The sequence below is a fragment of the Alosa sapidissima genome, chromosome 3 (genome assembly GCF_018492685.1).
Source record: "Alosa sapidissima isolate fAloSap1 chromosome 3, fAloSap1.pri, whole genome shotgun sequence".
Taxonomy (NCBI): Eukaryota; Metazoa; Chordata; class Actinopteri; order Clupeiformes; family Clupeidae; genus Alosa; species Alosa sapidissima.
In genome coordinates this window covers 32245089-32308813 of record NC_055959.1, presented here as the reverse complement: position 1 = coordinate 32308813, position 63725 = coordinate 32245089, and the positions used below count along the sequence as shown (strand labels likewise).

The 63725-nt window shown below is 42.1% G+C and overlaps 4 protein-coding genes across 8 annotated transcripts in view; 2 read left to right on the top strand and 2 right to left on the bottom strand.

Annotated features, from left to right (window-relative positions):
- Nucleotides 1-3304: 3304 nt before the first annotated feature.
- LOC121704811 (ectonucleotide pyrophosphatase/phosphodiesterase family member 7-like) lies at nt 3305-17765 on the bottom strand. 2 transcript variants are annotated; one of them, XM_042085324.1, is made up of 6 exons: nt 17188-17765; nt 14177-14322; nt 6369-7001; nt 5672-5915; nt 3741-3852; nt 3305-3585 (listed from the first exon to the last, which is right to left on the bottom strand). In XM_042085324.1, the coding sequence occupies exons 1-6, from the start codon at nt 17435-17437 to the stop codon at nt 3540-3542; spliced, it is 1431 nt and encodes a 476-aa protein (XP_041941258.1). In that variant the 5' UTR covers nt 17438-17765; the 3' UTR covers nt 3305-3539. The 2 variants fall into 2 exon arrangements, with proteins under 2 accessions (XP_041941258.1, XP_041941257.1); XM_042085323.1 differs by having other exon boundaries at nt 3741-3855; nt 17188-17763.
- LOC121704815 lies at nt 8391-9526 on the bottom strand. Its single transcript, XM_042085328.1, has 2 exons — nt 9299-9526; nt 8391-9116 (listed from the first exon to the last, which is right to left on the bottom strand). The coding sequence occupies exons 1-2, from the start codon at nt 9524-9526 to the stop codon at nt 8391-8393; spliced, it is 954 nt and encodes a 317-aa protein (XP_041941262.1).
- A 24093-nt stretch (nt 17766-41858) lies between the features above and the next one.
- On the top strand, nt 41859-43100 carry LOC121705545. The gene is made up of 3 exons (XM_042086580.1): nt 41859-42204; nt 42351-42512; nt 42626-43100. The coding sequence occupies exons 1-3, from the start codon at nt 41859-41861 to the stop codon at nt 42721-42723; spliced, it is 606 nt and encodes a 201-aa protein (XP_041942514.1). The 3' UTR covers nt 42724-43100.
- Nucleotides 43101-47129: 4029 nt separating this feature from the next.
- Nucleotides 47130-63725, top strand: part of LOC121704800 — a 71655-nt gene continuing 55059 nt past the window's right edge. For 3 of the 4 annotated variants that reach the window (XM_042085294.1, XM_042085296.1, XM_042085293.1), the window contains exons 1-8: nt 47138-47229; nt 49065-49094; nt 50318-50350; nt 50978-51292; nt 51446-51760; nt 53955-54046; nt 54206-54469; nt 61416-61593. In XM_042085294.1, coding sequence (XP_041941228.1) covers nt 47202-47229; nt 49065-49094; nt 50318-50350; nt 50978-51292; nt 51446-51760; nt 53955-54046; nt 54206-54469; nt 61416-61593 — 1255 coding nt within the window. In that variant the 5' untranslated portion in view covers nt 47138-47201. Of the gene's footprint in view, nt 47230-49064; nt 49095-50317; nt 50351-50977; nt 51293-51445; nt 51761-53954; nt 54047-54205; nt 54470-61415; nt 61594-63725 lie in introns of all 4 variants that reach the window. The other variant, XM_042085295.1, reaches the window with a different exon arrangement.

Sequence of the window (63725 nt, the reverse complement as noted above, 5' to 3'; positions counted from 1 at the left end):
GTGGTGCTGTAATGGAAACCTTATTGCGTAGCCAAGTAGCCTATTGAGTTATTTTTAAATTATGCATGATTTACTTTTTATTAATTTCGTAGGCTGGCTTTATTTTGTTATACAGAAGTATCTAAATAACCTATTAAAATGTACCAGAATTCAAGAAATTGCATCTAGTCCGTCCAAAAAAAATTGTTCTGGGGGAGGACCCCCATTATACCCCCCCTCTGAATTGTCCCACCCACTTTCACAATGCCTCCGACGGCCATGGTCCTTGTAGTAGGCTAGATCCCTTTGATACCAATGTTCATTTAACTCTGGGACCATGGTCCCAGGGATGGATTACTGCACGGGCCTTCCGAGCCCAGACCCAGGGGCCCAAGGTGTCAGGGGGCCCTGAAGCCCAAGCCTTTGCATGGAATCATTGCCTCAATATCAACACATCAGGATGTAGGCTATGAATCTGATTGAATTTAGTATTGGCCATCCCCAAAATGCTAGCCTGACGAGCCAGACCCACATTAAAATGTAGGGTCTGAGCACTCACCGTTCGCAGTGCTCAGTCCGAGGGGCGGGATAATCGGTTGTCTTTCAAATTCCCTCTGCACGCAATAGGACAGCACTGAGTTCCATGCGTTTTCCCACCAGCGGAGCTAGTTGGCTGGTTCAAACTTTTGCCATCTCAAAACAAGCTTAACTCGTGTCATACTGTTGGCCAACAGCAATATCCATCTTCTTTGTTTTCAAGTAGCAGGGAATTCAAGCCAAACCGTTGCAGCTCTACCATCAATCATTATGTTATGCCCCCCTAACGACTCTATAGACGATTTGATTGGCCTGATAGAAGTTTAATTTTTCGAGCTCACAAGCCAACGGAGAGTTGCTAGACTAGCCATGGAAGCAAATGTAATTTGCTGCCGCTAGGGTGTGTGTAGATTTCTAAGCTACCAAAATGCACCAGAATACAGGAAATCACATCAAACAAATGAAAAAAATTCTGGGGGAGGACCCCCAAACCCCCCCTTCCACATATGCGACAATTAGTGGCAGCCCTTAATACATGTGGGCCCAGGGGCCCGAAAGTTCATAATCCGTCCATGCCTGGTCCCTACACCTGAGAACCACTGATGTACGTTTTTTTTACTGTACGGTATAATGCTGAATGCGCCAAACAAAAATTTTGGTTGGCCCCACCAAATCTCACTCCAAGGTTTTTTGAAAAGTTGGCAGCCCTGCACAGGTCTTTACAGGTCATGATAAACAGGAATACAGTATATTATTGTGTGTGTGTGTGTGTGTGTGTGTGTGTTTCTTTGTGTGTGTGAGAGAGAATGTGTGTGTTAGTGTGTGTGTGTGTGTGTGTGTGTGTGTGATGCATTGTATGCAACAGGCCTTGACAGTATATCACCCTCTCTATGGCTTTGTCTCATAATGACCAGGAGAGTATTCTTCACACACACACACACACACACACACACACACACACACACACACACACACACACATTCTGGTTTTAAGTATTCTTTCCCACACAAACAATAAAACATGCACTCAGTGGCACAGATGTATGTATATCCCTTTATAGTCCATTCATTTGGAGTTTGACGAATATGCCTCTCCTGAGTGATGCTCCACTATGCAGTGCCTATTAAAAGTATTCAACCACCTTGGATATTTCTCCCTTTTCAAGTCCAGCCACAGATTTTCTACAGGACTGAGGTTCTTTTGGTTCTTTTTCGACCACTCCAAAACATTCACCTTGTTGTCTTTAAACCATTTTTTTGCAGTTTTCGCTGTGTGCTTCAGGTCATTGTCTTTCCACCAGGATTTCCACATATTTTGCTGAATTCATTGTACTTTTACCTTTACAGTTGAGAGGCATGATGCTACCACCACCATGGTTAATTAACATTAATTATTAATTTGTGCTTTCACTTTGACAGTTAAAATTTTTGTAAATTAAATTAAATTGATCAAGATTCAAAGCAGTAAAAGGGGAAATATCCAAGAGGCTTAGTTGATAAGTAAACCAGAGACAGATTAATCTCCACCATAATCCACACTGAGCCTCGACTCAGGAAGAGGCCACACACAAATCTGCATCTAGCTATTGTCTGACCAACAGTAAAACCTTTTCACATTCACCACTGTGTTCCTCCTCTTTGGGCCACTAGAGGGAGTACCTCATCCATTCACCGTTACCATTTTTTTTTTTTTTTCAATTTCAGAGTCCACATGGCAGTCAGCTCATGTCAAAGCAGCTTCAAATCAGCAGATAGGGTTTTTTTTTTCAGACATTTTCAGTTTAATGAGGTCATACAAACAGATTGCATGAAGTGCATAGCCTATACATAACTTTATATATGAAAAGAATAGCCTATACATAACTATTTAAATTATACATGGTACACAAAGTACTGAATAGACGTATTATATGTATAATGGTGTGTATATAATGGTCCATTCACATTTTCCTTCCAAAAAACAGGGACTTATAAGTGAATTATCTAAAAATCCACATCCATTTTTTTCTTCAACATAATTGTTCATGGAAATTGGTTAGCAACACTAGATTGAAGCAAACTTTGGACTTTTATTGCTTTTGTATGAATTTGGGATCAAATATTGATATTTACATTTTTTTAACTGCTTACACACTAAATGTTTTCTTCTCACACAGTTTTCTAAACATGTCCACTGTGTATATGTCATTTTATGACAAAAGTGTTTTTAATGTGAGGCGTATGTTTGCTTGAGAGATATGACATTTTGAATGTTGTGTGTCATTTTGCTGGAGATTTGAGGCATTTTGTATTTTGTGTGAGCAATTGTGGGGTTTGTGTGTAGAGTTTTGAAAAATAGACGTAGAGTTTCGAAAATGTATGTAAACAGTTGTAAAAAAACTGTAACTGCCTGAAAGCTTTAAAGATTTCACCTCAGATAGTATTAATCTACAATGCACACTGCCATACTGTAATGTATGACAGACAAATGTGCATAAAGTAAACAGGAATCCGCACAGTGTGAATTACAGTTTTTCTTGATCGTTTTGATACCTGTGTCAACTCTGAAATCACATTCTCAAAACAGTTAACACCCGTGTCTGAACAAAAGCACTCTGGACAAAATGACACATTTTGCTTGCAAAACCCTTTGAAAAGATGTTTTCCTTTTGTTTAGCATGGGAAAACCAATAGAGTTCGGGGCTTTTAAATGACACCTGTGTTAACTGTTTTGCAAAAGGGTGTGAGAAATGTGTGAACCCAATGAAAATGTGTGAACACATTCGCAAGAGATGACTTCTGCTGTGCAAAGAGAGTAGTCATGAAGACCAAGTGGATTCCAGTTTACTTAAGCAGGAAAAAGCAATCGAGAAAAACTGTAATGAAACTTTCCCATTCTGCTTTAGGACAAAAGGGCCGTGCAGGTGTCAGATGGTTACATACTGATGCAGCCGTCGGAACTGTGACTCTGTTGTGCCAGTCCTTTTATGTGTGTGTGTGTGTGTGTGTGTGTGTGTGTGTGTGTGTTTTGGGACTTCAACAGGCTTAGAAGTTGGTATGTTTTCCCTTCATCTCTGTGTGTTCTTCAGAACTGCAGGGGGAAGATGATGGAGAAATATCTTACACACAGTGCATGCACCATAGCCACAGACAGACAGAGAAATGCATTAACCATGGGGAATCCATCTTGGAGAACCCATCATTAACCATGGAGATGAGATGTTTTGTAAAGTGTACTCAAGCTACCTGTGACTCTCTCTGTCCCTCTTGCACTTGTACCAGGTTGTCATGACTACAAAGGCCAAGACAAGGATCCCCACAAGCACCGAGAGGCCAATGATCAATGATGATGATGAGTCTTCTGTGAAGAAAACAGCCAACATACAACATGTTATGTGTTATACACTCCACTGTGATTTCTCTCTCTTTCTCTCTCTCTCTGTGATCTCTCTCTGTCATGATGCAGGATACAAATGATACGCACACACTACACCTCCCATAAAGCATTGTCAAACTTTAACTGACACATCAGTACCAAAGCACAGATCACATTTTAATTCCTATTTATGACCGGAGGACAAGCACAATCATACCGCCAGTTGCACACAGACACTCACCCAGACGCACGTGCCCGCACACACACACACACTCACACAGACGCACGTACACACACACACACACACACACACACACACACACACCCCTCTGTCCAGCTCAGCACAGGTTATCTGCACAGTGCATCTTATCATTCCATTGGATCAGATATGCATTTCAGAATCAGTTATGATTATATATGGCCCAATCACGCCCAGCCAATAGGGCCTGTCAAATTGCAAGGGCAGCACAGCGGAGGGGGCTTCTAGAAGCTTCTACGGGACTGACGGGAAAACATAAGGTATTAAACTCTCACCTGTTGTCTTACACTCGGCTTATCAGTGTGTAAGCAGTGTAACCAGTGTGTGTGTGTGTGTATGACTGAGAAAGAAAAAGTGTGTGTGTTTAAACCCTGACCTCTGGTCTCACACACTCAGGGCCAGATGTACGTACATTTGCGAACGTAGCATTATCAGCGCCATGGACACACCGCAGATTGCGAGCGCAGTCAGACCCAAGTTTCCGTCGTATTTATCAATCGTTCAATCCTTAGTGTAAACTGCGCCTTTCTCTGCCCTTCTCCGCCCATAAACGCAATTTACGAACGTCCACAACTGAATGGCAGCGCCTACAAGCGCAATTGAATGAAGTTAACTGATGACAACATTAAAAAGAATCAAACGTTTAGCGATCATGAAATAATACCATACATGATGTCAACAAGCAGGGAGATAATGAAGATCAGTAGTTCTACTCAAACTACTTGTGCACGTAAGCTATGGAAGATTGGTCAAATCTAGCAAGTAGGAAAGTTTAAGTGAATGACGTGAAAGTGAAAGTAAGACATGCGAAAGGCCAACGAAAGTTAAGGTTGCTTTTGGTAGTACAAATACTTTCACCACAAAAACTGGTGTTCTAAATAGCGATTCTGTTGTCTTTGAAAGGTTCTCTTATTGACGCATTGAACTGCAATGTGGATTAACACCTGCTTTTACAAGGTGGAAGTATTTAGGCGCAGAATAGACATGCGCTTTCAGGAGCAGTCTTTGTACATACCGCGGTATACATAATTAGGCGCTCTTTACTCTTCCCCTCCCGTCTTTTTACGCTAAACTCCCACTTTCCCCTGGATCCTCCCATGAATGCATATGCATGACATGACAATCGCAATCTGCCACTTTCAGCTCCCGCGACAGGCAGTTTGCGCTTTTACATCATTGCGGCCTGTTTGTACATACCTCGCAATGATTTTACACGCACATTGCGAAACAAATACGCCTGAAATGGGCGCAAAAGCGTTAGTACATCTGGCCCTCTGTGTGCCACATATCTCAGGGTGTACAAGTGTGTGTGTGTGTGTGTGTGTGTGTGTGTGTGTGTGTGAGAGAGAGAGAGAGACGGAGAATGAGAGAGAAAGAGTGTGTGTTTTTATACATTATCTATGGTCTCATACACCCTACTACTGTGTGTGTGTGTGTGTGTGTGTGAGAGAGAGAGAGCGAGAGAGAGAAAGAGCATGAGAGAGATAGAGTGAGAGACAGTGTGTGTGTCTGCTTGTGTGTGTGTGTGTTTTAAACCCTCACCTGTGGTCTCACACACTCTGCCACTGTGTACGAGCATGTGGCGTGTGACGTCCAGCGAGCCGTCGTTGATCTCCGGGTTGATGCCCAGGATGTGGCACATGAGCGGGTAGATGTTGACCGTCTCGAACCCCCCCACCTGCAGCCCGCGGTGGAAGTCTGGCCCCACGGCGCGGAAGAACGGCTTCATGTCCATCACCTCGTTATCAAAGCCGTGCTCACCCTTATTAAACTGCAGAGGGTAAAACTACAGAGAGAGACAGAGAGAGAGACAGAAAGAGAGGGAGAGAGAGAGGGGGGGCAGAAAGAGAGAGAGAGAGGGAGATGAGTGTGTGTGTGTGATGTGTTCCAGTGACATGAGTTTGGAGGGTATGTTCTGGTGATGTGACACGTGTGTGTATGTGTGTGTGTGTGTGTGCGTGTGTGTGGTGTGTTCTGGTGATGTGAAGCATATGTGTGTGTAGGTGTGTGTGTGTGTGTGTGTGTGTGTATGGTGTGTTCTGGTGATGTGAAGCATATGTGTGTGTGTGTGTGTGTGTGTGTGTGTGTGTGTGTGTGTGTGTATGTGTGTGTGATATGTGTGGTGTGTGTTCTGATGATGTGTGTGTCTTTTGCAGTGTAGTGAGAGTGAGTAACCATGAGGTAGCGAGCGTGTTTTAGTCATGCATGTGTTTCTCTTGTTCGATGTCTCGCCCCCTACCCCGTTGATGACGTATCCGGGGTCGGCCAACAGGATGAGGGGAAGGATGCGGGGGTGTTTGGCGTAGTGCAGCCTCTCGGGCATGTCCTCCTTCTTGTAGACGTGGAGGTTGGGGTGACCGCCCTTCAGCGCGCTGTACACCTTCTCCAGCATGCCGTCCTTGGGCAGCAGCATGCCAGTGGGACCGTAGTCCACCAGGTGGAACTTGATGTCGCCGAGCGAGAACCCGGGGATGTCGGTCAGGATGATCTCGTTGACCCCTGGGCCGCGCCGGATCGTGGTCATCCCGTGGTCGGCCGTGATGATGATGTTGAGACGCTCGGCGAGGCCGCGGGATTGGACCGCCTGCCGGATGTAGCCCACGGTGCGGTCCACCTGCCGCACGGTCTCACGCCGCTCCGGCGTGTCCGGCCCGTACTTGTGACCAGTCTTGTCGGGTTCGCCGAAGTACAGCGTGACCAGGTCCAGGTCCTGCTGGACGAACCAGTCGCCGATCACCTTGTCAATGTTGAGACGCCAGTCCGTCTCGTTGCTGTGGTCGTACATGAAGGGCTCCACCTGCCGGACCCCCACCGTCTCATTCTGGTACGTAGCCGCCGTCCCGGGGAAGTGTAGAGACCCCGCCTTCAAACCCTGTGATTGGAGGATCAGCACAAAGGCAGCTGCTCATTGGCTCATTTACAATAAGGGGTCATTCCACGTCAATTGAACCAGGGCCCACGCACTTAGGTCTCAAAAAATTCTGAAAAAATTACCAGGCGTACCTATGTTACCCAGGAGACACAGTGTAAAATTACTGAAGTGGCTGTTCCAACTAAACTTGCCACGTGAGGTTAATGACAAGGGTTCCCGACACACAATCCATAGTAAGCACGCACGGAGAGTTGAAGTAAATGAGATGTTGTATTTATTCAAACAATCCGGTTCTCTTTCTTGGATGGACAAATTATGAAAACAAAGGAAAAACTAAAGCGGTAGTTTGCGGTAGTTTGCGGTCTGAAAACTGTACCGTCTTGCCATCTAACCCATTGCACACTTTGTGAATGGCCTAATTAAAGCCACCACTTCGCGCCACAGGCACGTGAAAGGGGTGTGTCTACTACCATGTGACAGGTAATCAGGTAAGTACGTACAGGTAAGATGCTGCTAAGGTTAATTAGGTAAGAATGACATTTCTTGTATCATTTCTGTTAACTGAAAACCACATTTCCATGATGTAATAACATTAACTAAAGTACTTGGCCTTATTCCACAGATAAGTTCACAAAACCCAAATATGGCTCCTACATTCTGGCCCCTAATTGTCAATGCTAAGGGATGACAATTACCAAATATATACAAAATATGGAGCCATAAAATATTTAAATCAAAACATGCTAACTGATGTCACGTCACAATTCAAATCATCAGTCCACAGCCATATTCAAGCATCAAAACATTTTTTCTTTTTCTTTTTTTTTAAAAATTAAACCCAAAGTTCACAGTGCTGGTCCATAGAGACCTCAATCCCCCCAAAGTCCGTGGATGTGTGCAAAAGTGTCCAAACACAGTCCATTGACTCCTGAGAGTCCATGTGTCAGTGTGCTGCAAGGGTGTGAAGTCCATGTATGTGCATAGCAGTGAGTGTAAGTGTACTGTGGATATGAAAGTCCATGAATGCATGTGTGGGCTGGTGTATGAGCACGCAGGTCAAAATCTGTAGGTTTGTCAATATATGTGGATGCATGCAGGGGCATGGGACATAGCTCATAGGCCTGGCAGAGCCAGCCAGACCTTCAAGCCGATTCCTCAGCTTCCAAAAGCAAGCAAAGCTTGTCGATCGGCCTCTGGATGACGTTGGCCTTGGTTTTGACCAAAGCACTCCTGACAAGGCCCTTTAGCCCTGGCAGGGGTTTCACCACCCGGCCTAAAGGCCAGGAGCTTCTCGGTGCCATTGGGTCAACTATGACTACTATGTCATTCTCTTTGAAGTTCCTTTTGGTATTAGTCCATTTTTGCCGTTGCTGCATCAAAGTGAGGTATTCAACAGTCCATCGCTTCCAAAACAGGTTTGCCAGGTATCCATCTCTCCCGTCTCCATCGCCTTCTGCTATACAGATCTTCTCTGTCAAAGAGCCCAGGAGGCAACAGTGGTTTCGTATTCAACTGCAGCAGGTGATTGGGAGTCAATGGTTCAAGGTCGTTAGGGTCACTGGATGCTGTCGTTATTGGTCTATCATTAAGGATGGATTCGACCTCACAAAAAGCAGTGTGCAACATCTCATCATCGAGTGTCTGTTGCTTCAACACTGACAGGAGTACCTTCTTCACTAGCTTGATGAGTCTCTCCCACACACCTCCGAAGTGGGCTGCCAAGGGAGGATTAAACAGCCATTTGACATGTTGGATCATCAGAGTGTCATGGATTTTTTGATGGTCTAGCTGGTTTGCAGCAGCCTCTAATTCCTTCTGCGCACACATGAAATTAGTGCCACAGTCAGTTCTAATGGTGAGTATTGGCCCTCTCCGACAAAGGAATCGCCGGATAGCATTGATGCAGGAGTCTGTGTTCAACATACTCGCCACTTCCAGGTGAATGGCTCTGCTCGCCAGACAGGTAAAGATCACTCCCCATCTCTTCACGAGGGAACGACCCCTTTTTACCTCAATAGGTCCGAAGTAGTCGATGCCTACATGTGAAAAGGGTGGTAAATCTGGAGTAACTCGGTCCTCTGGCAGGTCTGCCATCTTTTGGACTCCGACTTTTGCCTGCCATTTCCTACAGAAGACACAGGATTTAATGACAGATCTTGCAGAAGAATTAGCAGAGGGAAGCCAGAATCTTTGCCTAAGCCTTGAAAGCTTATGGTTTCTTCCTGCGTGTCCTACTTGGTGATCAGTTTGGATACGTGAGAGTCTCTGGGAAGTATGATTGGATTTCTCAGACTCACCGGCATTGATGCTTTACTTAATCTGCCTCCAATCCTCAGGATGCCCTCATCCAAGATCGGATCCAGTTTAGATAAGGAGCTGTCCGTCTTTACTGGCCTGCCTTTTCTTAAAAGTGTAAGCTCAGCATTGAAGTTACACTGCTGTTCATAACAAATGATCGCCTTTTCTGCTTCGTCTAAATCATCCACAGTTAAGCATTGTTGCTCACCTTTAATTTTGGATGTCATATTCTCTTTGTCTTTCCGACTTCGGAGCAGAAGGAGCCTTTTGAGCTTCAGCAGCCAGGCAACAGCTTTGAGAAGTTTCTTCCATGAAGAGAAGTACTGAATCAGGGAAGAAGTTGCATTAGTTTCCAGCTTTAGGCAATTTACAGTAATGTCTTTTTTTACCTCAGGATCACTGTGGGGTAGGTGGCCCAAGTCCTCTGGTGCATCAGGCCATTCAGATTCCTCCCTTGAAAGGAAATGAGGGCCATGGAGCCATCTAGGGGACTTCAGGAGCGGTTCGATGTGCAGTCCGCGTGAAGCATCATCTGCTGGATTGTCCCTAGAGATACCTCCACTGATGTGCCTGAGAGACGCTGTGGATTACTGCAATTCGGATGGCAACGTATGTATAGAATCTTTTGGTTTCATTATGAATGTATTTCAGTACAGTTGTACTGTCTGTCCAGAATGTGGAGTTTTCCAGATCCGTGTGAAGTTCCTTCTGAAGCATTTTATCCATTTTCACAGCGAGTGTTGCAGCAGCAAGTTCCAGTCTGGGAATAGTCATCTGCTTCAGAGGAGCTACTCTGGATTTTGCTAGTATGAAGGTAACATGAATGTCTCCATTACTGTTTGCAAGACTGAGGTAGGTCACCGTTCCGTAACCTGATTCACTTGCGTCACAGAAATGATGCAGCCTAACAGTCCTTACTGAGCCAAAGCTCTCAGGTTTTATACACCTGTCTACTTCAAATCTATCCAGCTGACTCAGTTCTGTAATCCATCTTTGCCATGGCTTGGAGAGTTCTTCTGGAATGTCTTCATCCCATCCACACCTTTCAAGGCAAAGTTTTTGTAAGATTTGCTTGGCCTTGAGAATAAAGGGGGCTAGAAAACCCAATGGATCATAGATGGAACTTACAACAGAAAGGACAGCTCGCCTTGTCAGAGCTCTGTTCTTGATGGCTACCTTGAAGGTAAATGTGTCCTTCTGGATATTCCATTGAATTCCTAAGGCCCTTTCCAACGGTGGCTTGTCTCGGTCCAGGTCGAGTTGTTTTACAAGTGTGGCTCTGTAACTTTCAGGTATCGTAGCAAGAACTTCACAGCTGTTGCTCACCCACTTGCTCAGGGTGAATCCTCCCAGGGTGCATGCTGCCCTGAGGTCCTGTGTAAGCCGAATTGCATCCTTAGCAGAAGCCACGGACTGAAGACAATCATTGACATAAAAGCTATGTTTGATTATTTCAGGAATTGTAACATTGAATTGTTCAGAGTTGTCAACTGCTGTTCGTTTCAGGGCAAAGTTGGCAATGCTTGGCGACGACACAGCACCAAAGAGATGGACGTTCATCCTGTAGACTTCCAATGGCTTACTTATGTCCCCCTGTGGCCACCAGAGGAATCTGAGGAAGTCACGGTGATGTTCTTGAACGCGTACTTGGTAGTACATTGCTTCGATGTCAGTCATCACAGCAATTCTTTCTTCTCTGAATCTAAGCAGAACGCCCAAAAGTGGGTTAGCCAGGTCCGGTCCCTGGAGAAGTTCTGTGTTCAGGGATTTGCCCTTGTAAGAAGAAGAACAGTCAAATACAACTCGCAGCTTGCCCTTCTGCTTGTGGTACACCCCATGATGTGGTATATATCATACCTTGCCATCATTTCTTTGCAGCTGTTTCTGTGGCACTTTTTCTGCGTAGCCTTTCTTGAGTACATCTTCCATGAATGTTTTGTACTCATTGGCATAAGCAGAATCCATTTTAAATCTCCTAGAGAGACCCACTGTGCGCTGTGCTGCCACTGGCTGGTTGTTAGGCAAAGTTACATCTTCATCACGAAAAGGCAAAGGTAAGTGATAGTGGCCGTTTTTAAACATAACTGACCTTGATGTTAGATCCATGAATCTCCTGTCCTCAACAGACATCTCTTTCTTCTCTTCATATTCCTTTTCAGGAAAATCATTGTTGTATTGCCTGATGAGCAGATTCTTGATGTTCTCCAATGAAATCCGATTAACTGTGACTGACTGTTTGCCACATCTATCCATAGCAGGACAAGAATTGAGTGGGCCATTGACCACCCATCCAAGCAGCGTCTTGACTGCATATGGTCCATCATTCTGACTGTTAAGTACTTGCCATGGCTGCATTGCCTTTGGCACATCCATTCCAATCAGTATTTCCACATCAGCATCAATGTTTTTCAGTGTTATGCCACTGAGATAAGGCCATCTTTTAATGTCATTTTGTGTAAACAAATTGTCTTTTGACACAGGGATATTAGCTTGTGTGTACACTGTAGGCAGTTCAGTGAACTCGCTTCCATCAATGTGTCCTACTTCAAGCCCTGTGAGCTCGTAGCACCTCACCGTTTGCTCTTGTCCCATTGTTCGTAGAACAACCTCGGTTCTGCGTCCATTGACATTGAGCTGGTGCATGATGTTATCCTTGCAGAAGGTGGCCGAGCTGCCTGGGTCAAGAAAGGCGTAAGTCATGATGGTCCTGGAGCCCTTGGATGCCTTCACTTGAACGGGCACAATGGCTAGTGCGCAGTTTCTGGCCCCTGTTGAGTGATTCGCCGTGATCAGTGCACTGTTGACAGGAGTCTGCATTCTCACTGCTTTCTCACTGTTGATGTGTAGTAAGGTGGGATGTTTACACTTGCATGTCTCACAGATCATTCTCTTAATGCAGTATTTGCTGAGATGTCCCTTCTTAAGACAGCCAAAGCAATGTCCATTTCTCTTCAGGTGTTCCACTTTCTGTTCATGTGGCTGTGACTTAAATTTTTTGCAGTCAGTGATATCATGCCCATCTAAGCAAAAGCTACATACAGACAAAGAATCAACATGTTTGTTAGATTGCCGTGTCTGTACCTGCGATTCAGCTGGCATTACAGAAGTCATGAAGCTGCTTCCCCTTCTAGGTGTCTTCGTGTCAGGTTTGGCTTTCATGACTGGACTTTTACTTGGTGGAGGATCTATAATGTCACCAAACACTGGATGAAGTAGTACACTGGACTGATGTTCCAAAAACTCCACAAGATGAGTGAATCTTATGCGTGTATTGTTTCTTTGCGAGTGGTCATACACTACATTTCGCCACCGTTCGCGAAGTTTATATGGCAGCTTAGAAACGAGCAACTTTAAATTAGATGCTACATTCAACTCATCGAGATGGTCCAGGGTTTGCATTGCATTAAGACATTCTTTTAAGTACAAAGCATAAGCCAAAAGAGCCTTTCCATCGTCAGGTCTTATTAGTGTCCAGTTAAAAGCCTTCTCTAAGTATGCATTAGCAATTTTCATTTCATTCCCAAAATGCTTCTTTAAAAGCTGCTTTGCTTCAGCATAGCCTCGGCGGGCATCCATATGCATACAACTCCTCACTATGTCTTTAGCCTGTCCTTCTGTAAACTGCTATCTTGGCAATTACTAGTATTGTTTGATGTCAATGGGGCATTTTGCCCATGTTCAGGGTGGAAAATAAAAAAGAAAGATTTGCATAAGACAAGTCAAATTGGTGTTTTCAAAAAGAAGGGATCATGGAGAATAAAGAAAAACATATTTAAAAAATCTGTGTATATTCCCACAAGGTGTTTGGGTGCTCTGAAAATGATAACCAAAATGATTTTTCAGACTTGTGAGGTCTGCTGTTCAGACCCTGAAGGGATTTGTTTTCTGTTCATTGCTTTTTGTGAGAGTGTTTCTACTTATCTCAGTAAGGAAAATTAATCAAGAGCCTATGTTGAGTACAAATATGTCTTCTGAAGGCTTAAACAGAGCCCAGCCAAAAATTTGCATCAACTTTGAGGGACAGCTATGACCATGCAGGATTATCCAGACCAAACGTGACGATTTTGCTACATACTATTCCTATTTATGTACCAGCATGCAAAATTTGAGCCTCCTACATGGTTTAGTTCTTGCGCTGTGGGCTTTTGAACTTTGACAAAAAAAAGAGGCCGAACAAAATCGACACCCCCCTCCCCCTGTAAAACTGGCTGTATCTTGGAAAGTATTGATCTTACATAAGATTAATTTTACAGTGTGTCTCCTGGGTAACATAGGTACACCTGGTAATTTTTTCAGAATTTTTTGAGACCTAAGTGCGTGGGCCCTGGTTGAACTGACGTGGAATGACCCTAAGGGGAAGTGAAAGTAGCCAATGGAGAAACACATGGGTGACAAGAGGAGGTGGCAGGAGATGAGTCAGATATCATTACTGTATTACCATCAGGCCCACTGACTGGACGATCAGTGGAAAAGTAAGGTCATTTTTGAGGGACACACATGGAGCAAATCCAGCCCTTGAACAACATACTGTACATGGTCTGTAATGCCCTGTCCTGATTTATTACAGTATACAGTTATTATAGGTCATAGGTCAGGTCTTCTATTAATCTGTTTGTCCAGTTATTGAGAATAAAATTAGCATTCCTGTCTGAATTAACAATGCTGTCCTGCCCATCAGACAGCAGGCCCCTGTTCTTCAGTGTACATGTGTGATATTTATTCTCACACACCTCTGAGGATTGAATCATTACCTATCTGTGTGCAGTGGTCTTGATGTTCATACGTGTGTGTGTGTGTGTGTGTGTATGTGTGTGTGTGTGTGTGTGTGTGTGTGTGTGTGTGTGTGTGTGCGCGTGTGTGTGAGAGAGAGAAAGTACCTGTCTCTGAGCTGTGATCCAGATAGGCAAGCTGCCGTTGTCCCAGTAGCCGTCCACAAATTGGCTCTGGTAGTACTGTTTCTTCTCCTGGGTGCTGACGTTGAACCACATGTTATGGATCACACCATGGTTCTCGATATAACGGCCTGGTAAGGGAAATGTAGCTTTAGCACAGGCCCCTGGTTCTCAATTTCACTTCCTGTAGCTAAAGCTACATAAGACTTTTACTGCTCTCAGTGTAATAATCTAGTAACAGGTTTAGTTATACAGCTGTTTTTTTTTCTAAATACAATGCCGTTTCATGTTCAAAATACTGCATTTCTGCCCTAATGTGTAGTACAGTGTAGTTTTAATGCAGTTTTTTCATTCCAAAAATACTGCATTCCTGCATATGGAAAAAAAACTATAGTTTTGACACTTAATGCAGCTATTTTTTGTAAGAGTTCAGTTAGATGTCCTGCATGCAACTTAGAGGAAGTGTACTGTCCTAACGACGATTCATATATTTGATTTGTAAGCGACTTACACATGTCAATTATATTACCATTGTCCCCGGAGTAACTCGGGGTGAAGTGCTTTGCTCAAGGGCACAGTGGTGGAAGGCAGGAATTGAACCCACAACTTTACTTTTCAGCCTACTGTGTGCAAGCTTAGCTTCTTAACCACTACATTACGAATACCCCATACGTAGCGCCATTAAAGAATAAAATAATATTTGGTTGGTTTCAATTTCATTCCTTGTTTTAAAAAAAAGTACTTGCAAAATCCCTCCGGTCCATTCACTATGCCATGCTACTGAGTCTGCAGGTCATTTGAGGAGCTTAGTCATTCTGATTGGAGTTTGGCTGGCTGTCTAGCTGGTCTTGTGGCACCTCAGTACAGTGTGAGCGCTAGCATGCTAAATGTGCCGAGCAAAACAGATAATGTCTCACAATTAGTAAATGGTAATAACATTATAAACAGCTGACTGAGCACAGATATGCTGTACCAGTGTGGGTGAATGACTTACATATGGTTAATTCATGGACAACTAGATGTACCGCATAGCGGTACAAAATATGACCACCGCTCAGTCCTGTACATCCGTTCCGCGAAAATAAATCACACTTCAATTTGTCTCCATATTTTACTCCATCCCCCACTCTTGAAACTTTTGTGTATGCTTGTTTGGCATGCCTGAGTGTGTGTGTGCGGCTGCACAGAAAGTAGCCTACTGGTGCTGAAAAGGTGAATAGATTGTAGAATAGCCAAAAAAGATGTAGCATTGTTATAAAACCTTTAACATCTCTAAACAATCACAAGTAGGGCAGTTCATCACAGTTCATCCATTGCAACTGGATTGATGAAAGGTCACTTACCTGTAGGCTACATTGTATTTGGGAAAAGCAAAAGGTATCAGCATAATGTTATTTATTTATTTCTTTATAAACAAAAACATCTCTGTCAGTTCCATGCCCTTTTCAACAGCTATCAAAAACAAAGGTCATTTTTAGATGGATGGATTTTTTGTGAATGTTTCTTCTTCTACATAAGATTTTAGTCATCTTTAGTTCATGTAATACTTTATTGTCAATGCACAAATTAAGTAACAGTAGTCTGAAACGTTATTGTTAATGCACAAATTAAGTAACAGTAGTCTGAAACGAAATGCTGTTTTACATCTAACCAGTGGTGCAAATAACTGACATGTCCAAATGGGCCTTGATTAAATGGGTCGCTAGACTGTTCATACACATTATAACGGGGCAAAGTTGAAGAGCTGTTGTCCGTTATTGTTCGTGCAAATATAGGCTGATTCATGTTCCCTTGCATTGTGTAACTGAGGTCCATGGCTAGTCTGGCTTTTACCAGACCAAGCTCAATCTTTTAAGAAATCAAAAAATAAATAGCGGGCAGATCAGACTGGGTTCACCCAGCCTAGTCCATAGGCACCCGATATTGTTTAATTTTCCGATTGAGATATCCACGCTCTGGCTATTCTAAATGCAAAAATGCATCAGGGAGTTATGACAAAACTGTAACTAACAAACTAGATCCTAATAGAAAGCCGTTAGCTTCCCTAAGCTTATAAGGTAGGCCTATTTACAACATAAATTGTCAATAGGCTATGCTGGCGACACAAATAAAAATCTCCTTTGGAAACCAATGGCTTACGCCTTACAGTATCAAGCGGACTTAAACTGCCATATCATGGCGAAAAGTTGTAATAAAATTCACGCAGCTCCATGAGGAAAGCGCGAATGAAGTAGCCACTTCTAAATGGGACCCACTACACAGTAGCTTAAGGTGTGTTGCTAAAGCAGCCATAATGAAATGAAGGTGTCATTGTTTAGATAATTCGTCTCAGTCTCAGTCTCACGCATGTATAGGCAAAACTGTATCAGACAGGTGTAACGTTGGTAAATCTTCCATTGAACAGAATGATTTTTGTAGCACGTGCAACAAATGACAGTCGAAAGATACAATTACAGTGCTGCTATCAATTTGCTTGGTATAACCGCATTTATAGTTTTCTACAAATGTAATCAATCAATTGGCCTCCATCACTCAACCAACGCTAACATTAGGTCCTTATTGATATTATAAGATTTAACGTACATGCAGTAAAAACCAAGCATGTCCGATAAACATCCTCAGATTTATTTCGGCTTCAAGAAGAAATGGGAATTACATTTCATGTGAACATCATCCTATCCTTATTAGACGTTCTCTGCGGTAAACTACAGTCCTGTAGGAAGCGTCCATTGTTTTTCCAACCCACTTTTAACTTCCAACAAAATTAGCTACTTGAAAACAAAAAAGATGGATGTTGCTTTTGGCCAACAGTGTGACACGAGTTAAGCTTGTTTTAAGTTTGCAAAAGTTTGAACTAGCCAACTAGCTCCGCTGGTGGGAAAACGCATGGGGCATGAGTGTGTTTCAGTAATTCACGGATTGGGATAAATGCAGAGACCAAATTTCCCTCACGGGATCGAAAGAGTTTATATACTTATACTCATACTTATACATACCTGTGAGTAGGGTGAAGTGTGTGGGGCTAGTGAGGGTCAGGTAAGGGGGCGTCACGTAGGCAGCCTTCACCCCGTCGTCCGCCATGCTGTCCAGATGCGGGGTGTCCACGTCGCGGTCGTAATCCCATCGAAATCCATCAAACGAGATGAACAGGAGCTTATTGTGGGGTCTGGAACACGGGTCGTTAGCAGGAGCGCCTAGAACCGGAGCCACCACCAGCAAGCACAGAACACACACAGACAAGAACATCTCTGGAACACACACAGACACAGGTGCGTCCTCTTACACTCTCTTCAGTACTCTGGGGACGCACAGCCACTTCGCACAGCTTTAAAGACACCTCCCACACCACAACAAGAACAAAGGAGTGTGTGTGTGTGTGTGTGTGTGTATGTGTGTGTGTGTCCTCTACACCCTGTGCTCATGAACACTTCTCATGACATAATCATATCTCTTATCTCAAGTTATCACCGGAAGGGGCCGAAGTCTGTCAGATAATCAGGCTGGTGGCTGGAGCAGTGTGCAGGTGGTGTGTAGTCCGGGATGCTTTTAGGAGAGACTTTAAAGGAGAATTCCGGTGTGATATTGACCTAAAGTGTATTGAAACATGATACCGAGTGTGAACGTATGTCTCATAGCCCATCTCGGCTTGTCCCCTGCACTCCAAAATCTGGCGCTAGTTAGCCGATGCTACCAACAGCTTTTTCAATAGTGGTGCTTCGGCATCGAGCTAGCCATGCAAATAAATCACTGTTTTACACCCATTTACGAGGCTCAATGTATCTCCACACTTCATTGGTAGACTTCCGAGGGCCCTGACATTTAAAACGAGACATTGAGAACTTTGAAAAAGCACTGGTAGTTTACTTACAAGACGATTTAGACAGACAGTATCTTCACGAAGTTTAGCGTTTGCAGCCATCTTGAATTTAGTCACGATAAGTCGAGCGACTTGGGTGAACACAGATGAAGTTTTTGGTGATTTGGAAACAGGCATCAATGGGCTCCTTTCCAATCAGACCTGCAGAGCCAATTCAAATTTGCTTACAGGTTTGTTTGGGTTCATCAGGCAACATCTCCTGCCTGATGCAGACTATATGCTTTGCTGAGTTCAATTGAAGAAATCTGATACTGATAAAATGATAAAGGAAAAAAGTTTAACTGATAAGGACACCATATCTGCATGGCTAGTTGTTTAAAATGACTGTGCAGATTATTGAGAGATTTTTTTAAGAGCATAGTGTGTGTGATGACTCTCAACCTATGATGCAACAACTCTGCATACAATAGATTCAACAATAGAGCAATAATTTATAAAAACATAATATAATTAAATAATAATTACAATAGCAATACTACTACTACTACTACTACTAATAATAATAATAATAATAATAAAACAATAGAACAAAAGTTTATTATGAACAGAACAATAATGTATTATCAGGTCACCATTCCAATGGTTTAAAACTGTTAATATAAAAATTGAGACAGCACTTATTGTGTATGTTAGTTTATTGTATGTACAGGTACAGGCCAAAAGTTTGGATACACCATCTCATTCAATGTGTTTCCATTATTTTCATGACTATTTACATTGTAGATTCATCAAAACGTATTAATGAACACATGTGGAATTATGTCCTTAACAAAAAAATGTGAAATAACTGAAAACATGTCATATATTCTAGTTTCTTCAAAGTTGCTTTTTTTTTTTTTTTTTTTAATACCATATTCAGCATGCCATAACTTGACAAATATTCATCCGTGGGCCAAATAACTTTGCATTAATTTATAGTTTTGATGCCTTCAGTGAGAATCTACAATGTAAATAGTCGTGAAAATAAAGAAAACGTATTGAAATGAGAAGGTGTGTCCAAACTTTTGGCCTGTACCTGTACGTACAGTACTAAAGACTACTAACTACTGCTAATAAAACAATAAAGATATTCTTCACGGAACCTTGTTGCAGATTTCAGTTTTAAGTCCACATCTAGGAAACACTGCCGTAAATGTGCATCACGGATCCACAAAATAATGATGAAGTTATAACACCCAAATGCCCCATCACATGACGCAAACATAAGGATGGAACCCAGCTGCAGGTCTGTCAAAAAAGGATTCCAAAGGGCATGCTGCCACACTGGCCTCACCATTTCCATTCAGTCATTTAATTGACACTTTTTCCCAAGTGATTTACAAAAAAAAAAAAAAGAAACAATCAAGCTACAGTGTGACAAGGACATGTTAGTGCATCGTTTCCCAACATTGGGGTCGGGACCCCATGTGGGGTCGCCTGAAATTCAAATGGGGTCACCTGAGATACTGGGTATCTTATAATTGACCAGTACATTACATTAAAATATACATAAACTAAAAAAATATTTAAAAAATACCCATGTAATCAGACCCTTCATTACAATCTGACAACAATAAACTGCAATAAACTTAGACAGCCCACATTAGATGTTTGATGGCCATAATCATGCTTGATCAACATTCCAAAGGAAGTAGCAAAATAACCACACATGCTTGGACATTTGGGGAAAATCCCACTCTTGGGGAAAGACATACTCATGACTGGGTGTTACAACGGAGATGTTGTGAATGATTGATGTTGCCAATATTTTGTGACATAAAAACAGGGTCACCTGCCAAAAAAGGTTGGGAACTCCTGTGTTAGTGCGTGCGTAGAATCCAGTGAAGTGACAGTTTTAGAAGGGCATAGTCAAGATTTAGCATGTCCAAAGTTTAAATGTAAACCTTAGGTGTAGTTTTCTCAGCAGGTGAGTGGTTCATCCATCTTATACTCTCTTAATAACTTGAAAAAAGTCTGATTCTGAACTGAAGTGGTACGTTTCCACCAGGTAGGGTTAAAAAAAAGTCACTGTTAACATCAGTCTGCCATGCAGTGCTTGTTGTTCCTGTTTACTGCCGTAATCAACACACTGTCAGCACGGGTCATCTAATCTCAGCATGAAATCAGATATGTGTTTTGGAATGAGTATCATGTGGCTCAATCACACAGAGTGATTTTGGTCAGCCAAAGGTCCATGCTCAAAGGCCGGGCCAAAGCTTCAGATTCAGGTCACATAGAGGTCATAACGAGCTTGAATAATAATCTGGAACTGGATGAATCTACAGAGAAAATCAGAGTATTGAACTGTGTGTGTGTGAGTGTGTGTGTGGGGTGGGATTTTTTCTGGTAAATATCAAGGCAATGTGTAATCCAAACATTGAAACACACACACACACACACACCACACACGCACTATTGTATCATCCAGGAGTGTCTGTGGACATAGCATCAATAATTACCGTAACTTCTTGAATAAATTGTGGGGTTATACATATATTTTTTCAGACTGGCTAGAACATTAAACCCCATTCTCTCTCATTTAGAGTGTAGGCTAATGTGCTTCTCATTTACAGTACTGGAAAAGCCTTTTTTATGCAGGCAAGAAGGACACACGCACACACACCCCATTACCCCCCCACACACATTCACACACACTCACAAGCGATAACAAACACAGAGAAGCACACATATACACAAAAGTAAACGGACACATTCACACACTCATTTACATACACAAAAGTTGCAAGAGTAGGGGATGGAGTAGGAGATAAGTAGGCGACAAATTGACAAGCATGATTTAATTTTGCGGAGAGAATGTGCAATACTGAGAGGTTGTCATATTTTGTACCACTTTGTGGTACATCTAGTTTATATTTGGCCATTTGGCACCTGAAGGTTGGCAATTCTCTACTCCAGTCAGAAGGTGGCTGTAGTGCACATGTTTGGCTGTTTGCCAACACTCAGCCACACTGCCACAGAAGAAGAAATGTCTGTCAAGTTGAAATATGATGAACTGCTAATATAAACTAGGGCTGTCAAAATAACTGATTAATTTCGATTAATTAATTTGAGAAAAAAAATAACTGATTAAAAAAATTAACGCAGATTAATGCAAAAAATAGTGTTGACATTGAGGGGAGTGTTAATTTATTTTCATCGCTAGGTTATATCTGGCCTGAAATACCTTGTATGTGAAAAAAAACTTCTTCCCGAAGCACTTTTGAATTTATTTCCTCAGCATATTAGGTCATTATATATTATTATGGCCATTATTAAAATAATAATAAAAGAGTTTTTGAACTTTAATGTCATTAATGCTGATTATTCAATGATTCATTTGAATTTAAATATTTAAAATACTTTTACAGCAAAAATTATATATGCGATTAATTTAGATTAATTAATTACAGAGTATGTAATTAATTCGATTAATTTTTTTAATCGATTGACAGCCATATTTTATAAACATATGCCAATAAAATACTAACACATTGAAACACTGACATGTAATTTATTTTTGGCTGACAAACAGTATACGTTCAGTATGAAAGGAACTTAGAGCTTCCTTAAAGGAAATGGAGTAAATTAGGGGTGTAAAGATTAACCGATACGTATCGGTATCCGTTTTTAACGTGTAAGACAGGCACGTGCAGAGAAGGGGGGCTACAGGGGCTCTAGCACCTGCCCTTTTGGCCCTTTGATGTCCAAGTGCCCTTTTGACAAGACCCGTTTTTTACTTTTTAAAAATTGTAATACTTCCGCTAGTTCCAACGTGAATATTCGCTAAAATGTCTCATTAATAGTTTGTGAAATTAGACATTTACAAAAATAACAATTTTCTGTGTTAATTAAAAATGCCTTGCGGCCACCAATCCCTGACGTCATACATTCAGTGAACTCTCAGAAGGTGCACGCGGACACAGTGCTGAGCTTGAGGGGGTGCGGGAGGTGCGGCACGCCCCCGGCCCGGGACCACAGGGGCCCGGTGCGAGGGCGCCCCTCCCCCAACTCCGGGTAAGGTGGGACGAGCCTCTCCCATGGCACAAGGCCGGAGGAGCTATGCAAACGGTTTCTTTTCAATCATTTTCATCAGAGTGGGACGTATTAGGTTTATAGGTTGCCCCAGTCAGGACGAGTTATGACTCACGGTTGCTGAAAAGTTTTGAAATTTACTTTGATGATTTAGTTGGTGTAAAATATTGAATAAAATGTTCTGCTTGTATGACTGGCTTTATTTTAACTCTCATATTGAACTTTACGACGTGCAAATTTACAAAATTGGATCAACGATGTTGTCTTCTACAGGCGTCAATGAGAGAACACTTACACTTACATGATTTTGGTTTCGATTTTCTAATTGGAGTAAGTCTTTGTGACAACACGTCATGATACATTTGATAATATTTGATCGTTGTTTTGGTATGAAGCATATTTTACGTAGCCTAATGAATGCGCTCTAGAAAGTGAAAGTAGCCTAACCTAGGCCTATGCGCTCTGTGTCTGAGTCTGTGGACGTCCGCAATTGATTACGTTCCTCAAATGGAGAACACATCAATCCCATGGTATTTTTTGCCCTAAAATGCATGAAACATGCAAGTTCAAAATCCCGCCGGTACGTTACATCTCCGTTTCATATTTGCCTAGACTATAGCCTACAATAAATGAATTGAACGAACTCAACTGACAACAGGTATACTGATTCGGTCTTTGAGACTACAGAATACAGAATACAGTACAACAAACTTTTTGTCTTTCTGAATTTTTTTTTGTATTCCGGGGTACAGTAGCCTAATTGCCTAATGTCTTGACAATAGTTTTTCTTACCGGCTTGCTGTTTAAACTGACTGCGCCGCTCTGAACTTTCCTGCCAGGTTTATGACGTAAACCGCTACATCTCGGCTCTGGCATTGCCTAAACTCATCGTGTGGGAAATCAAATTATCTGTCAATATTGGGCTTTGAAAGTAAGGGATATTTGCTCAGTAATAGTAGGCCTAGGCTACATTTTGTAACCGTCACCGTTGCAACCTCTGAGCGCTCATTCTCCAAGTTAAAGACCATTAAAAACCACTTGAGGAGCACAGTGGGACAGGAGAGACTGAGTGGACTTGCCATGTTGTCCATAGAGAATGAGAGAGCAAAGAAAATGGACATAGGCCTACACAGAGCATCGTGGACGAGTTCGCGGAGCGCAAGGCTCGTCGTATGCCCTTCACATAGTGCTGCATATTATTATTGTTTTATTATTAGGGGTCATGTAGCCTAATGTTTTTGTTGTTCTCTTGGTTACACTTCATGTACGTTCGATGGACTTCAAAATTACATAGTTGCTCTCCGTGGCACTGACGCTTGTAAGACCCGCTGTTGCGGGCATGTGTAGCCTATGTTGTAAAATTATGTTATGATGAGTTTAATAAAGGGCCCGGTCATGTGCCCCGCCCCCGGCCCGGCTCTGACTTGTTCCGCCACTGTGCACTCCTATTGAATTTTCAGAACCAAGGAGAGAAATGAGAAAAATGTGTTACAGCTCTGTCTGCTATTTACACCCATTCTCCTTGATACATAATGAATAAATATGAAAATGTATCAAATGTGGATATAGTGTGATGGAAGATGTTTTATTTTGATATAATTTGCATGTAGCCTATGTATTCTTTATTGGGTTGTAATCAAAATTAAGTTTTAAATAAAGTTAACACGTTTTCTGAAAATTTTGTTCCATGTGCCCTTTTTTTAAAATTTGAGCCCCTGCCCCTTCAAAGGTCTCTGCACGCCCCTGGTGTAAGATATGGCTACATCGATACGTGAAGCCACGTATCGGAAAAAAACTGAAATGAACCGGTCGTTATATCGATTTACTTGTTATGAATCGGTTAAGAACGTTTTCTGCTCGCTCAGACTTTCATTTACATTCCAAGCAGCGCGTTCGTCCCACTTCTGGTTTTGAAACTATACGTGGTACGGAATTGTGGGTAATGCGGTTCGTTTATGGTTACATTCATTGCCCAAAGTTGTCAAATAACCTCATTACCCATACATCTACTGCAACTTAATGTTAAATAATAATTTGGCCCTAGCTGCTAAAACGATGCACAAATTATTAACCAATGATTTTGTTCATATTCACTCAGACTTGTGGCATTATAGTGTGGGGATGTGGGGATTTCTGGTTTATGTGCCCACCTGCACTGGCAACGAGTGTGGCTTGTGTGACTGCAAGTGTGGTCACATGGGGCAGGTCACATGACTAACTAGGAAGTTATAAAGTTTGGTTTGTTGAAAGCTCACATTCTCTTGCTGCTTCCACCACTTGCTCTTTGTGACTGTTAAGGTCCCCTGTCATGCAGGGTGAATGCTAGAACCATGTGTTTCACTCTTCATGGAGGACACTGAGGTGACTGCCTGATTTTAAGATTTATGAGTGCTGGGCTACAGACACTGATGCTCTGCACTGGAATGTTCCTTTCTTCCTGTGTCACTGTGCTGTGGGGAGTAGTGAACGCTCTTGCAAAGGACCAGGCCAGCCACTGTTTTACTGTTAGTTTTTGGGTTTGTTTGTTTGCTTTCATTTTGTTTGTCTTTTTGTTTGTTTGCATTGTCTCTCTATAACTGCTTGTGCTGGGAGCTGGCTGTTCCTCTTTTGTCCTATCATAGGCTGTCTTTGTACAAGGCCGGATCCGCAACTCAGTACTGCTCCTTTCGGGTTGGGTGCCACATGGAGGGAGATATTTTCTCTGTGTGTACTGGTAAACAACACAGTGTGGTATTTTGTAGTGGTATCCTGTAGTGGTAGTTACTACTTGTGTTTGCAGTGCTTGCCGTGTTGCATTCTTTTGTGGTGCTGGGTTTGCTGTCTCTCTCTCTCCCTCTCTCACCAGGGCCCCTCTCCAAGACGGGAGCTGTGTGTGCTGACCCGACCTTATTAGCCTGAGGAGTCTCAGCCAGTTATCCCAGGCAGTCTTTCTTACTTACATTCTGGATTGTATTTATACTATTTGTAATAAATTTGAGTATTTCGCATATGCCTTTTTGTTAACTGTTCCTTTGTGGGGAAGGCCGAGAACCAGCCACGTTAGAGAGCTTATAGGTTTCTCCCGCCTGGGTTTAGGGGGTGGCGTAGTCAGAGTAGGTATTCTGCATGTCAGGTACCACAATAGGTTTCTGCATTAGGTCTACTGTTGGAACAAAATAAGCCCAGAGAGTTTATTGATTTGTAGGCCTATTTTATTCTTGTAGGGTAGGCTAGGCTATATGAGAAAAGGCCAAGAGTTTCTTAAGCACTTTTATTTTGGTATTGTCTTACCTCAACAAGGCTACAGCTCCATGAAAACAATCAGATATAACTATAAAATCTGTGAAAGATCTATAAAGTCTATAAAAATGTATTTTTATGTTGTATTTGGCTGCTGTGTTTGACTGAAATGTAGACTATTCTTTTTTTCATTTCAATACAGTATATGAAACAAACCTCAGTTTAGATAATCATATTCACACATTTTTTTTGCCTAATTGACAACCATGACCATGATAATTGATAATATAAAATTAATGTGCACCAAATTATAAAAAAATCTTTCAGAATCCTTTCCATTCTTGAACTGCATCGAATCGCATCGCATCGAATCGTACTGAATCGTTTTTTAGAAACATGTATCTTTTCTTGTATCGAATCGTGCCCATGTATCTAGATGCGAATCGTATCGTCTTTTACATGAGAGATTCACATCCCTAGCGTAAATCCAGAGATGGAAATAATCTCAGTAACTACCAGTCTCTGCCATCATCTTTTTCATTCACTGTTACACTTGCAAGACTGTGAGCACCACTGAGATTAGAAAACTCCACCACCACCATCAGCTACTTCTCTGTCAGCAGATTCAGCCGTGGCCTACTGGTTAGCGCTTCGGACTTGTAACCGGAGGGTTGCCGGTTCGAATCCCGACCAGTAGGAAGCGGCTGAAGTGCCCTTGAGCAAGACACCTAACCCCTCACTGCTCCCCGAGCGCCGCTGTTGTTGCAGGCAGCTCACTGCGCCGGGATTAGTGTGTGCTTCACCTCACTGTGTGCTTTTCAACATTTGTCATTGAAAAAGTTGCTCAAATAAGTGCTCAGTTTGATGAACCTATAAGGAGGGCTTTGCCTTGTGTTAGCATGATTGCATCGTTGGACTCTTTCTCTCCTCTTGTCCTCTGTGCTAAGTCCTCTGCTCAGTCATCATCAGTATTAATTCTACTGAATTTATCTGCAGACTTTGATACTATTAACCATGACATTCTCCTTTTTTACACTAGCTGAACTGGGAATTTCTGGGAAAGCTCTTGACTGGTTTGAATCTTACCGTAAAGGTTTTTTTTTTTTTTCAGCGTGTCTTGGCAGGCAGGTATCAAAGTCTCATGACCTTACCACTAGGGTTGCCAGCATGTCTGATAAAAAACCTGGACATATCACTGACCCGACCAACCGCTTTGCTCACAAGTGAAAATGTCCATTAAACAGTAGACCCACAAGACAAAATTGGTCTTTGTGCAGTAAGATTGTGCATAGCCCTGAACATTTTAAATATCTCAAGTGTTATCTAACTTAACTTATCTTAGCTGACCTGATTGCTTAGATACTGGTGCTTGTGCTTGAGGTAGAGGTAGTAGAGGAGTAGACCTTAGCCACACCTATAAGCACTTTTATTTAGTATGTCTTAATCAGACATTGGAATAACTTATTATGTTGAACGTTTTCATTTTAATTTTTTTTGTGGACACACTGTCATCTTCGTCCTCCGCCTCACCACCTATATTAACGATAATTTATCTTAGTTTAGTATTTGACGTTAGGTCGACTATTCAATCTTTACTGCTTGTGACGCCTGTAGTAGCTGCCAAGACAGACACACTAGATAGGCTATGTCACGTCCATACAGAGCCAATATTGGCGCATTCTACACACAAGAGACACCGACTGGTCTGTGCACAAAGCAAAGGCTATTTCAAGTAGAGTGAAAATAGTGGAAAAAAAAAAAAAAAAGAAAATAGTAAATTGAACATAGGCTATGTATTCACGTAAACTTTCGAAAACCGGGACATTCAGTTTACATTTCCCGGGACAGGCTATTAAAAAGAAGGACAATCCCGGTAAAACTGGGACTGTGGCAAACCTACTCACCACAGGTGTGCCTCAGGGATCAATATTAGGGCCCCTGCTTTTCTCTATTTACACCACTTTCTTAGGTGAGACCATTTGCTCCCATGGATTTGACTGTCATTGCTATATGGACAACACTCAACTTTACCTATCTTTCCCACCTGAAGACTCTTCGGATTTCTGCATACCTTAAGGATATTTCAGTCTGGGTGAAAGATCGGCACCTTCAGCTTAATCTCTCAAAAACTGAGCTTCTTGTGTTTCCAGCTAAAACAGCTATTCCCCAACAGATTAACATCCAGGGGCGCGTTTCCCAAAACCATAGTTGCTAACCTGGGAAATTGCATTGCAACCAATAAGGGTTGCTAACTTTGTGAGCCACTATGGTTTTAGGAAACGCGCCCCAGATTGACTCATCTTCACTGACCCCAACTAGATCGGCACGTAACTTGGGCGTCGTAATTGATGACCGACTTAACTTCTCTGAGCATCAGAGCCTCAATTGCAAATTATGTCGGTTTATCCTTTACAACATTAGGAAGATCAGACATTATCTGACACAAGATTCCACACAACGTCTTGTACAGGCCATGGTTATCTTCAAGCTGGACTATAGTAATTCACTGTTAGCTGGCCTACCTGCTTGTGTAGTAAGATCGTTACAACTGATTCAGAATGCTGCAGCACACCTGGTCTTCAATCAGCCAAAGAGGACACATGTACAGTAACCCCTCCCCTAGTTACTGTCCACTGGCTCAATATAGTGGCCAGAATAACATTTAAATCTCTCACTTTGGCCTATAGGACACTGCCTGGATCTGCTCCCTGCTATCTTAATTCAATGATCAAGATGTATATCCCCAACCGCCCACTGCGGTCCTCTGATGAGTGTCTGTTGTGTCAACCAGCCATAAACGCTAGGCCAAATTTAAGACTCTTTTCCTCAGTAGTTCCTTGTTGGTGTGATGAGTTGCCCAGTGTTCTCCGTTCCTGTGATAGTTTTGGGTCTTTCAAGAGGGGTCTAAAGGCATATCTGTTTAAAATGCACTTAGTTTATTAAGCGTTTCTTACGTGTTATGGTTTGTATATTATAGTATTTATTTATTTTCATTAGGCTATTGAATGAATTGACATTGTTGTTTATTATTGCTCCTTGGTATAGTCTTACCAACTTAAACTATTTACTGTTAAATTTTGTATTGTTGTTATTTGTATGTCGTTTTGGACAAAAGTGTCTACTAAATACAATAACCATAACCATGTGTGTAATAGTTTGGAAATTAAAAGGGATATTAGTAAATTTCTCTTATACATTAAAGGGGTGGTTCAGGATTTTGGACATAGGACCTCATTTCCAAATAAGCAAGTGTGATATTTATCAGTGGAGACCGTTTTCAACATGTTTCATCCAGTCCTTCTAATTGCAGAGTTTGCAGGTGCTAGGCTAGCGCAAGTCAACGGTATGTGCTAGCCTGCCACTAAAAACAGTCTTACCCACTCCAAAGTACACCCAAGGCAAATAAATTATAACGCCAGACTATCGATGTAAATGTCTGTATTGATAGTTTTATTTCTAACATTATTCTATCCTTGCATTTCAACGATCGCATTACATTTTGAGGGACTAGTGTCTTAGCAGCGGCGGAATTATACTTGCTCCAGTTAGTAGTGCTGCGCCAAAAAGTAAACAGTAAAGCGCACTCCAATGGGGATACCTACGTAGTAGTAGCCTTGGTAATATCAGTCCGCCGCTGAGATGCAAAATGACTACTACCAACTTCAGGGAACAAAGTATAACTATTGCAACGCGATGCGAGGGTAGTTGTATTTCTTACACTATTCTATCAACACAGACATTTACATCGATTGTCTGGAATTTGCCTCGAGTGTCCTTTGGAGTAGGTAAGACTGTTTTTAGTGGCAGGCTAGCACATACCGTTGACTTGCGCTAGCCTAGCACCTGCGAACTCTGCAATTAGAAGGACTGGATGAAACGTGTTGAAAACGGTCTCCACTGATAAATATCACACTTGCTTACTTGGAAATGAGGTCCTATGTCCAAAATCCTGAACCACCCCTTTAACCTGTTATAGGAATAGGAAATGATCTGCATGTCCTGTGTGATTTACGGTTAAACAAACAATAAAGTTTAAAGAAGTATAAAATTGTCATCTTTTTCAATATTAAGGAAGTATTAAGACCCTTTCGCAAAGATTGAGTCCTCTTCAGTTCTGCACCCCTGAATGTGTAGCCTGGGTGAACCCAGATGAACCTGTTAGCAAATTTGAATTTGGTCTGCAAGTCCATCTGGAATGGACGCCTGTTACCGAACTTGCCATTTTATTTCTTCCACAGGCGTAACCAGAAGTTAAATTAACCGTGCATTTTTTGTGATTTGGAAACAGACGTCAATGGGCTCCTTTCCAACCGATAAACCCCTCTAAAACACACTGTTTTCACCTCCTGTGTATGTGATTTTTCAGAAATGGGAAGTTTTGACTTCCCCATGGTGAACTAAGGAGTTCACGTAAACCTGTTTGTCTGCACTTTCCATGACCTTTAATACTGATGATTTTTACAGGGTTACGGATGGTCATGCAATCATCCATCAAGTCACAGTTGCAGAAATCTAATGTTTGAACTTACATAGTATTATAAAGGCCTCTAAAGACACTAAAGTGAGTATATTTGGGCAGCCGTGGCCTACTGGTTAGCGCCTCGGACTTGGAACTGGAGAGTTGCCGGTTCGAACCCCGACCAGTAGGCACGGCTGAAGTGCCCTTGAGCAAGGCACCTAACCCCTCACTGCTCCCCGAGCGCCGCTGTTGTTGCAGGCAGCTTACTGCGCCGGGATTAGTGTGTGCTTCACCTCACTGTGTGTTCACTGTGTGCTGAGTGTGTTTCACTAATTCATGGATTAGGATAAATGCGGAGACCAAATTTCCCTCACAGGATCAAATATATATATATATTTGGAGTCAGATAGTCAGATACATAACATCTCAGTGCTGGTGTTAGTCTCAGTGTTATTAACATCTCAGGGACAACTGCTTTTTCACCACCATCCTTTTTAGTCCTAGACCTGCAGTTATTTACATTCCACAAAACTGAATGTGAAAAGTTATTGCTATAAACTACTGCCAACCAAGCAAGAGTTACACTCTCTAGGTCATTTCCCAGTAACAGCATCACCTATCCTACAATGACTGAATGAAGAAAAAACTCAGATTTTTGGTTCACTTGTAGCACAACAAGGAGGTAGAAGGATGTCTACTCCCCGATATCAACACAAAGGTATGCATTTTTTAACAATATAATAATTATTCTACACTGTCACATTTACATAGAACATTTACTAAAAAATAAGTAATATTCATTGTAATGGAGTGTGGATACATGGAAAATTAATGATTTTGATGCAGATAACAAAAACTAATTCAACAATTTCAGATAAAGATATTTCAACAATTAAATAATGGCTTTACATTATGCTCTCTTCCATCAGCATACCTCATTTGTGTTACATCTTTGACAGGTAAGGAGACACAACTGACATATTAAGCACAAGCACAATGTACCGGTCGTTTAAGAGCATTACATAATATGGTAATTATGAAGGATCATGTAGTAACTGTATTGATAATGTACAGTATACCCTCCAGAATTATTGCCACCTTTGGTAAAGTTGACCTAAAATAGGTATAGAAAATAATCTTTTGGCGATTTATTGTAATCTCACAATGAAAACAACGAAGAGAAGGAAAATCTCATATAGAAATGAATAATTAACATATTTGTTAATAGGTATTGATTCACGCTCTGGCATGTGTAAATAAGCAAAAATAAATCCAATGCTACCATTTAATATGAAATAAAAGTCTATTACACAAGACACAAAACTAGATGTAGAATAGCCTTCATGGCTCTTGAGAAGTGTGTTTAGCAGTTCTTTATATGACCATATGGTAATATACAACTAAATGTATTGAGGATGTTAAAAAAGGCATGAAATTGCATGCTTAATAAAGCTATACCATGTAGAATGTGGAATGTAGAAACACTTCAATTGAGAGATGTCTGGCACTGTGGGGTCAAAACATTAATTGTGAATTAATAATTTCACACAGGATAACAAAATCATGATAAAGAATGAGAGAATTGCAATGATAATTCAGTGATATTTTGGTCATAGTCACTGAACATAAATTAAAGTTAAAGTTGACTGATATCACTTTCATCCAAAGCGACATGGACTTGCAACGGCAGGAATTGAACCCGGGTCGACCAATTCTCAGTTGATGACATTACATCTGCTCTACCACACTCGTTTAACCCTTACACAGGGGAGATTTGAACATTCTAGACAAGACACAAGATTCTGTTCCGTAACAATGTAAGGTTCTAAAATTCTGTGTTGAATTCAATGAACCCAAAGCCTTATAGAGACACATACACACACACAGTGAATGAACCCGGATATTCCTTGATACGTACAGTCCTTTCACACCAGTATGATGGTAGTGGCTTAAGGGTTAATAATTAATTAATGTCACAATGAATGAGATAAAAATAGTTGCATGTTGGATAGATTACTGGATGGAGAAAAGTCATCCTCCATTCATTCCATACCTCCATACACAGTATTTGTACTGCATATTTTTGGAACTCTTGCACTTCTTGTTCAATTCCTAGCACTTGGCAGAATGTGACCTTTTTACTCTGGATGAGGTTTGGTAAAAGTCAAAGAACTTTGCTAGAGAAAGTTCCTCAGACAATGCAGGCTTTGGAAGTTGCTGGACTTATTACTTACTTCTTGTTTATGTTTGAATGTTTGTCTTTTTCGTCTTTTTATGTATAAATGTGTCCTGTCGAAGTGTGCACTCTTGAAGATGAACATAATGAGCATCTGTAGGCGCTTTTTTCAACGCAGTTTGTCGCTAGCCTATCACCTGTTTCAAGTCCGAGAACCCGACCACAACATCCACGTCCACTAGTGAGGATACTGCCTGTCACTAATATGCCTGATGACTGCACTACGAGAGATACCTTCTCGGTGTCTGGTGAGAGATTACATCTGTGGGAGCTGACTGTGAGCTTTTGAGTGTTAGTTGAGCTGAACTGTCATCCGACGTCTGGATGTCTACGTAGTGATGCTAGCTAGCTAACTAACTAGCTACTATCGTCAACCATCAAGACGTCAACGCACAAGCTGTGTCAGGATTTCACCTTGAGAAGCTACTGGTATGAACTTTTACATCGTCTGCCAAGGGAACTCAAACTCACCGCCTGCCAACTTTCACACCTCTGCCATCTAGCTGCAGGCCTACGTTTCGCCACTGGACTGTCCAGGAGCAACGTACAGGAACATCATGCAAGCGACTTTTTAATCACCATGCTGGAGAGAAGAGAGAGCCGCCCACCGCCACGGCCACCCCCTAATATGCTGGCTGATCTGGGCCCACTTTCCTGATAACGACGGAGACACGCTCTTAAGAGGGTTTTCTACGATTCATCTTACGATCGTTCGTTTGGTTTTTCCGACTGTTTCCCGAACATGCTCGTAGCGTGAACGCGCGTGCACTGCTCTTAAGATGCTCTTAAGGGGAGCTGTCCACGTTAATAGTTCTGAAATATCCTCTGATTTGATGGTGATGTCAGGTGACTGCACGTCACAGCTATAGGCCTACCGTTTAAACTTCGGATCTACACATTAATTCACATCAATACGAAAATAGACAAACACTTTGACATCTGCATGTAAGCATCCCAAGTAGGTTATATAATACACACAGACATAAATAATTGTAATTATTTAAGATTAGATTGTTGCACCATGCAATACTTTTTCGCTGTGTCACTTAAGAACACGTTTGAAGATAAGAAAAAGTAAGAAAGTGAGGAAATGTGTAGGCTTCATGGGCGGACTGGCCATCTGGCATACCGGGCATTTTCCCGGTGGGCCGACGCACCTTTTGGGCCGATAGAATAGGCTATATATATAATTTAATCATTTTGGCCAACGATCGGCCCAAAGAAAGGACAATCAGCGGCCCAATGGTTACATTTTCATATGTCGACTGATCAAATAACAGGTCACGTCAGGCCCACCACTCGCATTTTGGCCCAGAGCCAGGATTTTGTGAGCCATCAGTTAATCGAAGATGCCTACACGAAATTGCGGCGGATGCCGATAGTGACAATAGTAGTGCAAAAGTAACACCAATGTAGAAGCTTCAAAAATACAATATTGCAGATAGGCTAGCATATGTCAGCAACATGTTGAAGTTCGTTGAGTTTGAACGAGGATGTAAGCAAGCATACAGAGGGACAGTGGGCAGGTGGTGGAGCCTTGCGGCTACATGATAAAACTCAGTTGTGGAGCAGGTAGGCTATGTGTGACATGCCATGCTGACGATGATTATTATGATGACTTATTAATTGCGATAATGTAATGATGTGGTTATGATAACGTAAGGCCGTGCTGTGATTATAATAACAAACAGCGTAACTTAAATGTTGTAAAGGAATGATTTGCAACCCCGGACAGCAAAAGAGTGTCAAATCGATGTTAATTGTTGGTAAGATTGATCAGTTTCCATCAGACGCCCAAAATTCAACATCGATGGCATGAGTGGTGGTTGGTCTCTCAAAGTAGAGCGTCGAAAGAGTTCTATCTTGGAAGGGTTAATTATCATGGTAAAGATGGGCTAAAAGACTGTAGACTGACGGAAATGTAGGCTACAAAACACAAGTTATATTCATGCACAAGCCAACTTATACGGTAACCTATACGATAGGCTACTGGAAGACATTAAAGATAATTAGTTAATGTAGCTATAATGTTCCAAAATGTACCAGCAATGTAGTATAGCCTACAGGAATAAAATATTTCCAGCAACAGCCCTATTTATTTTGTGTTGTTTCAGTTGTCCTACAGTGATTAACGTCTACTACAATCTAGGTAATTTAGCTCTTTACACATCTAGGCAAATTCCTAACTGTTTGGTGCTGCTGTCAGTTGAGCATTGTATAGTTTAAATGTAGCCTATTGAATAATTTGAAATGATACTTTGAATTCAAGCAGAAACTCTTCTTTAATAATTGCTTGTATAGCCTAGGCTACTTGAATATGGAGATCATGTACTCCATGGCTACCTCTGATCAGACAGAGTGACAGCCAATGAGGCCTATCACTTTCAGTGCTCCATGACAGTTGAAAATACATGCATATTTAAGGGTAATGCAAAGATTTTGTATTTAATTAGGTGTGCCCGACCGATTTGAGGGCCGCTTGGGCCAAATATGCCAGGGCCGATTTTTGGTCCCAGTCCGCCCCTGGTAGGCTTAGATTTTGATGCAGTAGGCATACAGACTAAACCACATGTTCCTTTCTCTGCTTTTACCTCATAGGCCTAATAAAATATATCCCTCACTTAGCAAAGATAATGGCAAACTATTCTGGCAACACATCTTTTCATCACATTAGGCTATTATGACCATTAAATGTAGGCTATGCTATTTTGCACGCTAAAATCTGATTCATCACAGGTAAACACAATAAAGAATGGGAACGTAAATTGGATTATGTAGGCTATTCTAAGTTGTAATTCATCTGTATGTCCTGTTGGGGACCTCAGTGAGAAGTACTGTTAAGACGCTCTTAGCCGGTAACGAGAACTCTGGAGCACTCGTAGATCTACGAGTGTTTTCACGACGTTCTTAAGGGACTGTACGATATTTAGCGGGGGGGGGGGGGGGGGGGTCGCCAGACGATCGGGTTAAAAATGTTCTGCCTGGCCCTCCCCCCTGGTCAAATCTTTTTTTCCAGGGGCCTTCCCCCGGCTGGGGAATAAATAAAACTGGTCGAAAAATTACGTTTACAAAGTTAAAACGGCCAGCAAATGTCATAAGCACACATACACACACACGGGTACACACGCAGCGCTGATCCATCGGCGTCGGAGGCATTCTGAAAGTGGGTGGGACATTTCAGCGTGGGGTATGGGGTTCCCCCCCCCCCCCAGACATTTTTTTTTGGACTAGATGCAATTTCCTGAATTCTGGTACATTTTAACAGGTTATTTAGATACTTCTATATAACAAAATAAAGCTATTAATTCAATGACTAATTCGGAACCAGCTTTATTAACCTCATGGTATAGTTAACCATGCAGTTGCAATATCTTATAAATTAAGTTATTTAATGCTTTGAATGCAATGAGTGGCTATCGGGAGCTTTGGGAGGATTCCCGGTGGGCCGTTAACTTTTTGTGCCAGTCTGAATGTCGTGAGCTTAAATATATTGTTTCTGAAGTTCATTTGCTGTGCCCTTGCGGCACTTCAGCAGCCTACATGTAGAACGGTCGCAGCTCCTTACTCGCAGTTTCCCCAAATATTAAGAAAGTAGCACTCACAAAAACTGTTCGGAAGTCGCAACTATATCTAGGCCCAGTTTCCCGAAAGCATCTTACGCCTAAGAGCGTCGTAAAGTCCTGTAAAGACTGTTTCCCAAAACCATCGTAGCTTAAGAGCGTCGTGAAAACACTCGTAGATCTACGAGTGCTCCAGAGTTCTCGTTACCGGCTAAGAGCGTCTTAACAGTACTTCTCACTGAGGTCACCAACAGGACATACAGAGGAATTACAACTTAGAATACATAATCCAACTTACATTCCCATTCTTTATTGTGTTTACCTGATGAATCAGATTTTAGCGTGCAAAATAGTATAGCCTACATTTAATGGTCATAATAATGTGATAAAAAGCGGACAAAAATGCAATCCAGTTTTGAAACGAGACGTTGCCAGAATAGTTTGCCATTATCTTTGCTAAGTGAAGGCTATAATTTATTAGGCCTATGAGGTAAAAGCAGAGAAAGGAACATGTGGTTTAGTCTGTACTGCATTAAAATCTAAGCCTACAGTACACATTTCCTCACTTTCTTACTCAACTTCTTTCTTATCTTCAAACGTGTTCTTAAGTGACACCGCGAAAAATGTAAGGGCTGTAAAGAAAAAAGCTTACAAGCGATTTATGCGCAAATGGGAGAATCCAATGAAAATGACAATGAAGCACTAAACATATGCTGAAAACAGCACTGGTATTTCGCACGGCAAAAGTGGGGGGGGTCCAAACTAACAATTTACGCCATGTTTAAAAACCTGCAAGCTTACGAGGGGGGTTGTGTATGGAATCAATTTTGTGTCAAAAAAATTAAAGAATACTTATAAAATAGCAAGCAAAAAAATACAAATCAAAATACCAAATAGAAAAAATCAAACAAAAAAAAATAAACTCAATTAAAAAATACAAGATTGCAATGAAATCATTTGGGTAACCGTGTAAAATATTTGGCTTTGCCTATTTCTCAGTTTTGTTTGATGCTGTTTTCTTTGATTACGATTCCAGCTTTCTCGTTTGCGCTCCCTGACTTTTTGATTGCGGTTTTGACACAAACGTGTCTGGGGGTTGGGATTTTCTTGGGTGCAAAAATAATTCTGTGGAAATGCATGGATTCCAGTTGCTGCTACTGAAAGAAACTGGAATCCATGCTTTTCCACAGAATTATGTTTGGAATCTGATCCCTTATCATACCTGTTCATTCTTACTCGTCGCTCGACTTATCGTGACTAAATTCAAGATGGCTGCAAACTAAATAACTGTAGGTAGATATGGGAGTACCTAATTTTTTTTAAACCTTTCCCTGATTTACAATGGTCAAACTCTTTTTTGTAAAGTGTATTATATCTCAGATAGCAAGAAGTTGGCGGACCACTGTCAGTCCATTGGGGGCATAGCTGGCGGTCCGCTGGCATTTTGCTCATCGGTTCTCTAGCGGTCCGCTGGCGGGTTGCAGACAAATTGCCCAATATTTTGCCACTATTGATCTAAAATCTTTTTCATTTGTTCAGTTATACTCCATATATCATTTTATTAACTTTTCTTAATATTCAGGACAAGTTAAATGTAAAGAGATAGTGCTATCTGGGATGAAGTATAAACAAATCTTAAATATATTTTTAATTTCTCACCCACTACAGATAAGCTGACAGTGTCACTGCAGGAGGAGGTGAAATCACGACTGGACACTTGTGTTTGATACTGGCAGTAGTAGGATCCTCCATGGGCAAAGTCCACCTGACGGATGGTGAAAACAGCAGATGTTCCCGTGGCTGCCTTTGTGTCTCTGTAGGACCCAGAGAGCTGCTGCAGGGTGAATGTCCCACCCAGGTACTGAGTGGAGATGGAGCAGCTGATCTGGACAGGCTGACCCCAAGATGAATTTCTTTCAGATTGAAGTGTGAGAACTGGTTTTGGCAGTGTAACTGGGAACAAAAACAATAGAGAACATTAGTTTCCTCAGCTAATATTTTAAGATGTCAAGTGGGAGGTATATCTAGCGTACATACTGCACAGTTACGTACCAGCTGGCTACAGTTGCACATGTAGGCAATCTGTAACGATATAGCAAGGTCAACTTCTCACTATCAAGCAATGTATCACTTGTACAATGCTGACATGCCCATTACACTTATTTGGACAGCATCCAGCTTAGCTAGTTACACAACTAACACAAATAACTTACACTTCTGCCGTGATATAATATGTTTACACACTCAACAAAGCTCAACTGCAAAGCCACCATGCATTGCAATATCAGTAACACAAGACATCAGTCATCAAATCAGTGGCCATGCCACCATTATAAAATAGTTCTAAACTACAATGTAAGGGAAGGTTTAAATTGATTATTACAACAAAAGAAATTATAAAAAGATTTTGTGAAAGCAAAACAATGACATTTAAACAGAAGTACATGATACAAGTGACCCCTATTCATCAACATCTCATCCTGGACAGATAAGCTGACAGAATCACTGCGAGAGGAGGTAAAATCACGACTGGACACTTGTGTTTGATACTGGCAGTAGTAGGATCCTCCATGGGCAAAGTCCACCTGACGGATGGTGAAAACAGCAGATGTTCCCGTGGCTGCCTTTGTCTCTCTGTAGGACCCAGAGAGCTGCTGCAGGGTGAATGTCCCACCCAGGTACTGAGTGGAGATGGAGCAGTTCATCTGGACAGGCTGGCCCCAAGATGAGTTTCTTTCCGTTTGAAGAGTGAGAACTGGTTTAGGCAGTGCAACTGGGAACAAAATCAATAGAGAACATTAGTTTCCTCAGCTAACAGAGTCTAACTCATTTCTAATCATTTCACATTCTCTGTTTCTCTATGTTCATCTGTAGCCAGCGTTGTCTTAACTGCATGGATCAGTCTTGCACTGGCACAGAATCGAACCTACGACACTTAAGCTAAAATCCCAGGGTGCTAGCTCTCTCATTGGCTAATATTGTAAGATGTCAGGTGGGAGGTTTATCTGACGTACATATTGCACAGTTACGTACCAGCTGGCTACACTTACACATGTAAGCAATCTGTAAATATATAGCATGGTCAACTTCTCACTATCAAGCAATGTATCACTTGTACAATGCTGACATGCCCATTACATTTATTTGGACAGCATCCAGCTTAGCTAGTTACACAACTAACACAAATAACTTACACTTCTGCCGTGATATAATATGTTTACACACCCAACAAAGCTCAACTGCAAAGCCACCATGCATTGCAATATCAGTAACACAAGACATCAGTCATCGACTCAATGGCCATGCCACCATTATAAAATAAGTCTAATCTACAATGTAAGGGAAGGTTTAAATTGCTTATTACAACAAAAGACGTTATAGCAAAACAACGAAATTCAAACAGAAGTACATGATAAAAGTGACCCCTATTCATCAACATCTCACCCTGGACAGAGAAGCTGACAGAATCACTGCGAGTGGAGGTAAAATCACGACTGGACACTCGTGTTTGGTACTGTCAGTAGTAGGATCCTCCATGGGCAAAGTCCACCTGACAGATGGTGAAAACAGCAGAGGTTCCTGAGGCTGCCTTTGTCTCTCTGTAGGACCCAGAGAGCTGATGTAGGGTGAATGTCCCACCCAGGTACTGAGTGGAGATCAGGGCTCTCAAGTTTTGAAGTTTGCAAGGAGTGAGACTTTGTTTCTCAGGGGGGAGGGGGCGTGGTATTGTCACAGTGCCACGCCCCCTCCCCCTGATCGAAGTACATGAAAGTGCTACGTCTGCTTGAACTACTCGCTCCCCATAACCCATCGACCCAGCTTCATGAGAGAGCACAAATTCCATTATTTCAAACACACTGTTTTATTTATTCTAGAACCCTATAGTAAATAATAATAAATAATAATAACATAAATTATAATAATAATTTCACCCAAATGGGCCCTTTGAACAGCAGTGGCTCATTCTGCTCTAAACAAACAGAAAACAACCAAATGAGAAAAAGCACATTTAGCCCCAAAATGGTCTTTTGAACAGTGGTGATTCTGTCCATGTGTGTGTGTGTGTGCGTGTTTATGAGTGATGTTGTGTGTTGTAAGTGTTTGTGGCAGATTTTGATGCCTTGATGACTGATACTGGGGGCTCCCATTTAAAGCACTGTGGTTCAATGTCAGCCATTTTCACAGTCATGAGGCCATCCTTAAAAATATTCTTCTTTGCAGTAACAGCCAAATTTTTTTTTTAAAAAATGGGTCGGTAGGTAGGTCAATATTTTTTTTTTCAAGATTCAAAGTAAAAAAAAAAGTCAATTTTGGTCATGGTGATTACGTAGGTATGAATTTAAACAAATGTGCATATTGTGACGTAACTGACTGGGTCCTCAACCCGTGCCTTCAGGCGCATCACTGCAAACCTCAAGCTGATGCAGGTTATGTAGACCAGCCTTTTTCAAACTTTTTTGACCTGAGGCCCAGTCATGGCAGACTTTGGGGTCATAGGGCTCATCTACACGTACCCAACCCCACTCCCTCCAAATTAAATTGTCATTATCATTATCACAATAATTATTATGCCTATATTGTTATATATGCACTTTCACTTAAATGTTTTGTGACATGCACATCAGAGGACTGCTTTACTAATGTAAGATATAATTAGTTTAATTGCTTTTGCATGGTTGCATGATGCTTGCATAAGAAAATAAATACTTCTCAAAACAGCAACAATTATATGGGTGCTATTGTTTTGGGATGTTTCCCTCATGCAAGCATCATACATTGGTAGGAAATGGAGAAAAAAAAAACATGTTTTTTAATGAAGTTTAATTTGAATGCCTGAAGGATTCAGGAAACACAATACCAGCTTTTTTGGCGAGCAGATAGGCGTAAATCACTGATCTGTTGATCTTTAACAGATAGAAAGAAGGCTACAATAGCTTTTGGCCACGTTATATTCAAATTTGACTATACAATACTCAGTGCTATACAGTGTATTATACAGTCTCTGCTCTGTTTCTATGGAAGTTCCAAAAATCAACGTTGTTGTCAAGTGTCGTTAAACAATTAAATAGCATTCAACAGGTTGAAGCGGAGCTTTGATACCAACGTTATCGATTAGTTTCAGTTTCTCTCGCGCAGGCGCCTGCATTGAATGAACGCTCATACCACCACTTTATTGTATGGCTCCATGTTTAATGATATCGATAGCAGAAACGTTTGTTTTCTTTTTTTGTCGGTCCGCGGTATCTTGATCAACTGCGCAGCAAATTATCAGACGAAGCACCGGGCCTAATTTCACTCCACGACTCCGCGGACCAGCAGTCTCCACGTTGCAGACCATACCTCCATGTTGCAGACCCACATCAAAACAAAACTATTTCCTGATTGGTTGAGAAATTCTATTTTCTGATTGGCCGATAGGTTAGTAACTCAACAGCAGCTCTCTGAGCTGAATGTGTGCACAGACAGCAACGTTGTGTGACACGTTTGTAAAATATAGCCCTTAGAAATTTCTGTGCGGGCAAGTTAATAATTTCTCGGAGTGAGAAATGCCATGTGTGAGCGTGTGAAGTCATTGAAATGCGTGTGTCTCACGCTCAATGCGTGAGACTTGAGAGGTCTGCTGTCACTAGCAACTTACATCTGTCCTCTGTCAAATACAGTTGCATTTTCAGCTCTGAACAAAACCGTTCAGGAGTTATTTAAGCAGAAGTCGAACATGTGATATGTTGTCTAACCATGACCCCATTTGGACATCAATAGGACTATGTAACCTATTTTGGACGTTATACGTTCCAAAATAGGTCTCTTTGCGCAGTGGGATACAGCTTAAGGTATGTAAACTTCCCACAACTTCAATATTTTTCAACATATCATGAATGGTAGGCTATGCGTAGTCCTGCGTATCACATAGACTACACCACTGGGCTTAACACAGGGAGAGTTGCTATGGTTCCGTGTGATTTCCCTGCTACTTGAAAACAAAGAAGATGGACTGCTGCTTTTAAGTTGCCAAAAGTTTGATCAACTAGCCAACTAGCTCCGCTAGTTGAAAGACAACCGTGTATCCTGCCCCTCGGATTGAGCACTCCCAATGGTGAGTTCCCAGACCCTACATCTTGATGTTAGTCTGGCTCGTCAGGCTATCTTATCTGTCTCTGGGAAAGACAGTGAATAAGCTCATTTCCCAAACTGTTGCCGTGTTCCTTTAAGACTTGTCTCTGTGAAGTTGAACTAGCTCTGAGTCTAACAATTTCATTACTGGTATATGATGTGATATATTTATATATTATATATTTAAGTATATGATGTGTGTTGTATGTCCTCCAGTGTCCCTGTCACAGCCCAACATCTCTGTCAGTGCCCCAGAGGGAGAGCTGGTCTTGGGGCCCCATGGCCCAGAGGTCCCCTGGGGCCAAAGCTTCTCCATCGTCTGCTCCACCAAGCCACAGTACCAAGGAGGCTCTTTCCACCTCATCTCGGACAGGTCAGCTGAGATCTGGACTGAGCTGGCGGTCAATCACTCTGCCTCTTTTGACTTTCCTGAAGCAGAGTTTTTCCATGAAGGGAACTACAGCTGCTTATACGAGGTCACTTTGTCCACACGTCTGTTCACCTCATTAAGAACAGATGAGCTTCATGTGACGATAAAAGGTGTAGTATCATTCTCCGTGTGTGCTAACACATAATTATTATCCTGATATTGTGTTTTCTTTTTTGTTTAAAGTTATTACAATGTTCAATTTTTCTTTTCTTTTGTATGTATTTGCACTGATGTGGGGCTGCTGCATGTCCTGCAGCTCTGACATGGATGGAGTGGTCTCGTCATATGGCATCTGCACATCCCTCTGTGATCTATGGGGCAACACTTGGCCTGATGCTCCTTGCCATAGTCCTGTGCTCAGTGTTGCTGTTGAAGAAAAAGAAGACTCAGCATATATATGCGATCAATGATGAGTACTGTGAGTGCCCATTCTAATGTGATAGATCATTTAAATCATACTCCTGGCTGGACCAGGTAATGAATAGGCTAATAGAAAGACTATGGCAATAACCTTATTGTTGTTTGTTCCAGGGCCTATGACTTCATTTGAAGTACTAAAATCAGCAGAGCCAGTGAAGACAGAGCAGATACCATCTCAGCTGGAGGAAGAAGTTGAATTTGCATCGTAAGCAGACCACAGTATATATGTGTGGGTAAAGATCTGTGCTTTTGCTTCACTGATTTGACGTGATTGTGTCTGCTGTCTTTTTATTCATGTTAATGCTGTTGTTTTTTTTTTTTGTTTGTTTTTCAAATATAATGGCAGAATTATTTTTGATTGTTACGTTTATATTCTCTATATATAACTTTAGTTTTTCAAGAAAATATTGTGTTATTTCGCCTGTACAAAGCATATCCTCATCTTAAATTAGTGTGTGACAGCAAAGGTGAGATCTATTTGTACCTTACACCACAGCTGATGATAATTTAATGCTTCAATGTATCTAAATAAGTGCAGTGCATTGTTTCAGTGCCATTCTTTTTGCTTACAATAAATGGAAGCTTTGATACCAAAGTTAAATAAAGTAATTCAGTTTATTTGTCACCCTTTCAATGTTTTTTTAAAAATTTGCTCATTGATAGACATTATAGTGTATCAATACACAAAGTATGATTGCATTCAGTGCACCAAGTCTATTTTAAACCTGTATCCAGACACAGTAACTGGGTGAATAATTTTAGATGTGGTTCAAATCTAGCCTGACGTTGTCATACTCAAATTCTAGTCAGAATATGAGTCTGATACTGCTCCATTGGGACGTAATTATGGGGCGTGCTTCAACCGATACAGGGGGGGAATGCCTCTGCACTCAATTGGATAGACCTAACCAATCAGAGCAACAAAATAGCTTACCGTGAAGTGTAGGAAGAAAACACACAAACCATCCTTCTGCTCCTATATCCCCTCCGTTTTTAAAATAATTCTGTTGAACAGTGATATGCTACAAACATGTTAAACAGCTGGGAAAGGCTGTCGCAAATCCCTCGAACAGGTGGTCAATCAGAGATTTCAATCGAACGAGGGAACATGTCGCAATGCAACAGCGCTGTTTTCCCTTGAAAGTGAAACCACCGGTTTTCCCACATCTCAACTTTGGCCAAAGTTTTCAGAAATAATCGTTTTCAGTGATACAAACTCATTAAATAATATGAATTTTCCATATGGGGTCTTAAAAGCCATGTATCCTTCTAGCCACAGCGTTTTTGTTTCAAACATAAGCCTAATCTAAGCGTGCTCAGATGACGTGATAGACCAAGCGATGTTGCTCACCTGTCCATCATCGTAAAGCCTGATTTGATTGGTCCGCCTGATTTAGGGCGAGCATACTTGCCCCACAATGGAGCAATGCCAGACCGAACTTCCCATGGGGCGGGACTAAGTGCGGAATGGCACCCAGGCTAGTTCAAATCTGTTAGATCCACTGTAAATGACATGCAGACCCTTTGATGTCCAGCAGAGGGTAGCATTGTGCCAAAAATGATATCTTCCCATCAACACGAAAGGCAAATAGTTTAACTGTAACATGTCATGTTATGTACTGTATATCGTTGAAGGCTATGCCTTTTTTCGATTGGGCTAAAGTTGGGAATTGGATGGGCCAGTCATGTACATTCCCTTAGGTTACCCTAAGCCACTATTTTGTTGTATCGGCTTTGTGTTAAGGGTCATTATTCACTTGGAGAGTCCATAAAAGTTCAACCAGCCTTTGCTTTCATGTACAGATTTTCACATGGAACTTGCTGACTCCCAGAATTCATCAGGTCAAAGACCTCATACTTACCCTGGTGTACCAAAACATTAATGGTGACAAAATTGACATTCAATGGGGTATGCCACCTACAGTGCAAGTATTCACCCCCCTTGGATATTTCCCCCTTTATTGCTTTAATAAATGGAATCTTTGTCAATTTAATTTAGCCTTTTTTACAATAATTTACAAAAATCCCCTTTTTAATATCAAAGTGAACGAATATTTCTACAAAGTAATGTTAATTAATTAAAAATACATAATGCAATATAAGCAATTGCATAAATATTAGCACGTATGATAACTCTGAATAAGTTAAAAGCTTTAGTAGCTGAGATGGTAGAAACTGCACCAGTCACAGCTCTTGAGCTTTTTGGCCATCAGACTAGATCAGTGTTTCTCAAACTTTTTCAGACCAATGATCACTTAACCAATATACTGCACATCGCCAAAAATGCACCATCCATAATTTGAAGCATGGTGGTTGTAGCATCATGCTGTGGGGATACTTCTTGAAATATGTAAAGGTAAAAGTAAAATGATTTCAGCAAAATATATGGAAATCGATCTGATCACGAGGACGATCTGATTCAGTCAAGTGCAAGAGAACTACAACTTGGGAGAAGATTTACTCTCCAGCAAGACAACGAGCCAAAACCTACAGCAAAAACTACACAGAAATGGTACTAGACAACAAGGTGAATGTTCTGTGGCCGAGTCAAAGCCCAGACCTCAATCCAATAGAAAATCTGTGGCTGCACTTAAAAGGGGCTGTTCACACCCAATCCCCTCCTAACCTGGCACTGTATACCATACTTACCTTTGTCTATAATAATGGCTTTTATTTTTCACCAAAAAGTGAGAAGTGCTTTCAGCACTAGTCTTTCATTCACAGTCTTTTAACTAAATTAAAAGTTACCTCAGTAGTTAACCTGGTGCACAACATGAATCATCCATTTTGATTCCTTCAGCAGTGATTATGACATTACATTTTTATGTTTCTAATAATTCTAATTCTAATAATTGATGTCTGTAGTAACAAACCATGTGTTCTGTATACAAAACAAGGTCTGCTAGTCTTGGTATCTCATATTATTTAGCCAGGTATTCAGGTAAGAGTCCTTTAAATAAATGTAACATGAAGCTGCAACATAAAATGTGGCCCTGAAGTGCCATGAATAATTTGCATTTAAGAAAACAAAATTACAAAACTAAAGACAAATTTACTTCTCAGAAAACAAAATGACAAAGCTAAAGACAAATTTACATTTCAGAAAACAAAATTACTAACATAAAAAAGTGATACACTTTTACAAAGACGAGCACAATTTACAAAAGACAATTCTACCTGGGCTGCCTATTGTCTGTGGAAGGTCAATGAACCTTTACAAAAGAACATGGCAAAGAACAAGAACATCAGCATACATAGCCTAGCTGATGCACACATAGCTGATGTCATGTGATCAAGGGCTAAATGAGAGAAAGAGTATCACTTTTACTTAAAAGTATAATGTGTCCCTCACATACAACGGGATAGCAGCATCACTGCACTCTGAAACCTATTACTTTCAAATGCCTTGCGTGGCACAAGAACAATTAGCCCATTTACCGAGCAGAGTGCTGTGCTGCAGCGCATTGCTTACTGTGAACCCTATAACACATGCATATTTCAACATTGCCAATGTATATAATCATTGACCCTCTACAAACACCCACTGCTATTATTTGTTATTATTATTTGTAAAGCTCTGGAGATATAGCTCTGGAAAAAATTAAGAGACCACATCACATTTTTATGATGCCATCAGTTGCTGAGTGACATTCGAATGAGTTGATGGTCATATTCAAATTAATAGTGGTCTCTTAATTTTGAATATGACCGTCAACTCATTCGAATGTCACTTAGCAACTGTAGGATGCCATCAGGAAAATGTGCAGTGTACTCTTAATTTTCCAGAGCTTTATGTTTAGTAATGATTCTGTTTAAGACAAGAGCAGAGGTCAAGTCATCAATAGCAGAGGTAGATCAAGTCATCAATATTCTGGTATCTCATGGCAGATTTCAATACTTCTAAAATAAGGGCCTGTAGAACCTGATAATGTAATAATGTCCCAATAATTTAATAAAAATCCCTTCATTAACGGGAAGTTATTACCTTATCAGAATACAGTATATTATAAATATAATATTGTTATAGTCCTGTGCATCTGATTGTTCCGGCTCGGGCAGGTTTCCACGTTTTAACTGCCCGTTGACCTCGTTACCTGTTCATTATACTGAGCACTCGTGACCCTTTATTTCTCTGACTCAGGGTGACCAGTGGCTTCTGATATTTATGTTCTCACTGGGTTGTGTTTGAAGCAATCAGCTGACAGTGAGATAAATCAGGCATTGTTTTATTTAGCTTACAAATTACTATTATCCCTCTAGAGACCTATAACTCCTATAATTGGAGTTTTGGGGCATTGTCCACTGTCCCCTGTGTTTGGATCACCCCCTGACTTACCATAGGGCACTATGTGTTGAATAACCGTATGATGGTCATTCAGTGTACTACAGCACCATGTAGTGATTAAGTAAATGTTCAGGGTCAGTTCTCTGCCCTTCCAACACCATTTTGATGACCTGGAGTTAGCAGACGTATTTTACAGTTCAAAACAGACAAAACTGAAAAAAAAAAAAAAAAAAAAACAGGAACAGAATGTGAAGAGCACTGCTGCAACCAAAGCTGTTTTCATTCCAACTCCTGCAACTGTTGCACTTTCCAGTCATTTTCCCAGAGGCAGCATCATATAACTTTAATAAGGAGAAAAGACACACAGTTGGTTCATGCCCAGCATAACGAGGAGGTAGAAGAATGAGTACTCACCCTTTTCAACACCTAGGTATGTTTTGTTTTTTTTACAATGTATTAATTCTGCAATCAATTGAAACAAATGTCACATTTACATTAAAATAAATAAAATGCAAATTATATTATCTTTACAAGTGTGTGGATGCATTAAAATGTATTATTTTGATGAAAATACCAAATGACAATAAATACTAATAATAAATGAAAAAGTGCACATACCATCCATCTTCAGGAATCAGGATTTAAAAAGTAGAGATTTTCACCACACACTGGTTTGATGTCAAGAATTGTTTTATTGGGAGCGAACGACACGTTTTGCTGTTTGGCTTCCTTAGGTCCCCTCTTAGAGGAAGCCAAACAGCGAAATGCGTTGTTTGTTCATAATAAAACAACTAATAATAAATGCTTTCACAATGTAATAATTCTAGTATGATTAGAAATATTACACTGTCATTTTTGCACATAGCAAATTTAACTGTAACTGTTCCCATAGACTGCTTGTGTATGGAAAGGTACCCCCTGATGCTCCACAGTTTGGGGTTCCTACTAGTTCAATATTTATTGAAGAAATCGGAGGCACAAAGGAGGGTGGCATATTTTGTGTTGGCATGAGGGTAGACTTGGACTTGGACTTGAACTTGTTGTATCCAGCTAAGCAAGGGAGTTAGATGCTGCTTGATTGGGGTTAAAATGGCACCAAACGTTTAGCTGGAGATTAAGATAGTAGTTAAAATAAATCTTTCAATCTTTCACTGGTGGTAATTATGGGAGCAAATAGTCAACTGTACATTAAATAGGTCTATATGAGTGTTGACATATTTATTATTTTTTTGCCTAAGGTAATTTAGGTTATTTTAATTTCATATATATATATATAGGAAAGGTGTTAGAGTCTTTGTGCTATAGGTAGAGAATCCCACAGTGGCCAATCAAAAACCAAGCCTATTTCACATTACACAGCATGATGCGAGATTCATTTAATTGTTTAAATGATCAATTGTACAGGGATCCATAAACACAAAATAGCCCAGAACTTAAGGGGAGCACTGTTTTAATATTTGCAATATTTACCCCAAACTAATTTATTGGAATCTATTATATTGTTATCTTTATCTTATTCACTACCCTGACATATTACATCATAAATCCAAAATAGCAGATGTCAGTGGAGACAGTTAAGAGGCAAAATGTATCAAAGTTTTAACAATATGGCTTATCTACTTTACTTTCTATGAGTGATAAAGTAAGCGATGACAACTGTCATGCATCAAAGGAGTCATCCAAATGTCAACTGTTGGTTGATACCATAGCATACCTTTCTGCTGTCAGTTTCAGAGACTAACTATACTGTATGCATCATCAACTCAGAGGGAGATGGAAGATGTAATGAACACATAAGTCAGACTTAAGAAAAGAGGATATATATATATATATATATATATATGCAGCTTACATTGTAAAATAGCAGCTTACATACATTGTGTCATCAATAATAAAACACATAGCGGTCATATAGGGATTGTCAAAGTTCTTTTTTTTCCCCCGTCATCTACTTCCTGAATTTTTGGAAAAAAATTCAGGAAGTACATGACGGGGAAACAAAACCCGGTACACTGAAACACTGTGGCACATGAAACTTGGTGGGCATGTAGTCCCACCAGACTTTTACGGAAAAAATGGTTTGGTCGCAAGACATTTTTATGGTATGTTGGTTTCTTTACACTATGCGGTACATCTAGTTAGTTACATTATACATAAGGGAGTTGAGTGCAGATGTATAAAAAATAATGATTCAGATGCAAATAGCAAATAACAGTCAAGGCCAACAATAATTTCTCATGTTTATGTTTTGCTTTTTTCCATCAGCGCATATCCTTTGTATTTCATCTCTGACAGGTAAGGAGTCATAACAACATTGTTGTTGCATCAATACAATATATTTGTTTAAAAGCATTTCAAAACATAGTATCATATGGGCCCCATAGTGTGTTTTTTTTTTGTATTGCATAACTATAGCTATTGAATATCACAAGTGTAAATAGGAGGTTTAATTATGTAATAATAATAATAATATTTAAGCAACATGACACGAGTGGGAGTGGGGTTGTTAAAAGATATCCCCACGGCTGTAATCTGGCCGTAGGTACGATGCCAAGGCCGAGTGGCAAAGGCAATTACAGCCTTGGGGATATCCTTTACCAATCCCACGACCATGAGTGTCATATTGCTTTTATACAACAGTTCCATTACCAACTAATTTAGTTTTAAGATGCAAAATTGTGCTTTCTTAACTAGTAAGGCACAAAAGACCCCAACTAGTTAACTAGTGAGCATTTCACATTTACTACTCAACTAGTAAACCATTTTGTGCCTCACTAGTTAATTAGAAAGGTTAGTTACTGTATAACTAGTGTGCATGTCTGTTTTCACTAGATAACAAGTGAACATTTTGTGTCTCATTAGTTAACTAGTAAGATCAGAAACAGATGTAACTAGTTAACTAGTCAGCATTGTGGGCTTCACTTAACTAGTAAGCATTTTGGCTCTCACTAGTTAACTAGTGCAAAAAATTGGTTCACTAGTTAACTAGTTGACAAAAAGGGCTCACTATATAGCACTGAAGCTTGATATCAAAAGGCTTACCACAGTTGTCAGCCTGTACTGTACATCCGTTAGCATACATGTGTAGACAGAGCGGCACCAGCCCAATCTAGTTTTGGCACCCATTTCCTGTTAACAAGGAATTCAGCATCTTGTTGTTTACTCTGTAGCTTACATAGCCTGTATTGTTTGAATTAACCTTGTACTCCGTTCAGGTACATTTGAATTCTTCCTGTGTGTTCTTTCACAGTATAGTGAAGTCATGGTAACAACAAAGCAACATGTCTGTAACATGCTGTTTTGACAGAGTGTGATGGCATGGGCTGATTTAGAACCAATGAAAAATATTGTTGCTTCAATATATCCAACAATGTACAGAAATAGCTCTGCATTTTCTGTATTCACCAGGTCATTGATTTGTTTTAGAACACCAGGTTTCACTGTAATTGATCACTAACTACAAATGTGAATCTGCTCACATACATCTAATAACTACTCAAACATTACATGTTTTCCAGTGATAATCTATTTGTCTGGCTCTCTTCAAGCTGGTGAGTTCCGCATGTGGTGTGACCTTAGATTCACACGCTTACTGCAAACCAGTGGGTTTTCCTGACAGTCGGTGGTGTGTACTATGATGTATACCTTGAACTTTGAAGTATACATGTAGCTGTAATTTGATTGGCTGGTTCCTTGCATTGCTGTCTGCTGGTGCAGCAGAAGTTGAGCATTTCTCAACTTTTTGACGGAATGCGACGGGAGCAAAACAACACAACAGAACCACAACACAATTCCGCAACGGATGACATAAACCCATGTAAAGTGAACAAGATGGGTCTCCAGCACTGCATTCAATGCAAGCATGTGTACCAGTAGGCACCTTTACGGTCAAACACCCCTGACCATCGGGAAAACCCACCAGCATGCAGTAACGCAGCGCAAGTGTCTGAATCTAGGGTTAGTGCTCAGTTGTGTGATAAACTCCAAAACCACTGTTTTAAGGTGTAGCATACAGTTAAAGATTTAAATATTAAAGATTTAAGGAGTACAGTTACAAAGTGCAGCTCAGCTAGCACAATGTCAACTGACAGAGCATGATATTATGTAATTCTGTCATGTCAGTTTGCTGACTATATTCTCTCTCCCATTCTACACCCTACAACTTGTACTTGTTATAGGAAATACTCCTGTCAGGCTGGTTGACGGGAACACAAGGTGTTCAGGTAGAGTGGAGGTCTACTACAACAGCCAGTGGGGCACTGTGTGTGATGATAACTGGGGCATGAGTGATGCACAGGTGGTGTGTAGACAGCTGGGATGTGGAAGTGCTGTCTCTGCTCCTGTGGAATCCCACTTTGGCAGGGGGAGTGGGAACATCTGGATGGATGAGGTCCGCTGCTCCGGTTCTGAAGGATCCCTTACAGAGTGCTCTCATAGTGGCTTTGGAACACATAACTGTAACCATGGAGAAGATGCTGGTGTGGTGTGCTCAGGTAAGTAAGAACCATCACAATAATCCACTCAACCTAATGATGGCAACCCCTTTGAGTACTAGAATATCCCCAATATTATGTAATACTGTCATGCCAGTTTGCTGACTATATTCTCTAACCCATTCTACACCCTACAACTTGTACTTGTTATAGGAAATGCTCCTGTTAGGCTGGTTGATGGGAACACAAGGTGTTCAGGTAGAGTGGAGGTCTACTACAACAACCAGTGGGGCACTGTGTGTGATGATAACTGGGGCATGAGTGATGCACAGGTGGTGTGTAGACAGCTGGGATGTGGAAGTGCTGTCTCTGCTCCTGTGGAATCCCACTTTGGCAGGGGGAGTGGGAACATCTGGATGGATGAGGTCCGCTGCTCCGGTTCTGAAGGATCCCTTACAGAATGCTCTCATAGTGGCTTAGGAACACATGACTGTAACCATGGAGAAGATGCTGGTGTGGTGTGCTCAGGTAAGTGCATCACAAATGTTGTCCTTTGGGGGGCTTTGGGAATTTGGTATGCTTATACTAGGCTACTGTACATTGCGCTCCAATCTCATAAAGTTCATTTTGACTCACTCCACAAAATGAACATCAACTGCCAATCAAAACTCAGCCAACAGATACCTTGTTTGTTCATTCTTAATGACATAGAAGCTATTAACCAAACATAGGTACTAAATACTACCCTGACCTGTTAAAGCGATGGTTCGGAGTAATTTCACCCTAGGGTCCCTCCCAGAACCACACCAGCATAACACTTGCCTGATGGCTTCTACTCTGCTGCTATTTACCGCTGCGTGGACGTTACTTCCGTGATTTGGGAAAAGCCTGTAAAAGTCCTGGCAGGAAGCGATTACATCAAAGTTTTTTGGTATATCCAGTTTTTAATATTTTTTTCCGAAGTGTTTACAACTTAGTGTTAACTAATAATTGTTGCAAACTGGTACTACGAACAAAATATTAGTGCATTCCTGGATCTACATCCTTATGCATGCTTCCTGCCAGGACTTTTACGGGCTTTTCCCAAATCACGGAAGTAACGTCGACGCAGCGGAAGATAGCAGCAGAGAGTAGAATCCATCAGGCAAGTGTTATTTAAATAAACTCCTGGTGTACTTGAGTACAGAATGAGTACAGAACATATGTGTACTACTGTAGAAGTTTCGTACCATTCAGGGAATTATTAGTGGGGTAATTTACGAGATACTCTATAGGTTCCATAAGCGCCTGCAGAAAGTCATTCGTTTCTGACAGCGCTACTAGACCAGGGTTCAACCAAGGGAAAACGGGTTCTGGGAGGCTCGGGGTCATGGTGCAAAGGACCCTAGGGTGAAATTACTCCGAACCATCGCTTTAAGCTACCGTAATATTAGGACTGTTACTTAAAGGTGCAGTCAGGGACTTTGCAGGAAGTAGCTTTTGTGTGTGTTTATTTTAAAATTTATTAGCAGACTTTTTTTTGTGCAAAAAAAACACACATTATATTTTAACCAAGGACCAAACGAATCACACCAGAGAGGTACAGTATCTTACCCCTACCTTCAGTATTTCCAGGGAAATTCCACGCAGAGTTTCGTGTTTGTTCGCAGGACAGGCTGCCCCCACTTTGTTTGTTTCCAGTTTTTGGAGCCTGGGCTGCCTACAGAGACCAGGTTTTTTTTACACCGTAATCCGGAATTGGAAGCCAGTGGTCATGAGGATGATTGCTGAATGTGTTTACTCTCTACCAAAGTCCTTTTAGGCAAGTCCCTCTACTCGGCGGCCATATTGCAATGCTTTTTGGGCACTCATCGGGCATCCTATTTGGCAGAAATGCGCGTGCGCAAGGCTTCACAACGCCAATCCTGCTCCAGCGGCGATGTATTCACAACACACCATATGATTGGCTCAATGTATTCACTTCACACCATATTGGCTCAATGTATTCACATGTCAACGTTTTGCCGAGGAAGGGGTGGGATATGTGTAGACAACTGGCGTTACAAACTAGCCCCATGCATTTCTATGGAGGATTTTTTGAGTGCTGTGTCTCCTCATTAGAAAGTCTCTGTCTCTACTCCGTCTACTCAACATGAGTATTTGTGTGTGCATGCACTTCTTTTGTGTCTGGTTTGTGTGTGTGTGTGTGTGTGAGAGAGAAAATGTTCTGTGCTTCAAATTGTGTAAAATCCCTGACTGCTCATTTAAATATTATGATTATATTGATTATATATGATATTATGATAAATATTTTGATGTTACATTTCAGTATTTTGATACATTTATTCGATAAGTAAGTCAAAAATGAGCAAAAATGATAATGTTCCTCATAGAGGCAGACTTTCCATAAAAATTGTCACGCTGTTGAAATGTATAAGTTGAAATATGCCCTATGAATGAAATTAGTCTTTAAAAAGCACAAGTCTTTAACCACATGATTAAAAGGGCTTGTTAATTATCATTTTAAACACCACAATACGTATACGTAATCACAGTGATGGTGGCAGAAAATAGGCAAACAAGAACGTGATTCCAAATGTTTCCATAGTAGTGTACATATTTTGCTACCCTTTGAAAAATAAATGCAAAGTAGGCGATACATATTTCTAAATACATATTTCTACCATTATTTTTATGGTGCTGTGCATCTACATGGATGTTGCTGCTGTCTCTCCCCCTGCAGATAACCGCACATTGTCTGGTCCAGAGTTAACAGCCATGATGAAGATCGGCACCAGGGTCATGAGGGGTCAGGACTGGAGGTGGGAAAACCAGGTACATGACCAGTACTCTGTGTGTGTGTGTGTGTGTGTGTGTGTGAAACATTGAACATCTATCTACTCAACATGTGTATTTGAGTGTGCTTGCACTTTGTTTTGTGTTTGTTTGTTTTTATGTATGTGTGCGCACGTCTGTGTTTGTCCCATATTTCAGGATGGAAACCCTCCGGGTCTGGGCAGTGTGATTGGTGAACTGAGTGAGAGTGGCTGGATTCGTGTGAGGTGGGATGCTGGTGGTGAAAACTCCTACCGCATGGGCAGTACAGGCAAATACGACCTCAAGCTGCCCCTGTTACTGCCCTCCCCACTGCCCCCTACACAGCCAGGCCACAAAGCCTTGTCTGGCCCAGAGATGGCCGCCATGATGAAGATTGGCACCAGAATCATGAGGGGTCAGGACTGGAAGTGGCAAAACCAGGTACGTGTGTGTGTGTGTGCGTGCGTGCATGTGTGCATGCGTGTGTCATTGAACATCTACTCAACATGAGTATTTGTGTGTGCATGGGTAGGTTGGGTAATAATAGTCAGTATAATTGTCCATGTCAAGCAATTAAGAGTTAGTAGAGAATTAGGCAAGCAGAGGTAGAAGTTTGTGGCAATCACCTTGTTGCTTTGCACTTTTAGTTCAGTTTAAAACGAACAACTTAGTATCCAAACAACACCATTCAGATCTAAAACTTCGAAGAAAAAAGTCCACCGGGATGTTCGCTTATATCTGTCAATATGAGCCCACTTCATGCTTTATGCGCAACATAGTCTCGCTTAGTAGTGCTTAATAACTTCTACAAGAACATGATCGGTTTCTTTACGACACTTTAATTACAACTGCGTTAGCCACAGACCTTCAGCTATCTTCAGTAGGCTACCTACTGTAGCCTATGTGTATGGAACAGTCTAGGCATTTGATGGGTGCACTGTTTGTCATGTCAGTTAGCCTACTCATTTGCACCACTGGTTAGATGTAAAACGGTATTTCACTCGTGCAATGACAATAAGGTTGAATGTAGGCCTACTCTAATCTAAAAACTTGGACATATGAACTAAACGTGAATTAAATCTTAGTGGAATAAAATCTTCAGCATATCTTCTACTTATTCAAAAATAAATGAACTGACTTCCATCCTGACCTGTCTTCCTGATAGGCCTACCTGCCTAACTGTCAGGGATTGTTTTTTTGTTTTTACAAAAACACAACAACCAAATAACATATCATGCTGATAGCTTTTGTTCATCTCAAACACAATGTAGCCAGGTGAGATGTTTACAACTACATGACCTTTTATCAATCCAGTTGCAGTAGGCCTAGATCCCAACCACAATTGATGAATTGTCCTACTTGTGATTGTTTTTAGAGATTTTAGAGGTTTTATATCGATGCTACAGAATTTGTGGCTGGTGTTACAAAATATTTAACCTCTGTAGCACCAGTGCTACTTGCAAAAAAAGTTAACGTACAGCCCTGGGCTGGCAGCTTGACATGCCATTGGGACTTCTCGTCCTCTGTCAATGTCCCCAGTAGGCCCAAAAGAGTTTGATTAAAGCGTTCGCATGCTCCATTTCCTTGAGGATGGTAGGGAGTCGTCCGTCTCTTACGGCATCCGTAAAATTTGCACAGCTCTGTGAAGAGGGCTGACTCGAAGGCACCACCTCGGTCGGAGAGGATCCTCTCTGGGCAGCCAAAGACTTGGAACAGGTGGGTCCAAATGGTCCGGGCGGTAGTCGTGGCTGACTGATCCTTGGTAGGAACTGCTAAGGCATATTTTGAAAACAGGTCAGTCATTACCAGAATATAGGGATAGCTATCTTCAGATCGGCCCAACAACAGGTAGTCTATCCCCACAATCTGGAACGGGTAACTTGTCTGAATGTTTGTCAAAGGTGCTCTTACCTCAGGCCCGGTCTTATTGGTGATGCACTGTGGGCATTCTTGCCCCCAGGTAGTTACATCTTTTGCCATTCCTGGCCAGAAATAACGTTGCCGCAGAAGGGCAGCTATCTTGTGGTACTCCTCCCATAAAAACTGCGTAGGCTGTTGTGGAACCAACACTTGCTGGCCAGGGGCACCAGTCTCTTGCCAAACCCACCTTCTTCGCAGCTCGCCGCCCCTGTTCTCCAGCCGAGACCATTCTTCCTCTGGAGGGCCTCACTGATGTTTTCTCTCTCCTGGGCAGTTGGCGGGGCCCCTCTCCTTATCCAGTCTCCCAGTTGGCACAGGTCAGGATCTTGCCGTTGTTGATGGCCCCAGCTTTCTTCCGCCTCTTGCTGGACCACCTCCTCCCCGTCCAGTCGACATACAATTGCCACCTGTCCCCCGGGGAACCTGGACAGAATATCCGCATTTTGGTTAACCCTCCCTGGTCGATATCGTAGGGTGTAATTATAATTTGCCAACTGGGACACCCATCGCTGCTCTACAGCCCCAAGCCTTGCTGATTGTAAATGGACCAGAGGATTGTTGTCAGTGTATGCCTCAATGGTGGCACCCCAGAGATAATCTTTAAATTTCTCGGTGATGGCCCATTTTAGGGCCAACAGCTCTAATTTAAAGGAGGTATAATTCTGATTGTTTTTTATGTAGGGTGTAAGCTACAGCTAGCATATGCAATTACCCTTTCTTTGCCTTCCTGCACCTGTGATCCAAGCTAGCATCAGTGTACAGGCGAAAGGGAAGGCTGAAATCTGCATAGGCTAGAATTGGGGCACTCACCAGGGCACTCTTCAATCGGCGGAAAGCCTGTTCACAGTCATTAGTCCACACTATTGGGGCATTTTCCCTAACTTTGTACACCCCTGCAACAGTCGATTCAGTGGTGCGGCGATCTTGAACAAATCGGCGGTAATACCCAATGAACCCAAGGAAGGAACGCAACTGATGGATGGCTTCCCACTGCTCCACTACCACAGTTTTTTCTGGGTCCATCGCAACTCCCTCCTGACTGACCATGTGACCCAGGTAGGTCACTTGTCCCTGGAAGTATCGGCACTTCGTGGGCTGTAACTTCTGCCCCATCTCCAGCAGATGACGGAATACACCCTCTAGGTCCCGCAGGTGGCTGTCAAAATCTGGGGAGTAGACAATTACGTTGTCTAAATAAATAAGCAAGGAATCATTTATCATTCCCCCCAGACACCGTTGGCCATTAGCCGCTGGAAAGTGGCAGGGGCATTGCATAACCCAAGGGCATGTGGTCAAACTCGTACAACCCCATAGGGGTTGTAAAAGCCTTCTTTTCCCTGTCCCTGGGGTCAACCTCCATCTCCATCTCTGTGAGTCACCGCATTGAGTTTCCGATAACCCACACAAAAGCGCCAAGAGCCATTTTTTTCTTTACCAGCACAATGGGGGCAGCCCATGGGCTGGCACTCTCCCGGATTACGGAGCCTGGACATCCTCTGCCGACACTTCTTGAAGCCCTGCAATGGTGGTCCTAGGAGCAATCTCTAAGGGGTATGGATGGGGATTACACAGACGAATTGGGACATATCCCCCTCTAGTAAACACCAAGGCCCTCCCAATTCTCCATTCTGTGTCTTGCTGGGGCAGTGATTCGACCAGCAGGGTCCGTCCTGAGGATGGAGAACCTCTTACTCGTCCGCCCCCACACCAATATTTCAGACTCTGCGGGAATCACAACAGCTTCTGCCCTTGGTAGCTTAACATTACCCTGGAATGGTGGCGTGGGGCCCATACTAGCTTGACGGCAAATAGCAAATGCCTTACCCCACTCTCGTTCTGCTTTAGGTGGAAATTGGGCTCGAAAGGCTGCTACTCCAGGGTGAAGGCCATGCATGAGTTCTTGCCACCAGTCAGCTATCACGTTCATCCCTAGAATTGCACGTTCTGCACCTAGGCAGTCACTGGTTACAATACACACCCCTTTTTTCGAAGCTGTACCCCACCCACCTTGATATCCACCAGGGCATAGCCAACATAAGGAATTTTAAGTCCGTTTGCAGCCTTCAATGACAGCCACCGGGAGTCCCCCTCTACTTCCATTCCCACATCTCCTAACCGCTGTTGGAAAAGGCTCTGGCTCATCAGGGTTACCTGTGAACCTGTATCAAGTAGACACAGAATTAGCTGGCCATTCATCTCTACTTCTACCCCTGGACACACCTATTAACGCTGGCCGCAGAGAGGAGTCAGTAGAGTCTCTCACCACCCCCACCGGCTGGCCCTCTGTGGTGGGGGGTTCTGAAAACCCCTCTCCGCACGTCGGCGCTTGAGGCAGTGTCTCTGTATATGGCCAGCCTCTCCACAATCCAAACAGATTGGTCGACCCTGTGAGTCCCACTGGCACCGTGATCCCTGACTGAGACCCGACTGAGTGGTAGGAGGCAAGGGAGAGTCTTGTGTCTATGCCCTCAGGTCATCCTCTAGTCTTCTGGTAGGTTCATGACTGGTTGCAAAGTTAGTGTGTCCACGAAGCTGTTTCGCTAGTTGTATCCCAAGGGCCTTTACTTGTTCGGACAGCTCCTGCTGCATATCCTGACACAGTTCCTGACACTTTCCATTCCTCTAACTCCCTCTTGGCCTGTCCGGGTGCATCTTCCCTCGTCCTGTCCCTATTCAGTGGTGTAGTGGTGGCTCTTACGGCATTGGTCTGAGCCTCTTCAGTTCCACTGCCCAGCTCCTCTTCTAAAGCGCTGGCCTCTGCAGTCAAAGCCTTGAATCCTTGCCGGGGTTGTCGACGTAGGTGACATTGTAGTTCGGTTCACACCTCACCAGACTTCAAGCCAAGCACAAACTGGTCCAACAGTGCTTCATTTTCGTCTCCTGCAGCTTCTCTGTCTGTCGGCACTTAGCATGGCACTCTCGCAGTCGAAGAATAAACTCTCCCACCTTCTCCTCAGGGCGCTGGCAACACTTGAAGAATGCTGCACGTGTTTGGGCTATGCTGGCGGTCTCCCCATACAACTCCTGTAAGGCTGCAAGAAGTTTTTCGCCTATGTCGCGTCTATGTTCGTCCAGAAGTGCCACTTCAAGTCTGGCTTCTCCTTCTAGTGCGCTGAACAAGAAGTCGGCTTGTTGTTCGCCAGAGAGAGGTTGTGCATGCAGCATAGCTTCCACCTGGGCTCGCCATTCCCCAAATTGTCGCCGCTCCCCACTGAAACTTTGGGAGCCAGGGGGCACTGTAAAAGCATGCCATGAGTAAAGGTAAAGCAGGAGTACCCATCATACCATCAGCTCCCTGAGCTGGTATATTTAGTAAATTGGTAGCCCTTCCCCTTGAACTACTTGGCCCTGAGTGTTCGTCTTCTGTGTCACTGGGTATCCTGCCGACTACGCCAGAACAAGAAGGAGTGTCCGCCTTACGGCCGTATAACTGGTAACTTTCTGCTCAGACACTCCTCCCCATAACCTTTTACCAATGCCCAGGACACAGAAGCTCACAACAAATTTTAGTATAAAAAATACAAGTTGCTTTATTTCTAATAAATAATTTAGTAAGATTAAAACTAGTTAAAAGTAGTGAGTTAAAGTTCACAGTTCAAGCTTAAGCTGTAGCTGTCTGTAGCTTTCAATTGACTTCCTGGTCAGGAACTACGGTGTGTGACGTCATCGGCCGCGCCTCCGTGTGACGATAGGGGTTCCCCCGGAATTCCCAGTGACGTCGTCAGCAACCCGGAACCGGCAACCAGCACACCTCGAACAGCAAAGAGGCAAGGGATCAGGACACCGCAGGTCATTCAAACCAGTTCAACCACGCAAACAAGCAGGCAGACTTAAGTCAAGTCAAGTCATTTTTATTTATGAAGCGCATTTAACATGTACAATCCAAAGCGCTCCACACACAAGACATTGACACATGAAGACAAACAGTGCTGGACGGAGCGGCGTAGTCGCCAGCGTACCTGTGACATCACACCAAGACATCTACACAAATAAACAGACAGACAAATAGACAGTGACAGTAAAGCAAGCCTGTCTTTACAAAGACAGTATGCTTACAGAACAAGACCAGACATAAAACAAACAGACTCAGCGCTCATGCAGACAAAGATAAAGACAAACAAAAAACACTCAATAAGTCCACAGGCAGGTGATAGTGCTTCGCCAGCAGTATAGTCCACAAGTCCCCTTTCGGCCCGGTGAGCAGATCAGCCAGCAGATTAGGGGGCGGTGACCGTGGCGGTGGGCAGCTCTCTCTTCTCTCAGCATGGTGATTAGAAAGTCGCTTGCATGATGTTCCCGTACGTTGCTCCTGGGCAGTCCAGTGGCGAAACGTAGGCCTGCAGCTAGATGGCAGAGGTGTGAAAGTTGGCAGGCGGTGGCAGACGGTGAGTTGAGTTCCCTTGGCAGACGATGTAAAAGTTCATACCAGCAGTTTCTCAAGGTGAAATCCTGACACAGCTTGTGCGTTGACGTCTGTTGATGGTTGAGGTTAGTGGATAGCTAGTTAGTTAGCTAGCTAGCATCACTACGTCGACTTCCAGACGTCGGATAAAGTTCAACACTCAAAAGCTCACAGTCAGGTCCCACAGATGTTCTCTCTCACCAGACACCGAGAAGGTATTTCTCGTAGTGCAGTCATCAGGCATATTAGCGACAGGCAGAATCCTAACTATTGGACGTGGATGTTGTGGTCGGGGTCTCGGACTCAAAACGGGTGTTAGGCTAGCGACAAACCGCGTTGATAAAAGCGCCTACAGATGCTCATTATGTTCATCTTCAAAAGTGCACACTTCGACAGGACACATTTTTACATAAAAAGACAAACATTCAAACATAAACAAGAAGCTAGACGGAGCGGCGTGACTCGCCAGCGTACCCGTATCCTAGCAACTCCAACTTACGTCCCTTTAGGTGGAAATAGTGAGCGTTGATCGCTGTTTGGAATCGGATCTTCGTGGCCCAGGTAGTTGGCTCGTCCGTCGTTCGCGTCTTCCCCCTTGGATTTAGCTGCGTCTCCAAGGCCGATGTGGCATCCGTCTCCCCGCCGTTCCTGCTGGTAAGTGCTGTACCACCTCTTTTTATACTCCTCCTCGCTGTCTGTTGTGATCGTGGATAGGCTGGGTAATAATAGTCAGTATAATTGTCCACGTCAACCAATTAAGAGTTAGTAGAGAGCCTCGGTAGGAAACAATCTGGGTAATAGCATCACACACATCTTCCATCACACAGTGCAGACAATCAAAAGGATCACAGCAAATAAACGTGAGCACTACAACCAGTCACTTCGCTATTCCTATTAGGCTGACACATGCACTTTCTTTTGTGTTTGGTTTGTGTGTGTGAGAGAAAGAAAAACATATGAATATCAACACGTGTTTCTGAAATGTGTGTCTGTCTGTTTGTGTCTATGTATGTGTGTGTGTGTGTGTGTATGTGTGTGTGTGTGTGTGCTTGTCCCATATTTCAGGATGGAATCCCTCCCGGTCTGGGCCGTGTGATTGGTCAGCTGAGTGAGAGCGGTTGGATCCGGGTGAGGTGGGACAACGGCCATGTAAACTCCTACCGCATGGGCAGCGGAGACAAATACGACCTCAAGCTGGCCGAGCCACTGCCCTCTACACTGCCCCCTACACAGCCAGCCACAGGTCAGCACCGCAGCCTCAGTAACCTCCCCTTCAGTACAGCTTTACAGATCAGACCAGATCAGTGTGTGTGGTTCAACCAAAGAAAGGGTAGCATTTTTAAGCTAGCATTTTAGGTCTCTGTCTGGCTCGACCACTGATTCAATAAAGCACTGGAGCTGTGCTGATTTGGAAGCATCTTCCATGTTGAGGTTGCAACACTTTGTAATTTAGTTTTAGTTAGTTCCTAGCATACATTAAAAGTCAGGTGAACTAAAAGGCGATGTGAACTAAAATCAAACGTAATTTGCTCAATATAGGCCTATCAGAAATAATAGCTCCGATATAACATAACTTGTCTAGTGTAGCCTACTTACTTAGTGGATGTCCCTCTGGTCCCTCTGGTATGGATCGCCACCTCCAATTTCTTTTCGGGACATGGAAAATAGTTTCAACTACAGCCCTGTTTATCAATGACGGGAAATCTTCAGACTCTACAAAACACTGCATCTCTTGGGTGTCGCGACACAACAGGTCCCACTCCATGCAACACAGGCACTCCTCTTCGGTGGCCAAAGCTTCACAAAGTCCGCAGGGAACACCACCAGTTTCCAGAAGTGCGAGGCTGTGTGCAGCATTGACTACAGGTAGCTCTCTCTCGTGGCCCTTTCACGGAGCTCCCGCAGCTCTTTGTCGGTAGCCTATATTCCAGCTCGAAAAGGTAAGGACATCCATCAAACCGAATAGGTTCATCCTCGATGTCTTCAAATTCGTTCAAATAACCTGCCATCTCTTATGTCTCCTGTTGCGTTCAGTGCTTCTCTTATGCGCTCAGTGCTTTCTTTCGGCAACAACGTTTCACACGAGATTGACTTTACATCCCAGAGTTCTGTTTTCCCAAGGCACCTGCCTGTATGTGAACCAGATGTGAACGGTAATGTGTTTCTTTTTAATAAACTGCCTGTACACTTACAAAGTTCTCAATTCGGTTTACATGTAGAGACCCTCATTATGCTACCGTGTAAGTGTGGTGCTATTTTGAGCCTTGTTAGTGGTATAGAAATAACGATTACTTTTTACTGTACGTCTGCCCCCAAGGCTAGCGTTAAACGCTAATTAGCGGTTTGCAATAAAACTGGTCACATTCGACTAGCATGAAAACAAATCCCAGCGAACACATGGTACACATGTGTTTTTAACCCCTAGGTTCATTTTGCACCGGAATTGTCCTTTAAGACCCGTGCTGTGTTGCACTCACTAAAGGGCGATTCCATTTCCCCTTAAAGTAGCTTACATGATCAAAAGCACTATAGCCTACATCTCCGTTGCTCAAGTTTATCATTAGCACTGGACAATATTGGAAAATATAGGAAATGATAAGTGTCAGTTTGGCCCTTCATTTACGGTTTTTGCTATTTAGATTAACAGCTCAGGCATTCAGCTTGGGTCATCCTGCGGTCAGAAACGCGAAAAACCTTGTATTTTCCATTATCTTCCCAGATCTATCTTGAAACCTTTTACTGAATTTCTTATGCAGCAGTGTCTAAAAACCCTACTGGTCAAGATTTATGCTCATTTGGTGTTGCAGGAGTGGTAAATGTATCGGTGGCACTCACTGCAACAGTGTCTGAGTGTGCAGAATCCTTCTTCATCGCGCAGTTTGCGCACACAATCAACAGTAGCATAGTTGACACACGTGTCAGTCTGTGCCATTTTCAGTAGGCTAAGTGTTCAACATCAGTGTTCAATATGGATTTAATTTCAATCATAAGCATAATAATATTTAGACTTTTTTATATGAGAACTCTGTTGGGGGGGGGGGGGGGGGCACACTGGCCTGTTTGGGCGGGCCTGGCCCCCTAAGGCCCGCCCCTGACGCCGACACTGGTTTATTGTGAAGAAGGACACCGTAAATGTGAAATTAGGTATAAATACTGTACGCAGCTGATTGTTGTCTGTGATATCTTGGAGGAGGACACAGTTAGGCTATCGCAGGCATGAGGTAGCCTACACACGTTTACATGGGCATGAATAATAGTAGCCTGATAATGATTGAATGACAATAAGATTTGATATACGATTTTTCTTTGCTCGAGTTTTAAAGATGATTCAAAGAACGTTCCACAAACATTCCTGGAACCAAAGATTTAACCGTG

Excerpts from the sequence above, each read along its gene's own strand:
- LOC121704815 (XM_042085328.1), bottom strand. The coding sequence starts at position 9,526 with ATGACATCCAAAATTAAAGGTGAGCAACAATGCTTAACTGTGGATGAT. Across the intron at positions 9,117-9,298 it reads TAAGTAAAGCATCAATGCCG|GCAAAAGTCGGAGTCCAAAA; the intron begins GTGAGTCTGAGA and ends AGGAAATGGCAG.
- LOC121704811 (XM_042085323.1), bottom strand. The coding sequence starts at position 17,437 with ATGTTCTTGTCTGTGTGTGTTCTGTGCTTGCTGGTGGTGGCTCCGGTT. Across the intron at positions 14,323-17,187 it reads ACACTTCACCCTACTCACAG|GCCGTTATATCGAGAACCAT; the intron begins GTATGTATAAGT and ends TTCCCTTACCAG. Across the intron at positions 3,856-5,671 it reads CAGAGTGTGTGAGACCACAG|AAGACTCATCATCATCATTG; the intron begins GTGAGGGTTTAA and ends TTTTCTTCACAG.
- LOC121705545 (XM_042086580.1), top strand. The coding sequence starts at position 41,859 with ATGTGTGTTGTATGTCCTCCAGTGTCCCTGTCACAGCCCAACATCTCT. Across the intron at positions 42,205-42,350 it reads GCTTCATGTGACGATAAAAG|CTCTGACATGGATGGAGTGG; the intron begins GTGTAGTATCAT and ends CATGTCCTGCAG. Across the intron at positions 42,513-42,625 it reads TGCGATCAATGATGAGTACT|GGCCTATGACTTCATTTGAA; the intron begins GTGAGTGCCCAT and ends TGTTTGTTCCAG.